General features: G+C 40.4%; 4 protein-coding genes and 1 long non-coding RNA gene across 21 annotated transcripts in view; 1 reads left to right on the top strand and 4 right to left on the bottom strand.

Moving 5' to 3' along the window:
- The window catches only part of LOC133743982 (probable aspartyl protease At4g16563), a 1,938-nt gene extending 542 nt beyond the window's left edge, over positions 1–1,396 (bottom strand). Inside the window, exon 1 of the mRNA XM_062172082.1 lies at positions 1–1,396. This exon is cut by the window's left edge and continues 542 nt beyond it. Within this exon, the coding sequence (XP_062028066.1) occupies positions 1–1,224 (1,224 nt within the window). The 5' untranslated portion in view covers positions 1,225–1,396.
- A 35,797-nt stretch (positions 1,397–37,193) lies between these two features.
- LOC133745578 (bifunctional adenosine 5'-phosphosulfate phosphorylase/adenylylsulfatase HINT4) lies at positions 37,194–39,315 on the bottom strand. Its single transcript, XM_062173673.1, has 6 exons — positions 39,159–39,315; positions 38,938–38,984; positions 38,785–38,861; positions 38,594–38,660; positions 37,582–37,659; positions 37,194–37,480 (listed from the first exon to the last, which is right to left on the bottom strand). The coding sequence occupies exons 1-6, from the start codon at positions 39,237–39,239 to the stop codon at positions 37,384–37,386; spliced, it is 447 nt and encodes a 148-aa protein (XP_062029657.1). The 5' UTR covers positions 39,240–39,315; the 3' UTR covers positions 37,194–37,383.
- Positions 39,316–40,642: 1,327 nt separating this feature from the next.
- Positions 40,643–45,539, top strand: LOC133706932 (protein arginine N-methyltransferase 1.6). Of its 11 annotated transcripts, none has more exons than XR_009844808.1 (15): positions 40,643–41,040; positions 41,115–41,328; positions 41,408–41,533; positions 41,620–41,784; positions 41,862–41,980; positions 42,058–42,137; positions 42,535–42,806; positions 42,902–43,138; positions 43,475–43,548; positions 43,815–43,908; positions 44,088–44,164; positions 44,462–44,536; positions 44,725–44,851; positions 44,943–45,039; positions 45,189–45,229. XR_009844808.1 is itself a non-coding variant. In XM_062132485.1 (14 exons), the coding sequence occupies exons 1-14, from the start codon at positions 40,742–40,744 to the stop codon at positions 45,323–45,325; spliced, it is 2,139 nt and encodes a 712-aa protein (XP_061988469.1). In that variant the 5' UTR covers positions 40,644–40,741; the 3' UTR covers positions 45,326–45,539. The 11 variants fall into 11 exon arrangements, 2 of the variants coding, with proteins under 2 accessions (XP_061988470.1, XP_061988469.1); XR_009844804.1 differs by having other exon boundaries at positions 44,015–44,164; XR_009844807.1 differs by lacking the exon at positions 44,725–44,851.
- Positions 45,540–58,367: 12,828 nt separating this feature from the next.
- Positions 58,368–59,333, bottom strand: LOC133706578 (ethylene-responsive transcription factor ERF039-like). The gene has a single exon (XM_062132107.1). The coding sequence runs from the start codon at positions 59,282–59,284 to the stop codon at positions 58,739–58,741; it is 546 nt and encodes a 181-aa protein (XP_061988091.1). The 5' UTR covers positions 59,285–59,333; the 3' UTR covers positions 58,368–58,738.
- Positions 59,334–61,241: 1,908 nt separating this feature from the next.
- LOC133707085 (uncharacterized) lies at positions 61,242–64,304 on the bottom strand. Of its 7 annotated transcripts, XR_009844918.1 has the most exons (5): positions 62,976–64,304; positions 62,767–62,817; positions 62,124–62,503; positions 61,928–62,039; positions 61,242–61,727 (listed from the first exon to the last, which is right to left on the bottom strand). It is a non-coding gene; the product is annotated as an uncharacterized LOC133707085 (long non-coding RNA). The 7 variants fall into 7 exon arrangements; XR_009844913.1 differs by having other exon boundaries at positions 62,767–64,304; XR_009844914.1 differs by having other exon boundaries at positions 62,124–62,817; positions 62,955–64,304.
- Positions 64,305–72,089: the final 7,785 nt, after the last annotated feature.

The following is a 72,089-nucleotide window of genomic DNA, read 5'->3' as shown; positions in this document are numbered from 1 at the left end:
GTAAAAATAGTTCTTCCTAGGCAGCACCACACTGGATTTGTTCCCTACAAAATGCAGAGTCACGGCGGGAACTTCCACAACGGCGTCGTAGTAGTAACACGGCCCGAGCCCGGTTCCGTCCTCAACCTTAGTCGCCCGCTTGTGAACTCGTCCGACTCGGCGGTCGAACTCGGCCACCAACGAGTTATAGAACCGCTGCGGCAACATAGTGAACGTCGTCCCGGAGTCCACCACAACTCCACCGTTCCCTTTCTCATCGACCCTTTTGAGAAACTCCGGAGCCGGAACAACCCTTTTCCCGACAGATATTCCGGCCAAACCAACACAGTAGAAATAGGGGTGCTTCGGGTTGTAAAGCATGGAGGTGTAGATATACTCATCAGCTCCATAAACCGATTTCTGATCGTACCGGCCGAGAATGAGCGGACTCGGTTTCCGAACTCGGTCCTGGTCAAAGGAGTGAGAAACCAAACAGTAAGAGAACTGATTACCGAGCTGGGGAGAGGACTTGGCGAGCTGGGCCGGGAGAGAAAGCAGTCCCCGGCCGAAGCCGGCAACCCCAATAGGCTCACCGAGGGCAGAATGGGAACACCCGAAAGTGAAGTTCGGAAGAATCAGCGACGGAGTTGACACGGGAATTGATAAGCTGTATCTGAAAAGCTTGGAGATCAAGCTTCCGTCGCCGTAGGCATAATAAAACGGCGGGCATTTGAAAGAGGAGCACTCGGAGAGCTCAATGGACTCGAGAGGACAGTTGGCTATGGCGCAGAGAGAGCGGGAACTAAGGGCGGAGTGCGCGGCGGAGCAGGAGTGGGAGTCGCAGGAAACGGCGGCGTTTTTGGGGATTTTGGGCGGGGGGAAGGAGGAGTTGGGCTTGCCTTCGCAGAGAATGCACTCGAAGGGAGAGCAGGGGAACCAGACGAGGTCGCTGCCGGTGTCCATGTAGAGGGAGATGGGCTGGGGAGGGGTGGAGCCGAGAGTGAAGGAGAGAGTGTAGTCGCTTCCCGGAGCGAGTGGGAGAGAGACTTGGTTGGTTTTGCGGTGGTGTTGGTGGCGGTGGAAGCGGGTGGCGGAGCGCGTGGCAGTGGCTTTGAGGAGGTGGTGGGTGGTGTTGAATTGGGTTTGGGAGAGGGAGTGGGTTAGGGGGAGGAAGAGTGTTTGGGAGAATGAGACAGAGAAGTAAGTGAAACAGAGTACTAGAAACAGAGGAGTAGGAGATGCCATTGAAACAGAGTAGAGAGAGAGGAGTGGTGAAGGGAGGTTTATATAGGGGTTTTGGGAAGTGAAAATTTAACTAGAGGAAGGTTCTGGTGGGTTTGCTTTGCATTTGGGAAATGACTATCTAAAATCTTGTTTATTAGCAGAGGGGAATTGGATTAGGCATAAAAAGAGGGGATTTGACAGAAACAGAGTCTAAGGGTGTGACTGAAGTTTCTTCTACTTTGAACTTAATTTATAATAGATATGAGTTTAGTCCTAAGATTTGATCTTATCATGAGCTTTAATAACTCATTTTGACCTTATTGTATTGTTAATACTTATCATTTTTATTTGACTTTAATCATTGTTGTTTAAGTAAGTTAAAGAAAGGTATAATTTTTTGCAAAATTCTATTATACACACCAGTATGGCATGCACACAGAAATCTGACCACCTATGGCTTACACAGTTTTCTATTGAGGTACAGATACTCTGTAAGTTTTATAAGCAAAATTCCTCTACCGATGAACTCTTCTATCATACAAGTTTCTACTAAATAACTTGGAGAAGTCTTGTACATATATTGAATATTGAATATTGATACATCAAAAAGAGACAAGCTAGTGTACTGGTGGGTATGAGATACCCTCATTTACAACTATTTGAACAAAAATTTACAAGTATTTGAACCAAAATTACAACATTGAGAACAAAAGTTACCATATTCATTTACACTATTTACATATAGTTAAACAAAAATTACAACATTGACAACAAATTTGTTCAAAAGCTTGTAAAAATGTCGTAAGAGGTGTAATTACTATTATTAGAACTAAGATTACAATATTGACAACGAATTTGTTCAAAAACTTGTAAAATGTCATAAGAGGTGTAATTACCATTATTAGAACTAAGATTACACAAAGTAGGTGTAATTACCATTATTACAATATTGACAACGAATTTGTTCAAAAACTTGTAAAATGTCATAAGAGGTGTAATTACCATTATTAGAACTAAGATTACACAAAGTAGGACTCAAATTACAACTTTGACAACAAAATTTGTTCTCACTTTTGTAAATGTGGGTATGAGATACCCACCACTACACTAGAATTTCCCCATCAAATAATTTAGTTAGATTTAGAGATAGGATGATTCTATGTATCGGTACTCTATTTCTACATCGAACTAAGTTTAGTACATCAAATTATTAATAAATTAATATGTTAATGTACCATATAACTTTTCATATTCATGATCTATTGATTCTCTACGATAATAATTTTTGACATTTTTTAACTTTTCATTCATTTACCTTGTAGATCATTCTTTGATTTATTTCAAATGGCAAAATTGCCAACCAAGAACTTGAGAAGTATGAAAATTAGTAAAGCAATAAGTAGTAGCAAACAAATTGAGAACATGAAGCTCTAAATAGTATAATCTTCGCTCAAAACAAGAACCTGCAACTCTGCAAGTGACAAGTACAATCCCAAATTAAGTAAGAGACACCTCATGCCGAGCGTCTAAATCCCGCTAGCTGCCACCATAGTCCATAGCAGATGACAAAACACCACTTGATTAAGATTTGGTAGCACAATCACCATGGCCACCTTCTCAAACTCACCACAGAATGCGCCCAACCCAGGAGGTTGCTTCATAACCGTTATAGGTCCTTAAAAGGGACGTAGGAGTCGATCCGCTCTGCCTAATTTCAATAATCGTTTTCAAAGCATGATCGTCTCCTCAACAACCAATGACCACTATAATTTGGTCTAGTGACACCTCTTTATATGTAAGAGGTCCTGAGTTCAGTCTAGTGGTAATAAATCTCCTCTCTGTATATCAGAGGTTAAAAATTCGACCTCGTAGACGTGTACTAGTTGTATAGTAAAAAGAAAAATACAAATGTATTGCAATCTAGATTTTTTCTTTTTCTTTTTCTTGAATATCTATCAAATAATTGCGGCTAAAATTATATGATCAACATGGAAATTAGCAAAAAAAGTAGATAAATAAGAGAAAGGCCTAAAACTTCAACTAGAAGGCGGTTCAAGTTGGATAGTCAAAATGTGATGACCTGGATTTCTGTTATTTAATTTTAGTAATTATTAATGGACCAGTTGTATGAATAATTGTTATTGTGCTTTATTCGTAGGTTGTTTGTGAAGTGTAATGGTTTTCGTACGTGTAATTATTCGAATTTCACAGTTTAGGGGGTCGTGTGAAGTTTGACTTTTTATACGTTGGGATTCTCTGAAAACTTTCTTCACGAAAGTTGTAGTGTGCGTCGATACGAGTTCGTGGACATGTGGAACGCGAGAATCGGAGTTCGTATGAGAAAGTTATGGCTAGCGGAAGAAGTTTCCGTTTTAGTATAAATAGAGAAAAATCAGAAATTCTTTCATAATTTCAAGTTTCCATTTCCGGAAACCTTTTTTTTTCTCTCTCTTTTCTCTCTCGGTTGATACCTTCAGTGTCTGAGTTTTCCGTCTGACCTGACCCGAACCCGGTGATCCGACCCGGATTTTCCGGCGACCTCTAGCCTTGAAACCTGCACAGAACGATTCTCCTCTCTCGTGCGGTCGTCTCTGTGGCAGCCTCTTGTGGCGATTCGGGGTGGAGGAAGTGCAGTAAGGCGGTGCAGTTTGAGGATTTCGGACCCGGTCAGAAATCCTTCTTCCGACGTCGGCGAGGCTTCAAGTCTTCTTGGTTGAGCTCAGAGCAGCCTCCTTGATCGATCCTTGGTGGTTGTTTGGATCGATTCACGTGAAACTTGGTTCAACTCGGTTTGGATTACTGTTCACGGCTTGTAAGGTAGTTTTCGATCCCTTATGCTTGTTTTCTGACTTCGAGCTAGTTATGAAAATCCACAAGCATGCTTAGATGAAGCTTTTTGATGTTGGGAGTTTTGTGAAATAATGAGTTTTGGCCGGCGGCGGTGCGCCTCAGTCTGTGGTGGCGTTCCGGCGGTGTTCCGGCCATGTACGGGACTGTTTTTGGTATTATATATGTTCTACTCGTTAATACGAGCGTTTCGATATATAATATGCAAATTTTGGAGTTCGTATGGAATTGTTATGATTTTTACGGTTTCATACCGATCGATTTATTCTATCCGTGAGGATTCGAGCGTCCGATCGACTTGTGTTTGGGTCATTTCGATCGTGGACGTATTCCGGAGACTTTGGGAGGTCTCGGATGTGGTTTTGCCTCGATTGGCGCCACTTTGGGGATTTTAGTTCAAAACAGGGGTTTTGGACTTAAATCAAATGTGAATCGTTACTAAGTGGAAACCGTTTGTGATTAGGTACTTGACGAAGTATTTGGACGGTTATTTGGCGGATTGGCCGCTTTGTTCTTTGTTGAAGACGCAGCGGGAATTCGAGGTGAGTAATCTCACAAGGTTCATTATGAACGGAATTACCATTATTGTTTTGGCGTTAATTATTTAACTGCAAACTATAGTTGGTATTAGTAGGCATTCCTGAGCGAATGACTACGTATATATATATTTACGTGAAATATATATATATTCTTGTGGATGATGTGTGATGAATAATATGCATGATGGTGTTCATATTATTGTTAAATACGACTTTTCATAGAAACAATATTGTGGAAAAAGATGTTTTCTATTGTTTTGAAAGGTATAGATGGTTGATTTTGAGACTAGATGGGGTCTGAAAAGCATAGGTCGCAGATGGTGACCAACGGTTGGTTCTAAGACCAGACGGGGGCTGAAAACCAAGAGTCACAGATGGTGACAGGTTGCAGATGGTGACCAATGGTTGATCTGAGACCAGATGGGGTCTGAAGATCAAGTGTCACAGATGGTGATAGGTCGCAGATGGTGACCAAAGGTTGATTCCGAGACCAGACGGGGACTGAATGATTATAGGTCACAGATGGTGACAGGTCGCAGATAGCGACCAAGACATGAAATAGGGAATCACGCAGTTGGCCGGGTAAGTGGGTATGATCAGCTAGAGCGCTAGTCTGTCTGCCATTATAGTTATGTGGGTAACGGTCGAGGTTGCTGGAGACTCATAAGTATGTAATTAAAGGAGAGTTCTGAGAGTATTCTTCTTTTATTGTCTAGATGAGACTTGAATTGCTTCTTGATGGTTAAGTTAGCAAATAGAACATTGTCACAGCGGTGATTTATGTTGTCCTTTCGTTGGAAAGGATATGGAATGTTAGAAGGAATCATGGTTGCATGTTTTCCTTAAGCTGATTTGTGTGAGTTGTTGATTGATGTTCATGAGTTACTCATACGGGCTTGCAAAAGCTTACCGGGTTTGTTGTGTGGCAACCCGGTGCACCATTCAAACGGTGTAGGGGTTAATCCTGTAGGTCGGGGAGATCGTGGCTGAAGCTGTGGTAGCTTGTCGTCAGCAGAACGGGTAGGAAGCAAATTTTGTTGGCTTTGCCAGTGTATGACTTCCACTATGTAGTAAGCTCTGAGGAGCATTTACGTTTTATTTTGTGATGACAATTTAATTCGTAAGTTTGTGTAATATATAACTCTGTGGAACGAGTGTATATTGACTTAGAGGGTTCAGGGCATCAGTAAGTACTTGATTTAAGGGAAAGATGTTTCAGGTACTTTGTATTGACGACTGAACGATCGTGCATGTATAATTATGAGATTATATATATCGATTTTTATTGTGTAAAAATCAGGGACGTGACACAAAATTAGTGATAGTAAAAGGAAAATCAGTTTGAGATGTCCGTGATCCCATACTGCAGCCACAGATCACACAACGAAGGCAACAGAAAAGTAACATAAACGAAATGAAGTTCTAGTAGAAAATTTGGACTCACGAAAAAAAAAATGTAGGTGATTAGTTAAAATTAGTCTTAATTTTTGTAACAAAAAAAAATAGTCTTAATTTGTTTTTTTTTTTTTTTTTTTTTTTTTTTTTTTGGAGAGGATTAGTCTCAATTTGTTACAGCAACTGGTTACTAACTTATGTCATCTTACAACAGTTTCCAATTGATCGATGTTCACCGAAAACAGCGGTTTCTGATTAAATCAGAATTGGAGAAATATGTGGAGATGGAAGAAACTAAGTCCAGGATTGATTGGCTTCAGGAGGGAGACAAAAATACCAAGTTTTTCCATGCTTATGCAAAAGGAAGTGGGAAGTAGAACAAGGTGGTAGGAATCTCATATGAGAATGGTAACTGGTGTGAGGAGATGAATGATGTGCAATCCGCTTTTGTATCCTTTTTCACGAAGCTATATACAACTGAGGGTTGTGCTAATCTTGAACTGGTCCTGGATAAGATTCCTCGAAGAGTTTCAGATGATGTAAATGCTAAGTTGTTGAAAAAGTTTGAAAGATGGGAGATTGAGGTCTCGCTGAAGCACATGGCTGCACAAAAGTCACCGGGATTTGATGGAATGTCAGTTGTGTTTTCAAGACTTACTGGCCTATTGTGGGAAGTTCGGTGTGTGATTTCTGTCTTGGTGTGTTGAATGATGGGAAGGAATTGGGTGAGTTTAATCACACGCTACTTTCTCTTATTCTGAAATGCTCAAGCCCTAAGTTGGTGACTGAGTTTAGACTATAAGCCTTTGTCCTATTGTCTATAAGTTGATCTCAAAGACAATTGCTAACCGACTCAAGAAGTACTTGCCAGAGATTATTTCCTGTACTCAAAGTGCTTTTGTCCTAGGTCGAAATATCCAAGATAATGTTATTAGGAAGAACACACCATCATAGTTGAGAAGAACACCATCATAGTTGAGAAGAACACGACATCATCCAAGATGGTACTCGAATTGGATATAAGTAAAGCATATGATAGGGTGGAGTGGAGTTTCCTGAAGGAAGTAATGTTGAAGCTAGGGTTTGTGGAGGAGTGGGTGGCGCTAATTATGAAGTGTGTCAATTCTGTATCCTTCTTAGTTTTGTGGAAAGGGCAACCTGTGGGTTTTTTCAAGCCAACGAGAGGAATACGTCAAGGTGACCCTTTGTCCCCATATTTATTTCTTTTTGTATCTAAAGGGTTGTTTGGTCTTCTACAACATGCAAACAATTCGACACTAATCAATGGCGTTAATTAAGGTGGCACATACTGCTTCAATATCCCACCTTTTATTTGCGGATGATAGTCTCCTATTTGTCAATGCAACGGTTCAAGAATGTGTTGCTTTGAAACAATGTCTTCTACTCTAGGAGTGTGCAGCAAGTCAACGTATAAATTTTCAAAAGTCAGCCCTTTCTTTTGGACCTAATGTTTCGGAAGGAGTAAAACATGAAGTGAAAGCCATACTAGATGTACTGATGGTTGATTTCCATGAAAAGTACATAAGATTACCAACAACAATTAGGAGAAATAAAAAAGAAGTCTTCAAAAAGCTGAATGAAAGATTAGATGTTCATCTCCAAGGTTGGCAAGGGAAGTTCCTCTCCAAAGCGGGTAAGCTTGTATTAATCAAAGCTGTAGCTCAAGCTATTCCCACTGATTCTATGAGTGTTTTCCAATTGCCTATTGGAGTGTGCAAAAAATTTCAATCAAAGGTGAACAGATTTTGGTGGGGGAAAGGTGGTGATACTAGAGGCATCCATTGGTGTTGTTGGGACAAACTTTGCAAGAGAAAATAAGAAGGGGGTCTTGGTTTCAGGGATTTGCGAGCTTTTAATCAGGCTACGTTGGCAAAGACTATTTGGAGGATTTTCTGGGGAAAGCATTCCTTGGTTAGTTCTCTTCTCCAAGCCAAATTCTTTCCACATGCAAACCTGCTTTCTAAATGCTAATTTGGGCCGCACTCCTTCTGCCATTTGGATAGGTTTGATTTGGGGAAAACAGGTAATTGATGGAGGGACAAGGTGGAGGATAGGTGATGGGAAAAGAGTAACCATTGTCTCTGATCGATGCTTGCCTTGCCCGATAAGTTTCAAGTCTGTTACTCCTCTTCTTTTGTCGAAGCAGCAAAAAGTTGAAACATTGTTTACACATTCTGGTGGTTGGAATGTCCCTGTGATTAAGGACATCTTTTTATCACATGAAGTGGATATGATACTCACATGCCACTTGCTTTGAGAAGTATACTTGATAAACTAGTTTGGCATTTCACGAAAGATGGAGTGTATAGTAGTGTGAAATCTGGCTATTGGGTTGCAAGAGATTTGCAGGCTCGACAAAGAGGATACGAGGCAAGTTCAAGTTCAAGTTCAAATTGAAGCAAGGAGGTTTGGGGGAGAATTTGGAGTATTGATATACCACATAAGGTTCGGGGTATTCATGTGGAGAGCATTGCGTGGCTTCCTACTGTGTGTGACAAATCTGAAGCAAAAAAAGATTCTAGATGATCCTTGCTGTTGGCAATGTGGATATCCAAGAGAATCGGTGTTGCATACGTTGTGGGAATGTTCGAATGCAAAGAAGACTTGGAAGAAAACCTTTCTGAATGGGGTGTATAGAGTTTGGCAAGAACCATCGTTTTTCGATCTGGTGCATCATGTCATGGCTACTGCAGTAGGGAATGAGTTTGATTACTTTTGTTCTATAGCTTGGTGGCTTTGGAAGAACAGAAACTTGCATAGGCATGGGGAGAAGCGAGTGGAACCCGCAGAAATTGTAAGCTCTACTAGTGACTGGCAGAGGCAGTATAGACAGGCTGATGGTTTGAAGCATATTATCAAAGGCGGTGGGGGTCAAAGTGGGACGGTGAATGGCAGGACTCAAGGGACGTCACCTCAGATTGGAAATCTCAAGCTAAACTTCGATGGTGCATGTAATGTGAAGAATGAAATTTGCGGTCTATCAGTGATTTTCAGAGATCATTTTGGGATGATGAAAGGTGCACTTGCAGTTCCCTAGGTTGGTATAATCTTCCTCCAAGATATGTGGAGGCTCTTGCCTTACTACATGGACTTAGATTTGCAGCTCATATCGGTTTCTCTAACATTGAAGTTGAAGGTGATGTCATCTCGGTTATTAATACTCGACATGATAACTCGGAGGATTTGAGTTTTGAAGGTCATATAATTGACGAAGTTAAGTCTTTAATTCAGTCTTTCCTTTTTATAGTAGCCATTTTGTGAAGCGGGAAGGTAACAAGGTTGCTCACTGTCTAGCAAAAGAGGCTTTAAGAGTTAGTCAACTTCTACTTTGTTTGGAGTCGGGGCCTCATTGGCTTCATCAGTCTGTCAGTATAAATTTCCAATGTGAAGTCTAGTTGAGTCAATTGTCGTGCAAAGGTCACCAAATTGGGACTTTCTGCAGACTTTGTTCCACAACTCATTGTAATCAGTTTCATTATTAATGAAGTTTCCATTTGATCAAAAAAATATATATTATGTCATCTTATACGTACACCTGGTAAGTTTCTAGCTCATTGGTTTGTTACCCCAACTATGTATAAACTATAAATACACGCAACAAGTGCACCATTTTCACCAAGCATGAGAAATCTGCTTACAGCGAAATTTTTCTCTATATTTGTCGCGTCAATTTCTCTTTGATTCAAACAGAAATTATGAGCGTCTTTCTGCAACAAGCAGCGCAAACATGGAAGAAGAGACCGGCAAATGAGAAATCCAAAAGCAAAAGAGTAAAATTTCGGCTTCCAGCAAAGAATAGATCAGTTAAAGTTGAAGAATCAAAATCATCGTTCAAGAAAAAATCGTATGCTGAACTATTGAAGGTGTGGTTGGCCAGAATAAGACACCCAAGAGTAGCGGTCAAAAGATGTGAAACCCTTCCCCCAAATCATGTGTGATTTATTGAAATCTTTCAAGAGTTCGATACCTTCCATCATAATCTCCATTCTTATGAAGCCTTGCCTGTGGAATCTGGTTGTCGACGGCTGGTCAAGAAGTACATAAAAGCGAGGAATTGAGCAATTTAGGTTTTTTAATTTATTGAAGATTATAAGATTTTGCTCTCTCAATTTCAAAGTGTTTAGTCCGATATGTAAATTCGACACGGTAATCATGTCACTCATTAAGTTATTTTGTTCTTTGCTTGTATTAGGTTTTGCCTTTTCTTGTCTTTAAGAGCATCTTAATCTTGTGAGGAATTCTCTTCTTTCATATTGCAACCTCATTTAGGCTTTTAACAATATTGGCGTTCCAGCCTTAAGCAGCTCGTAGAATTGTAACTTTCTTTACAATTTCAAAATCCCTACCTAATTAATCAAGAGACGTATGAATTATTTAAACATTCTTAAGTTCACCAAGGTCGTCTGGGTGAATTTACTTGTTTTGTGATTCACATACTGTTATTTTACACTTTCAAAATTCAAATTGATTATTTAATAATTATACATTTGTATCATACTCAATCAAATAGAAGGATGTTTAATCATCTAATTGTTGATAACTGAACGATTTTGTCAACAATTGATTATCAGCGTGAGAAGTGATTCAGATTAGAAAAACTTAACTTGTTAACCACAAAAATGGTCTCGGAGGAACCCAACAATTGTCCATTGTTAAGAAACAAGTCAAGACAGCATCAATTCTAACCAAAATATAGATGTTTTTTTTTTCTTTTTTTTGAGGGGAAGTATATATGCTTTTAATTGCAAGTTTTTTTTCAAAAAAAAAATTATGAATGTGTTCTGTCTTCTTAATTTCGTGTTATCAACTTTTCTAAAAAAGAAAAATTTCATGTTAATTTCATATTAAATGGTATCATGTTTAATTTGAGACGTAAAAAAAATGTAGCTATATAAAAACAGATTACGTGAGAAAGTGCTAACTCCCACCATTACTGCTGTTATGACAGATATTATTTACTATACATTGAATTCAAAATCAATGGAAGAACGTAGATATGGGGGGGCGGTATGCCCTTTTACCCATACTGTATCTCGAAAATTAGGGCAGATAACTAAACATGTTAATTAAGCAAACAATAGTTCAAATTTAGTCTTAGTTTGTTGGAATTGGTTGTCATTTGTGTTTATTACCCAAACAAAGTACGTATAAATACGCTCATCCTATATTGTTCATTAAGCAATATAAGAACAGCTTCCGAGAGGAAATATATAGAGAAAATATATATTTCCTCTCATTCAAAGCGCGAATTATGAGTATTTTTCTTCAACACGCCGCGCATACTTGGGATGATACACCAAAAAATAATCACCACGGCTCACCCTCGGATAAGCATTGTAATAACCAGAGGGTTGCGGTTCGGCTTGCGAAAAATAGTGCAATAGAAGCAGATGAACCAGGATCTCCCTACAAAAAAGGTTCGTATGCCAGACTAAAATTGAAACGGTGGATGGCGAGAATTAAACATGGAAAATCGAAAGTAGCGGCCAAAAGCTGAGTGTACGAAATGTTCTTCTGCAATCATATCAAAACTTGATGTGCAGGGGATTGCTAGATGTTCAATCTCTTTTCATGTAACGAGATGAAAATGAAGTTTTAGGTTAGGAGCTGTCTTTTTCTTTTTCGATCGCCTCCTTCTCTTTCATTATCACAATTTGTAAACTTTCTTTTTGAATCAAGGTCTTAAATTCAAGAAGAGAATTCCTTTTTCCAAATGATCAGGGTTGCTGATGATTTATCTTGTTCATTGAATATTTATTGAATTTTTGCCAGAGAATAATTTTTCATCACTAATCGGTGAGATTATACACATCCTCACTAGACAATAAATACACACATATTCCTATCTACTTTATACATACCACTGAAATTTTTTGTTCAATTTTTCTCTTAAAGTTTCTTTGATGCCCCTTTTTACTAATTAAAAAGTAAAAAAATCTGAGCATTAGTTTTTTCTCAAACTATGCCTCTGAATTCTTCTTCTTGTTGCCCAGATTGTGTTTGCACCTATTTTTTGCACGTCGACCTACTAAGCTCTCACTGTTGGATGAGAGAGAATTTTGGCTGAGATTAAGGGCCAAGAATGAAGTCACTCGATCATTCGGCCGAGAATGAAATTAATTGGCCATTCAGCTGAGATGAGGAAATTAGTCAAATAAGCATTATGTCGACCGAGAATATAGAATTTAGGTCATACGACCGAAATGAATGTGCTGACCGAAATCAGAGTTTCTCGGTCACTCGATCGAGATTATAGTTTTTAGTCTTATGACTGGGTGTTGTTCGGTCACTCGACCGAGATTAGAGTTTTGAGTTTGAGATAAAGACATCGTTCAATCACTCGGCCGAGGTTTGAGATTTTGGGTCGAACAATCCAAAAGATGATGAAAGTGGATCACACGGTTACATGGTTGGAAAATCCAAGTTCAAATGAGTGACTACGCAGATGGGCCGAGAAGGAGCTTAAATATGCTCGGCCAAGTCCAACTGACAAACATCGGCCAAGGAGTTCGTTCAAGGAAAGAATCCTCACAAGGAAAGAGTTCAAATCAATTAAGGATTTCAATTGTGAAGATTCCAGATATCAGCCGAATCATAACATTTATGGATGAATCAACCCAAAAAAGGAAAATGAATCCTACTTGAATTCCACGTCTTAGAGAGCAAGTTAGCCTAGGTTTTGATCTGTATATATAGGAGCTTTAAACTCATTGTAAAAGGTCCTGCACCACACAAACAAATCAATATACAACTTTTATTCACAAATTTCTCTCTTACTATCTCATAGGTGCTTTGCCTTCGATTCAACTTTTATAACTTGTTTTTCATCTCTAGTTTCTTATTGGATATCCTTTCTTATTTCAATTCAGTATTTTACATTCAAGCACCTTACTTTTTTGTTCATTTATTCTATATGCACTTTAGTTTTCGCACTTAGTAGTAGTTCGTAATGTAGAATTATCATCCATTAATCTCTTTCGGCCAGTTCGGATTGGATCGATGCGATTTGTTGTTCATACACATATCATCTCACAACGTTTTGATAACCGAGTTCATTTCACCTTCGTCTTCACCGTGATTTGCGAGTACCTTCACCCGATAGATTTCTCGTTTGTCACCCGAACCTTTGAGTTTACCTAAGAAGTGAACGTGATAGAAGACCCCGGTCAGGATTGACGCCTAACCGAAGTCCTTGCAACAGAGGCATTAGAAGCTAACGGCCGAGAGGGTTCCTTCCTCGGCCTACAATCACTTGAAAGTAGTCAAATACAAGCGCAAATAAGATCTAAACCTCAGTTGGCCATTCGGCCGCGAGTTGGCCCGCGCTATTTCAGAAGGACAATTCAACCACAGGTCCTTCGACCCTCATTTCGGCCGAGACGATTTTGAGGCAAACAGATTGTCAGACTGACATCTCTAAGAAATTCAAGTAGTTCATTCACATCTAGTTTTCTGCCTCTGATGTTCAAGGTTCTTCACTTCACAATTTTTGGTGCATGGAAATTTTCAAGGCTTATTTATTATGGTTATGTCCTTTTGGGATTCCTATGGATTCTTGAAAGAACGTAACTGTTTACAATGATTCAAGTATCAACACGATTTTTTTTTTCATGAAATTATTAACAAGGATGGTGGTGGAGAATAAGAATGTGATTCTTATTGGATTATGACTTATGAGGTTTAACCTCTCTCCCCCACTTCAGCCTCATCGTCCCATCTTCCCTGTGTCTCAATGTTGATCAAATTTATAGAAAGGGAAAAAGAATTCCCGATGTGAAGATACTTTCACAAGTTCATGGGAATTGTTCCCACAATTTAAATTGTTTTCAGTTTCTTTATTTTTTATTTTTGGTATTTAATTCGTAAGATAGAATGGCATTTAGGGATTATAAAAAATTCATAACAGTTGAGAGAGGAATGAGATGCGTACATAAAATTTCTTGAAATACAACGATACTACTAAATATATGATTACATATATAATTAGGGCCGTTATAGTGAGGGCTCTCTCTTCTTTTTTTTTTTTGACATTTTAAGGGATCCCTTGTAGGATCCACTTTTCAATCACATATTGACATCTCCATCGTTCAGTTTTTAGTTTTCTATGAGTAGATCAATTATGCAAATTTTCAACCAAATTGATGATCGTTTGGGTATTCATAATCATGATTTACCATTATGAACATGAACGGTTCATGTTGAACAGATTTGTTACATCTCGTATCTCAAGTTACCTGTTTACTAGTCATTTGGACAATAAACGACAATTACTTTCACCTTTTACTTTGTTTTGATACTTTTAATGGCCCTAAAAGTTGACTTTTTGTTCAGATCAGTTTTTGAGAAAATTTTCTTCATGAAAGTCGTAGAGGATGTTAAACTGAGTCTGTGGACACATGGTACGTTCAAATCGGAGTTCGTATGCGAAAGTTATTAGTGAAAAATGAAAGTTACTATTTTGGGTAATTTTGTATAAAAAGGAAAATCACTGTGGTAGGTTTCTAAATCCGGAAATCTACCCCCCTCGATAACTCTTTATTTTCTCTCTCTCTCTCTCTCTCTCTCTCTCCCTTCCCTCCGCCGCGCTCTCTCTCTCTCTCTCCTTTGCACTCTCCGTTTCTTCGCCGTATCTCTGCCCTCCGGCCACCTGACGGCGTGCCACCGGGCTTGTTAGACGCGACTCCTCCTCCTGGACACGCCTGCTGTGGTAGCTCATGGAGTTTTGGTTGGAAAACAGTGAACCAAGGCCGAGAAGTTTACTGTAGCAGTTTGGGTCAACGTCGATTTCTCCCATATCCGGCCACCTCCGGCGACGAAACCAGTGTTCATAGAAGCGCCTTGAGACGCACTTGAAGATCCCCAAACCTCTTGAAGCGATTCAAAGCGTGGAGGAAGAATCGAAGATTTGAATTTTCTTCACTGTAGCAAATCGGGTATTTACTGTTTGCATTGATTTCTGGCAATTATAGGAACTTTCTAACTTGGTGGTAGTTGAGAAAAGTGTTGGGCTTGTTGAGAGGATGGTGTTTCTGAAATTTGGTGATCGGAGGTGAAGTTGGCCAGCGGCGCGTGGAGGCGTGTAGGGCAGGATTTTGGCTAGATAAATTACTTGTGAGTTGTAGAATCTGTAAATGTAATTTTGGTGGAAATTGGAGAAGTTTGTTATCGATTGTGAATTTCCGAAGTTTGGAGTTTCGGATGTCGATTTATGGGAATCCGACCTTCGGGTTCCCTTATTTCCACTATGGAATACTGTAATCGATCGACGGATTGATATTAATGGTGAAGTTTAGGTTGAATCCAGAAAGAAATAGAGATATTGGTTTACGAGGGGTTTTCGGGTTTCGTTTTAGAATCATATTTATTTGTCGAATTGTCGTTTACAGAATATAATTTTGTACAGGGCGAGGTACCGACCCATCGCTCAACGAGGATCCATACACTTGGTCACTTTAGTTTTATACTATGAGTGGACCTTTGATTTAAATGATGCATGCAAATATTTTTCCGAATTATTGATTTATTCATTTATCGTTTTAATTATCGAGCATATATCTTGATCTCGGATTATAAATTGATTTCGGATATGAGTTTGTTATGCTTGGATTTTGATTTATGATTTATGTTGATTTTCGACGAATTATTTTCCGAGGTGATTTCCGGAATTGCATATTATATTTTCATTCGTCGATTTTGAGATTTATGAAAGGTTTTCGAAATGGGATTTTCGAGGGAATTATACTCATCTATTAATTCTCACTTATTTGTTGTTGGATTTGAGAATATTCTTTTGGCGTGTGGGACACGTCGTTGATTTATTTGAATTATCATGAGATTTACTGAGTATGGTTGGGAACTGTACGTACTCGTGTTTTCATTTGCGAAATTTTGGGAAAGTCTTATTAGTTTTCGGTTTTCGTATGGTTTTTAACCCACCATACCTGGGTCGTTATATTTTATCACTAGCTAGCCTATTAGTACTCATCTCTGCTTACTATGTGTTTGCGGCTGAGTTGAGCAGAACCTGGGAGGCTCCCTTACTTGTATGGTGATAACTCCTTCCCCATACTCTAGCGGGGCTAGTCTGATGTCTCTTAACCAGCGGGGCTGGTATATTTTCACAAGTTTTAGAGCTTAAAGAAATGTGTTTTATAAATGTTGCATGCATTGGTTTTTTTTTTTTTTTTTTTAAGGAATAAACGTGGGAAAATATAAAATCCATGTTCTTTTCAATTACTTATTTTTGTCCTCTAACGCTAACGTTTTTATCTACTTTTCCCTAGGCCATTCTGTTTCAAATGCCCAGTTTGCAAAGTAGCTGGATCGGCATAATAGGATTCAAGGCATAGCACACATATGTTGCTGTTGTATTCCTTATTGTAGGTTATTTATTGAACCTACTTGTATCTTGATTTCTTTTCTCTTTTGGATTGCTCTGATAACCTGTGGGACAAATGTTATAAAGTTTGGGGGTTATACTTGTGTATTTGGATTATGTTGTATTGTCGGATTTCAGTTGTTTATTGTGGAGTTGTTGTGATTTGGGGAGCAGGGTGGCTCCAGAAGAATAAGGATGATTCTTTGGAAGTGTGAATGTGTTTCTATAGGTTATGGGTAGTCTATTTTTAGGGGTGATTTTGCTGAATTTTCTGTAGAGTTATTCCTAAGGTGGGCCTCATAGGGCCACCTCAAATTTTAGAGTGAAATTCGGGCTGGGACTTGTCAAGATTGGTGACATGCTCAAAATAGCACTTAACTTAACCCTGTAATAGATTCTCAGACCGTAGTGTATATAGAGTAAGCAATGATCGTTTAATGCATGCCAAAGATTAGAAGGGTCGTAAACTAGCGCAGACACACAAAACAAAAGTAAGAGAGAACAAAAATGCAAATAATGAAATTGGGATTTTTGAAGATTTTTGAAAACTAAATAAAATAGCTAGAAAACTTTGGAGAAATTGGGGTTTTAAATCAATAAGATGAAGGCAGCTAGGGACATGCTTCTCTACCACTGGTTACATGTAAATCAGTTAAACTTCTCAAGTTCTTTACTAAATGGTGAATGACAATGGTCAAGAACTCATGAACGCACAATTAAACCTTATTACTTTTGTTAAATTGTTAATACCCTAAGTGAAACGCACTGAGTAAAAACCATTCTAAACATGCAATTAAGAAACATACAAGAAACGCAAAGTTGTTCAAACACGTCAAGATCATTACGCACAACAGAAAGTTTGACCATTAATTAGACCAATACTAGTATGGAAACGCCATCTATTCTTAGCCTAAGTTGATTGATTTTACTATTGTCCTATGGTACGTAGTTGCTACTCACAAATTAAGATCACAAAACGATTAGGTTAGTTGTTATCTTAATCCTAGCTTCAGTTACATGCATATACTTTACGTTTGCAACCATAAAACATACACAAATAAAAGGTATCAATCAATCATTCACGGAAAATAGTAAATCAACTTAAGAAAACATTAGCCTGACTTTCATATAACCGGAGCTACAAAAGAGTTAGTTCGACATGGTTTTTGAAATCACAAAGTAATTCATAATAAAAAGTTTACAATAGAGAAGAAACCAAAAACAATGGTGGACGGAGATGGAAGCCATTATGCTCTTGGACGCAAGTAACTCTGAGTTATGAAGATGATGTCGCAAATGCCTTTGGTTTCAGGGTTTGTGAATCTCAAAACTCCAAGGAAGAACTAGGGAATTTGATGTGAAACCGGTCAAATCACCCAAAGACGTACCTTCCCTACGCCCATGTGTCTATCTTAAATTGGTAAAAATGTAAGAGGTTTTGGAGAATTTGAGAAAACCAAAGAGGCAAAGAGTTATATCTTAGCTCCACCATTGTTCATGACATTTTTCTGTTAAGCACGCAACTTGTATGATTGATTATTGAACAGATTAAGTGAAGTTTGTATATGATTTTTATTCTATGTCTGATGCCGTTACAAAAAGAGCTCTTCTATGACATGATAAAATTTTCAATGTTACAACTAGTGTCTCAAATTATCTTAAATATAAGAAAATCAATTCAAATTTATAAAGTTTGACATACTACATAACTACCTGCAGTAATGTATCAGTATATCAATTTAACTGATTTGTTCAAACATGTGCCACAGCCTGATAGGCTATATGTACGAGATTGGATATGATCATATCGCGCGTTCGGTGAATATATTTGAAAACTCAGCATCGGTCATCAAAAATCAGCAAATTAGCCTAGTTTACAGACAAATACTTTATGCAAAAGATGGAACAAAACAGAAATGAAGACGTGTGGCCGGCCGTGGCATATGATTAGGTGGCTTGAAAAGCCTTGTGCCTTTTGGCAGTAGTACCAGAAATAGCTAGGTTGCTCAGCGTCTCCCACTTCCCACTAGCTTTTTTAGCTTCATTCCCGTGAACCAGCACCGCCCAAATGCCCATGCATGGCCACCAATCAAACTCGGGATTTTGGCCAGAAACCAAAACCAAAAGCTTTTTGAAACCAAAACAGATAGTTGCAGCTAACTGATTCCCTTGGTTTTTTCTCACCCCTGGCGATTACGAAAGGAGTACGTACACAAAAGGAGGAGTTGTTCATACACACGTAACAACTAACAAGCATGCATGATGGAGACGCATGCTTGTACCATTACCATATTATGTACGTGCGTGTATATATATTTACAGCAATACATGCATGCATGTGAAAGAGACGTCTTCTCCATTGCTATCAGCCGATTCAGCCCTACCCCATATGCTATTGGATTTTTTGAGTAGATACCGTTTTGGTTTTCAAATCATGGATACCATGCATTTCGTATACCTAATTCCAGAAAAGAGCCAGCACAATCAATGGTCATGGGAGTCCTATCTTGCTTAGCTTCTCCTCCTACTGGGGTCATTTTCATGATTTCAAAGCTTCTTGCTGTAAGCCAGCTAGCTAGCTATAGCTACACCTAATGCATGCACACCAGACAGTGACAATATAAATATGCAGAAAGAAAAAGAAAAACATCATAAATTGTCGTCCAAAACTAACATGCTTCCAATGATATGGTTTATGCTAATTAACTATGACATTTTATGGCGCCGTTTGAATAGATATACAAATCTGTGCAGACAACCTTTAACAAAGCATATTGGAGGTCTCTAACTTGTTTTAAATATGTAAGTGAAGAATCTGATGAATGAGTATATGATTAGTTAGTGGGTTGGTATGCCCTATTCGGATTATAGCTAGTTAATTAGTCTCGTGTAGTTGCCTCGAGAAGAATCTGATGAGACATTTTACAACAAACAACCACATTAGACGTATTTAGTGATAATTATAGTTGTAATCAAAATAATTACTACATTTACGATCTTCATTATAAGTTTTTGAACGATTTACATATAAAACAATAAATGATTACTTAGTATGGTAATTTTTTTTTTTTAGTACACATGTCAAATTATAAGTAGATAACCTGTTGACCTGTACAACAGATTTCACCAACTAATTAATTTAATTTAATATATATTTATTGAAAAATTGATGTATAACAAATATCAACGCACGTTAGACTTCCCCATATATATATATATATATATATATATATATATATATATATATATGTTGGGCATACTTTGACGACAATTAATCATTCAAAGATCAGTAATGATGGTCAGTACGTGCAGGACATGTCATTGACACTGACCACATTTTTTGCTGATTAATTAGTCTTGTTAATTAAACAATGTTGTAGTTCACGTATATATATTATAGAGATGTGGACTGTGGGGGTGGTCAATAAATTTGACCCTGCAATCAAGGCAATTAAAGAGAAGTAATGACAACAGTAAATGCAACGGTTAATGTAGCTGTAAATGCAACGATAAATGTGACATTCAGTATGGCAATCATGGCCGCCAATAAGTGACGGTTATTGCAGGAGTAAATACGGCCTTAATGGTGGCGTGCCGCTCAAGTCACTACGGCTTGCTGTGCAAGTTTACTTGCAGCCCACGCCGAGGTACACCTATAAATAGGCTGCTCGACGTCAAGGTAATGCATCAAATTCCAATTCTCTCTGCTCCATTACTAAGAAACATACTGACTTAGGCATCGGAGAGTTTTCTGCAGGCACCCCTCCTTCTCCTCGAGCCGACGGTCAAACTCCAGTCAACGCTCGAGGGAAGCTTCTCGATTGTTCCCAGTCAGCTCCCGCTCCAGTCCACATTCATTGGTGAGTCAAACTCCTCTACGGGAAACACTTTTCACCTCCAACCAGTGGCGCCGTCTGTGGGAAACACTTTTCCCTAAAAAGTGATGGCGGGAGCTGCCCCCGACGGGATTCCATTTCTGTCACTGAGGACTGGTAGTGATGAAATTCCTCCCTACCAGCCGCCGAATGAGTCCATCCCGAGCCCCATTGGTGACCTGAACTTGCCTCCAGCTGACGAGACGCAGAGGCTGAGGCAGGAACTCGAGCAATTTCGGAAGGAAAAGCGGGACCGCGAGGCCCGTCGTCGACGAAAATTTGAAAGGTTCCTACAACTTGACAGTGATTCGTCAGACAACGACGCCATCGGCGATCTCCACCAAACCAACAACGTAGCAGCGAACGCAGGCGCCAGCGGCGTTATCGGGGGAATCTCTGGTGGACCCCTCGTCGAGGGGTGGGGGGCACGTCTAATGGGGGGCAAAATGGCGGAGCCGGATTAGGACAATCCAAAAGGGCGCGCAACGAATCGTGGCGTGAGAAGATGGAAAAAATGATTGATGCATGCAAGCGTGCCGGCCCACGAGAGCTAGCGGCGGAAATCGCAAGGGACGTCGGTAAGTCTCCGTTTACCGACAACATTCTAAATGCGGCAAAACCCCGCCGGTTTACCACGCCGGTATTCCACAAATACGACGGAACGACCGACCTGGTGGACCATATCAAGGGGTACAAACAACAAATGTCCATCGAGACAACCGACGAGAAATTAATGTGCAAGATTTTCCCTTCCAGTCTCACGGGGCCAGCGTCGACATGGTTTCAGGATCTCAAGCCGCATTCCATATCGGATTTCGACACATTGAGCCGCGCTTTCATTTCACAATACTTCTGCAATCGCAAGCAAAAGAAGGATATGGCGACTCTGTTCAGTACCAAGCAGAAGCCGGGAGAAAAGGTAGGGAAATTTTTTGAAAGGTTTACAGCTGAAATGTGCCATGTTAATTGTGATCCCCAATTCGCCGCGATGGCCTTCCGAGAAGGATTGCTTTTGGGGACGCCATTATGCGAAAGTTTGCTGCCTGATCCGCCAAGGGACATGGACGACATCATTACAAGGGTTCAGGGGGAGATCAGAATTGAAAAAGCCAAAGAAGCACGCGAAGCCCAACTCACTGTCGTTGTCACCTCGAGAGAAGTTGAATGGAATAACACAAAGAATGACATTCAGAGTGATAAAGGAGGGAAGCCTCAAGATTATCCCCTTGAAGAATGGTTTACGATTCACCTCGTGACCATATACAAAAGACACGGTCATGAAGGAATATTTGAAAAGCCGCCCCCCCAACTGGAGGCTAATGACGAGGTTGAAAGAAGTCGATATTGCCCGCTCCACGAGACAAGGGGGCACCGAATATATAAGTGTCAGGGAGTGCGAACAGCAATCGTTACAGCAATGAAGGCTGGTAAACTCCTTCAGTATAAAATGATATAAATTAAGGCAATCAGAGGGTTGATGGAAAAGTCCACGCGCCGAAATTCATCTCAAGTAATGGAGAAGGTACGATAATATGGTGACTTCGTTTTGATCAACAGATGGCACAACTCGTAAAACTCAGGTAAGAAAAATAAAAGAGTTTAAGTGATTTTTTATTAGTGTTGATATCTCATTCGAGAGACTATTGAAATTATGTATTTTGTATTTCTCGCGTGAATAATATCACTGGGACTGGTTCCTCGAGTAGGACAATCCTATTAATATGTATGACTGGTTCCTCGAGTAGGACAGTTGCATTCAATTTGTAAAAACTGGTTCCTCGAGTAGGTCAGTTGTTTTGATTCGTAGGAGCTGGTTCCTCGAGCAGGACAGTTGCCTAAATGGTTCGGAACTGGTTCCTCGAGTAGGATAGTTGATTTGATTCGTAGGAGCTGGTTCCTCGAGCAGGAAAGTTGCCTAAAAGGTTCGGAACTGGTTCCTCGAGTAGGATAGTTGATTTGATTCGCAGGAGCTGGTTCCTCGAGCAGGACAGTTGCCTTAATGGTTCGACACTTGTTCCTCGAGTAGGACAGTTACCTTAATGCTTCGAGTAGGATGGCATGCCTCACCCCTCGTCGTGGGCGGGGGTGGGATGATGGACCACACCCTCGCTGCAGGCGGGGGTGGGATGGCGTGCCTCGCCCCTCGCCGAGGGCGGGGGTGGGATGATGGACCACACCCTCGCTACAGGCGGGGGTGGGATAGCGTGCCTCGCCCCTCGCCGAGGGCGGGGGTGGGATGATGGACCACACCCTCGCTGCAGGCGGGGGTGGGATGGCGTGGCTCACCCCTCGCCGAGGGCGGGGGGTGGGATGATGGACCACACCCTCGCTACAGGCGGGGGTGGGATGGCGTGCCTCGCCCCTCGCCGAGGGCGGGGGTGGGATGGCGTGACGAATTTTAATCATGCAGGATATAGGGTGTGTAACCATTGCGTGGCGGATAGACTCGCCATCACTGTTTGGTTTCCCTTCTTCTATTGTTTTGCACAGCTCCATGCCTCGAATATTTTACTCTCGTTTTGTTTTTCTTTCTGAGCGTCTGCGAGCACAGACAAGAAAAACAAGGGGCAACTAAGGGAATGGAATACAAGGAGGCACATAGGAGAGCCGACGGCGTGGCACCCTTGTCGAAATGGATTCCTACGCCGACGACGTGGCACCCTCGTCGAAATCCGATTGCCGACGATGTGGCACCCTTGTCGAAATGGATGCCTACGCCGACGACGTGGCACCCTCGTCGAGGCACCCTCGTCGAAATCCGATTGCCGACGATGTGGCACCCTTGTCGAAATGGATGCCTACGCCAACGACGTGGCACCCTCGTCGAAATAGACGCCGATTTCGAGGCACCCTCGTCGAAATAGACTTTGATTTCGAGGCACCCTCGTCGAAATAGACTTTGATTTCGAGGCACCCTCGTCGAAATAGACGCCGATTTCGAGGCACCCTCGTCGAAATAGACGCCGATTTCGGGGCACCCTCGTCGAGGTCAGCGCTAAGGTGAAGTTATTGAGAAAAATGCTTGACGTCGACGCCAAGGTGAAAAGTTATTGAGAAAAATGCCTATGCCGACGTCGAGGTTGACGCCAAGGGCCCACGACGAGACTCCAACGTCGAGGTCGATACTGAGGTTGTTGCAAAACAAGTTATCGACGTCGAGGTTGGCGCCGACGTTAAGGTTGGCGCCGACGTCGAGGTTGACACCGACGTGGAGGTTAGCGCTGAGGTTATTGAGTGCGAGATCATCGACGTCGAGGCTGGCATCGTAGTTATTGAGAAGGACGTCACCGACGTAGAGGCTGGTGCCGAGGTTATTGAGAAAAAGTCACCACCGTCGAGGTTGACACTGCAGACATTAAAGAAGACGTCATCGACGCCTACGCCGACGTCGTGGTCATTGTGAAGGAGACGTCACCGAATGTTAGGTGACTAAGAAGGGATAAGAAGGGAAAAGAGGAAGAGTTTCACAGCAGAGTACCTTAGGCTCGGAGTCTGGTTTGAACTGCGCTGGGGGCACGACTTAGGAACGAGGTAGCTCAGTGGGGGCACCGAACACAGGCGAGACTAGAAACTAGGCTTCGACGCTGAGGGCGAGGCACCGGAGACTCCACAAGCAGACAAGTCCGCGACGCGGAGACTTTACACTAGAATGGCTGCAAGACAAAGGCAGATTTGAGTCTTAATTTGTGCACGTCGGCGTCGGCGTCGTCGACGAGATGAGATGCTGACTCTAAACAAGGAACGAGGATCTTCTTATACGGGCCTCTACATCTTCAACACGAGGAAGGCCTAGATGAAATTCAAAGAAGAATGCCCAAAGAGAAGTATAAAGATGTGGAGCCCATAGAGAAATTTGAGCTTTGGAAATTTTCTCTTGGGATGAATTCCCAAGGAGAAAATTTAGGGGCATTGTGGGGGTGGTCAATAAATTTGACCCTGCAATCAAGGCAATTAAAGAGAAGTAATGACAACAGTAAATGCAACGGTTAATGTAGCTGTAAATGCAACGATAAATGTGACATTCAGTATGGCAATCATGGCCGCCAATAAGTGACGGTTATTGCAAGAGTAAATACGGCCTTAATGGTGGCGTGCCGCTCAAGTCACTACGGCTTGCTGTGCAAGTTTACTTGCAGTCCACGCTGAGGTACACCTATAAATAGGCTGCTCGACGTCAAGGTAATGCATCAAATTCCAATTCTCTCTGCTCCATTACTAAGAAACATACTGACTTAGGCATCGGAGAGTTTTCTGCAGGTACCCCCCCTTCTCCTCGAGCCGACGGTCAAACTCCAGTCAACGCTCGAGGGAAGCTTCTCGATTGTTCCCGGTCAGCTCCCGCTCCAGTCCGCATTCATTGGTGAGTCAAACTCCTCTACGGAATTTTTCTGCACCAACAAGGACCAAATCTAGCTGGGTTTCAACGAGTATTCTGAAACCTGGGAGTCCATCTTTCTTAAATACTAAAAGGCATAGTCGCATAGAGTTGAAACTATGAGAGAGCATGCCTTCAACATATTAATTATCATAATCAACCCTGCGCGTTGTGGGATTTTCCCCGTATATATAGAAGATATTGTTAATTTGTTAAGTGGTAGAAGATATTTATCTCCACTGAACGTTTGGACTAATTAGTAGAACCGTAAAATCCAGTATCATCAAAATTGGACATGATTAAGACGAGTAAAAGTTCGTAAGAATTGCAATATGTTCATGTTGTTCTGCTCTTAGAGCAACTCCAACAGCTTCCCTATAATTTCTGTATTACAGAAATTACAGGGAAACAAAAGTCAAAGGTTTAGCCTATTTTTCTTTTCCAACTCCAACAGATTTCTTATTTTACAACAATCTCTAAAATCTCCATATTCTTCCTTAAAATTTTAGAGTTTCCTGTAAATATAGAGAATTTGGTTTTCTCTTTCCTCACTTTCCCTAAAATAGAGATAGTTATAGGGAATCTGTTAGAGCAAAAGAGGCTTATTTTTTCTTAAAATAGAGAAAAATCAAAATATAAGAAATCTGTTGGAGTTGCTCTTAGTGAGTAAAAGAAGCAAACAATTTTGTCCTTATAATTTCAGATCAGCTAGGCAGCTTATATTTGTAATTACACAGGACTCATGTGAGTACAGATCAATTGAAAGTCATGGGTTGCGATTTCTGAAGGCCCTTACTGCATATATAGGCTATATATGCTATAGGCCGGGGATATCCTACAAATTAACTCCATCACATGTATGACGCAAAAGCCAAATGCCACACTGAGCTAGCTGTATACATTAGCCTTTTCTGTTGCTCATAAATAACAATTCCCAACAGTAAAATCTATAAAAGCATAAGGAGCCACTTTGGCCATCTTCTGAATCCCAATTAATTACAAGTGATCGAGTAAGTACTCATGTACGTTTTGCACTTGATTTAAATTTTGTATTAATTTGTTTGGTTTTAGATGACCTGATCCATGCTTCTTGCCCAATATATAGATCCTTACATGGATTAGAAATTATGAAGGTGAATCTGCTAGTTTTAATGAATTGAAGCAATTGATTTTTTTCTTTTTGGGTAAGGCATTGCATATATATATATATCCTTCTATGTTAAGGAGGTCCTTAACTTAGCTTACAGTACGGATTTCCATATTTTGACAACTTTTCGATCACATATTCACATCTTAACTGTTCAGTTTTTAGGTCCTAATATATAGATCATATCTGTAAATTTTCAGCCAAATTGATGATCATTAAGGCATCCAAAACTGCAATTTACACGAATGAACCGTTCGTGTAAATTGCAGTTTTGGATGCCTTAACGATCATCAATTTGGCTGAAAATTTGCAAATATGATCTATATATTAGGACCTAAAAACTGAACGGTTAAAATGTGAATATGTGATCGAAAAGTTGTCAAAATATGAAAATTTGTACCGTAAGCTAAGTTAAGGATATCCTGAGCAAAGAAGGCATGTGTGTGTGTGTGTGTATATATATATATATATATATATATATATATATCCACGACGAACATCTATGACGGAAAATTTTTGTTTATGAAAATGACCAATAATTCATGCTTAATTTTTTAAGATTTGTAAACCAATTTACTTCTTAATTAGTTTGTTTACATTCATTGAATTGAGTGTGTTTGGCTCCAAAACCAGTTGGCGTACAAACTGTCTCTTTTGAGCGTGTGCGCAGGCGTGCCAGCACCGTGGGGTGCATTCGTCGGGGAGTCCCTTGACCTGACTTCTGAATCAAACAATGTGGACGAGGAGAGCAACAACCTCGTCACAAAGTTCTTCTCTATGCCTTCCGAAAAAGGACTTCTTGCCTTACGGATAAGGGCTTTGGTTGTGAAATCTTCGCGTCACCGAATCGATACTCAACGTTGTAGGTTGAGCAGAGCAATCACTGGGAAGTATGGAGAAAGCACAGGGTTTGCTAAAGCGTATCTTTAGCTTCGCTGGGTTGCGAGGGCGTTACCCTTGCTTCGCTGGTAGTATCGGTGGCAGTAATACTGGCAGTCGGCTCCTGGCGAGACTAGGACTGGAAGTATGGTCGCCGGGTTTTCAACTAGGTTGAAGGTTTGCTCCGGGGAGGCTTGATAATCGTAGAGATTAATTGATTTAAGAGAGGTTTTTAATTCGTCCTTGAAACCTGGTATTTATACCTAGGGTTTCGACCATTCCTTGCTGTTAATGCTTGGATCCGTGGGGATCTAATTAATGATAAGTAAAGAGAGAGAGAGAGAGAGAGAGAGAGAGAGAGAGAGAGAGAGAGAGAGAGAGAGAGAGAGAGAGAGAGAGAGAGAGAGAGAGAGAGAGAGATTGACACGAGATGTATAGTGGTTCACCTCCCGCCTTAGCGGGAGACTACGTCCACTTGAATGTGTACTAGTGTGTCGAGCCTTGCGGCCTAACAAGATTACAAGAGATGTAATGGAGTGTTGTTTAAGTGGGAGGAGGCATTCCTTTTATAGGTGAAGGAAGCCATCTCCTTTACATGATTTTCGATGTGGGACAAGCAACCACCATCTCTAGTCTAGAAAGCCTATTTGTGAGGGCATGTTGACGAGGCCGGAAAGGTGGCTTCCCGGCGACGGATTTGCGACTTCCGGATACCGTAGCGTAGCTTGAACATAGGGCTTCACGATGCATGTCTCGGTTGGGCCTCACCATGGCTTGTGGGTGTCCCAAAATGGGTGTTACTTATGCTTGGTGATGTAGAGAACTAGCTTGCTAATGTAGGTATGAACAAGTCCCCGAAGTCCCCGAGTAAGAGTAGCTTCTTGGTTGGGGAGTTCAAATCATGAAGTCATCAAGCATAAGTAATATCCGAGAGGCGCACGGCCCCTACAAGTCCCCGAGCTCCGCAAGCAAGAAGGGACTCGCTATCCTGTATCACAAAAGACAAAAATTCGTATATGTAGTTACATCGGAGGTGCACTAATGTATGAAGTACATGAGATAATGGGGCGTCGCCCTGCCGCATGGCGGTAGGTCGTAGACCATAGACTCGTGGAGCCCGGAGGCTAGACCATATGTAAGAAAACGTGAAAAAGTGTGGTGCCCGGAGGCTAGACCATATGTATGAAGCATTGTGAGCCGAGAGCGTAACTAAAGCATGTTGGATAAATGGAGCGAGTTAGGTGTTCGAGCAAGTTGGGTGTAGGCGCTGTATGAGCGTGCGGGGCGTTGCCCAAGCGAGTCGCGGCCATGCTTTGATACCCAAGCGAGTCGTAACCGTTTCGCAAGCGTCTATCCGAGCATGTTTAATTGAGCTATAAGTGTCACAAGGTTCTAGATGAATGTCACATGAAAGTGAATTTAAGCATGTATGTGTGTAGCATGTACTTGTAGAAAAGTTGCTAATAACATGTTGTAGGCATGCTTAAGGGTTATAGAGACATGTATAGCTCAAATTGCAAGAGCGTAAGAGATAAGATGAAGTTACTTATCTTATGCAAGAGCGTAAGAGATAAGATGAAGTTACTTATCTTATGCCAATTTGGAGCGAGTTGGAGTTGGAATTGATTAAGTGCCCAAATTATGTTGGAGTTGTCCTAGCCTCGCTAGCCGAGGAATATGTCGCCGCCGGACTTGCTATCGGAAAATGTGGCCGCTGGACCTGCTAGCGGAAAATGTCGTCGCGGACACGCTGGCGGAAGATGTCACCGCCGGACATGCTAGCCTCACTGGAGGAATATGTCGCCGCGGACTCGCTAGCGGAAAATGTCGCCGCCATCCTGCTAGCGGAAAATGTCGCCGCTGGACATGCTGGCGGAAGATGTCGCCGCCGGACTCGCTTAGCGGAAAATGTCGCCGCTGGACTCGCTTGCCTCGCTGGAGGAATATGCCGCCGCGGACACGCTGGCGGAAGATGTCGCCACCGGACCTGCTTAGCGGAAGATGTTAACGCCGGACATGCTGGAGGAATATGTCGCCGCGGACTCGCTAGCGGAAGATGTCGTCGCTGGACCCGCTAGCGGAAAATGTCGCCGCTGGACATGCTGGCGTAAGATGTCGCCGCCGGACTTGCTTAGCGGAAAATGTCGCCGCTGGACTCGCTTGCCTCGCCGGAGGAATGTCGCCGCTGACACTCTGGCGGAAGATGTCGCCGCCGGACTTGCTTAGCGGCAGATGTCACCGCCGGACATGCTAGCCTCGCTGGAGGAATATGTCGCCGCGGACTCGCTAGCGGAAAATGTCGCCGCTGGACATGCTGGCGGAAGATGTCGCCGCCGGACTCGCTTAGCGGAAAACATCGCCACGGGACATGTTGGCGGAAGATGTCGCCGTCGGACTCGCTTAGCGGAAAATGTCGCCGCTGTCCTGCTAGAGGAAAATGTCGCCGCTGGACTGGCTTAGCGGAATATGTCGCCGCTGGACACGCTGGCGGAAGATGTCGCCGCTGGACTCGCTAGCGGAAAATGTCGCCACGGGACTCGCTAGCGGAAAATATCGCCGCCGGACACTCTAGCGGAATATGTCGCCGCGGACTCGCTAGCGGAAGATGTCACCGCCAGACACGCTAGCGGAAGATGTCACCGCCGGACCCGCTAGCGGAAAATGTCACCGCCGGACCCGCTAGCGGAAAATGTCTCCGCCGGTCATGCTAGCGGACCAAAAGTTCAAGGTACGTGACGAAGCCTTTGTGTTGGCTTCCCACAGACGGCGCCAATGTTAATGCTTGGATCCGTGGGGATCTAATTAACGATAAGTAGAGAGAGAGAGAGAGAGAGAGAGATTGACACGAGATGTATAGTGGTTCACCTCCCGCCTCAGCGGGAGACTACGTCCACTTGAATGTGTACTAGTGGGTCGAGCCTTGCGGCCTAACAAGATTACAAGAGATGTAATGGAGTGTTGTTTAAGTGGGAGGAGGCATTCCTTTTATAGGTGAAGGAAGCCATCTCCTTTACATGATTTTCGATGTGGGACAAGCAACCACCATCTCTCTAGTCTAGAAAGCCTATTTGTGAGGGCATGTTGACGAGGCCGGAAAGGTGGCTTCCCGGCGACGGATTTGCGACTTCCGGATACCGTAGCGTAGCTTGAACATAGGGCTTCACGATGCATGTCTCGGTTGGGCCTCACCATGGCTTGTGGGTGTCCCAAAATGGGTGTTACTTATACTTGGTGATGTAGAGAACTAGCTTGCTAATGTAGGTATGAACACTTGCCATAGAAGGATTATTAATTGAAATTTCCTATTCAATCTCTGCTACTTGACTCCAATAAGGGCTCGTTTTCCTTATGGATCTTGGAATGGGTGAAGCTGTAACCCAAACCCAATTAGACTTATTTTTGGGCCGCATGTATCGGCCCGCTACGCTAAATCCACTAAAGGATCTTGCCAAAAATACTTTTGGGCTCAAACAGAGTGAACTGAAGATTGCACTATCAACTTATATATATCCATGACGAACATCTATGATAGAAAAATTTTGTTTATGAAAATGACCGATAATTCATGCTTAATTTTTTAAGATTTGTAAACCGCTTTACTTCTTAATTAGTTTGTTTACATTGATTATTAATTAACTGAAGATTGCACGGCACATATACTGTAGAAATTTGTTGGCTGATTATGTCTTAATAAGATGGTAAGCAGATTGAGTAATTGTTGTTGTCCTTTATTTTATTGAATCTTATAACTGTTCTTGTGTTTTCTTTTTGGACAATTCTTAAGTTCACCCCTTGGGTGAATAAGCATATTCACCATCTCTTGCGATTAACGCATAATAACTTTATAATTTTCTAATCCAACCATTCATGTTGTATAACGTAATACAAGGATTAGCTCTATAAAAAAATCAACCAAATTGAAGACCTTTTAGTTATTCATTTATATGAAATACATGAACGATTCATCATAATAGTAGTAAGTGTTGTTAAATGTATGGTTCTGTTTGATTCAATTAGATAATTAAACGATTTTCGATTCGATCGATTTTTTACAGAGATCATCTTTAAAGGCTAATTTGAGATATAGACCGTTGGTTTATAAATATATCAAGTAAAAGTATGTAAATCAACAATAGGGGTGAATATGCTCATTCACCCTATGGGTGAACTTAAGAATTGTCCCTTCTTTTTTATTGAACTTACAAAAGTGAGACTAATTTTTACCTGTTAAGCCAGCTAAATCATATCCAAACCAGAAAAACATACTAAACCAATCTTTGTCCAAGTTCTTGGTACTTACCGGATATGTTACTTGTCAAAACTGGAATGATTCCAAGAATTAAGGTTGTTGATCACCAAGCTACGCAAGCAAAACATATTTGTTAAGCATAGTAAATGATACCGTAGTTGTACATCAGAGATCACCATCCAGTAATCATCCAGAGATATGCAATTATACAAGAACAATAATAGTCTTTTAGCTTCTCCTCTTGGATTTTTTTCATCTCTTAACTTTAGTTTTAGTTTCCAATCAATACTCTACCAACACTGGAGCTCACCAAGAATGTGTGTAAACTATTTCAAACAATTTTTCTTTGCAAGATTTTTCTCGTTTGATTTTCAGTATACCAATGATATATGATAAAAGAAACCTTTCCTTTTAAACCAAGAGTACCAATGGTATATATTTATTACTGTCATGCTAACAATACGTGTGTAAGCAATTAGCCGCATCTACGCGAGAGAGAGGAAAACCCTAGTTCACAAAAAACCTTAAGGTTGTTTGCATGGAGGACGTCGACGAGATGGCAGTGCGACTGGCTGCATCCTTGGGACTGGCGGATGCACGCCGGCCGGTCGACCTGCGGCCTTCTCATGGTGAAGGATTACGTCGATCATAGACGTACCTTGTGGGGAAACTTCTGATAGCCAGAGCCTTCAACAAGCGATCCTTTATGGAGATGTTCCGGCGAGCATGGCGGCTGAATGGTTGATACACCGTCCAAGAGCATGATGATCGTTTTCTCTTCACATATATTGTCGGACCCAACTGATCGTAACCGGATTCTCCGGGGTGGTCCGTGGGGTTTTGACAGAGCCCCGGTGGTTTTGGCACCATATGATGGAGTTGGAGCAATCAAAGATGTGTCGCTTACTAAACTTGCTTTCTGGATCAAGGTGCGTGGATTACCGCCGGATTTTCACACGGATCGCTGCCTTAGGAGGATAGGCAGTGCCATAGGTTGATTTGGTCAAAAGGATACCACAGAGTTTGATGCAGGCAGAATCCGGATTCGGGTTGAGGTGGACCTGCTGCAGCCTATCATCTTTCGACGTAGCTTCACCGTAGATGATGGTATTGTGGTGGATTTGGAATTCTTCTTCGAGAATTTGTATGGCAGGTGCAGAGACTGTGGACTTGTCACCCATGTTGGCTTGCCGTGTTCTGGATCTGCTTTGCTTGTAGAGCTGCAAACTGATACTCCTTTAACACGTCGAAATTTGGAGCGTGCTTTGAACCAGGTGGGTGTGATACAGCCGGCTGGGCCAAATTTGGTTGTTGGGGCACAAAATACCCCCCAGGTTGGGTTAGAGAGGTTTATGCCGAATGTTAAATCTAAGGTGAGGAAAGAAATTCGTCGGAGGCCTTCTGTTGGCAGTGGAAAGGGGAGCTCTGGGGTGCAGACAAATTCTAATGCGACGGAGCTTGATGGTGGTAGTGAGCCAAAGTCTAATGGCTCAGGCAAGGGGACAGTTGGAGCAGACAGTTCGACAGAACATGCATCCAATCATGCCATGCATTCTCCTAGTTGTGGAATGCGTCGTAAGCGTGTGGATGGGGATGGGACTTCTCCAAAGAAGTTGCGATTGAGTTTGGCAGTTGGAAGAACTAATCTGGATGCCATGACCATGTGGTTGTGCAATGTCAAGCCGGCTGAGAAGGTCTACAAGAAGAGAGGTAGGCCAAAAGGTACCAAAAACAAAGCTAAGGAACTCAAGCTTGTTCAAGTTTCTCCTATGAAAAAGTCCCCATCAAAGAAGAGTAAGTCTCCAAGAAAAGCGGAAAAAATGGTGAATGGTTTGCCGGAATTCACTTTAGTTGAGGTTGTCAGTGGTTCTGACCCGTCTAAGGGGAAGGAACTTATAGTTGCTTAGTAGGTGATCCTAGTTTTGATTGTCTATGCTAGTAATAAGAATGTCTCTATGAGTCTTGTGGAAGTGCTTAGCTTTAGCGTACCACAATTGCGTGCTCGGCGTCTTAAGGTTAGGTAGAATCGATTGCCTGCAAGGCGAGGTATTTTTATGTGGCATAGACTACTCTGAGCAGAAATGTATTATTGGAGTAGTCTTCTGTACTATTCTTGATCTATGAACCGGGGCATACTATTAGTATGCTTCCATTTTATCAAAAAAATATGTGTGTAAGCAATGCATGTATCGTGAGAAGTTCGTCAAGTCGGTGCTGTGATGATCATCTTATTCATGTCACTATTTAGCTTAGCTAATTGTGAGAAGTCTTCTTACATTATCTTTTGTGATAATCTTACTCATGAATGCTAAAAATCAAGGTCATGATGATGAAAACTTGAAGGTAAAGCAACAATCGCGAAAATTGAAAACCTAACTAGAGGTTGAAGACAAAGAAACATAGAGAGAGGTAAGAGGCAACTGGTATTGAAATTCTTCGGTAATTGTACAGTGGTTGCAACTGATTATATTAAAAGTGATTATCCGTATTTATACTTCTTAGCTGATGACCTTGACTTTCTTAACTTTGACTCTTTTATACTCTTAACAATAGCAACCCAACCACGTGGTGTGGTGTGTTGGTCGAGCGGTCTAGTCTGGAACCCTCAGGTTTAGTGTTCGAATCCCAGCTCCACCCCATGGCCAGCATATTTGAGGGACCTAGGTTGATTAAACACCAAAGGTTCGTGCGTCTGCGGTGCAGTGATTAGTCCGGCTATGTTGGGATACACTGCATGAGGGTGTGTGTGTGGTTACTACTGACGTCCAAACCTCAAAAAAAAAAAACAATAGCAACCCACGGTACTTGGTTACATATTTTCTCTTTCAAACAAAATTCTTATCGGTTGAAATGGAAAGAAAGTTTTTCATGAGTAAAGAGACATGACCCTAAAATTAGTCAGGGTTCATGCCATCTTTAAGCCACCAAGAAATTCTTCTAATGAAGTAATGATCATAGTCGTGTAATTAACCATAGTAAATAGGTTTTACATATTTCTACTTAACTCTCACAACCCTAAGAAATGTAGTTATGAGTTATGAACAATGAAGACGACATAATTCTTTCACGAATATTGTATAATATTTGTTAGTTTCTTTCAATATTTCATATAAAATATCACATTTGGTGAAGAAGTTAAATGTTTGTTGATCATTTTGAGTCGATGAAACAATTTATCGATCCTTCACTTTGCTTTTAAACAACAAAAACAAAATTTATCATTGTGATTTGTTCCCTGGCCTGTCATGTTAAAGATGTGTATAATGCACAAATTGTGAAGAGTTTATCGAGAAGCTGGTGATGTTCATGTCAAGACCATAAAGTGATAAACATGAAGCCAGATTGAACTATATAAGCTGTACACGCGAATCTAACTTTTTAAACTGGACTTTGTTACAACATATACGTAAATACTCTTTATTATGCATAGTTATACACCCTGATTGATGACAATCAAAAATCAAGTAATTGCATCCAAGTAGTGATCCGTGCATGGATGCAGGAGACGCATATATCATTATCAAATGTCAAGCCATATATGGTATATGTTATTTTAAATCCTGGAGTAGTCATTAATTAGCCATAATTTTGGAAATATAGCGTATTAGATGTGGTTCATCTATTAATTTGTTGTAATTTAGTATTTTAACGATTTTTTCAATTTGACTGGAAATTTTAAAATTTAAAATGATGGGCCATATATCCACCCAATTTGTCCGACAGTAAGAGAAAATTTGATTTAGGTTAGGCATTACTTAGACGACAATTAATCATTTAAAGATCAATACGAATATACGATGGTCAGTACGTGCGTGTTCCAAATCCATATATATACAAAAAACAGAACTGTGAACCAAATCCAGTTGGGTTTGAATATCAAGTATTCTGAATTCTGAAGGAGTCCATATAATTCTCAATTCCTAAATGGGGCTTCAAAACTATTATAATAAATCAGTAGATTGTTAAGTGATAGAAAATATTTTCTTGCCAAAAAAAAAAAGTGGTAGAAAATATTTACCTCTGCACTCAAGATCAGAATTCAAATTCCTTTACTGGCTCCCTTACCTAAAGGTTTTAAACCGTAAAATCCAGTATCATCAAACTTGGACATTGCATAGAACAAGTATTTAGTATGAATTGCAATATGTTCATGTTGTTCGATCGATCTGCTCTCAGTGAATGAAATAAGCAAGTCTTTTAGTCCTTTTCATTTCATATTAGCTAGTTAGCTTAGCTAGCTTAATTGTAATTTTGTAATTACACAAGATGCATGTGAGAGAGATTAATTGAAGGTGATGGGCTCATTGGTTCTGATTTCTGAAGGCGCTTTTTTTTCTGCATATCCGGGGATATCCCACAAATTCGATCAGATGCATGATGCAAAAGCTAACCAAAATGCCACACTGAGCTGTGTATACTGTATAGATTGATAATCTTAAATTTACTGGTGAATCAGCTATTCTTAATCGAGGATTTGAAACAATTGATTGACAATCCATTGCCTGATGCATCCATGAAGAAAATCTATGACATTAGTTTATAAAAAGACTAGTAGTAATCTGTGTTGAATACGTATGAGAGAGTAACTTTTGGGCCTGCTGTACTGTTTTCTTGGCTTTCTGGCCTTCTATGAAATCCATCCATTGACCAAAGCCCTTCCGTGCCGCTCTCGTCGTAAAGTAAAGCTCGCCTTGGGAAAACAAACCTCTACAGAACGGACAAGCCGACTCAAAGGAAGCGAAAAGTCCCAACCGCAGGAAGTTGACCGTGAAGTTGTTGGAGCTTGTTTACGTGAGCGGTGAGCCTACCAATATCATTAACTCAATTATGTTTCTCAACAATTCAACTTCATCTTAATCATATCCAGTTATAACAACGACAGTAATTAAGACAAGCAGCCATCAACCGATCCATTTATCTTACTCTTAGTATGTTAAGGGATGCATGGATAGAGGTGAATGTAAGCATCCTGTTTTACAACTTCCATATTTTTATTTGGCAGACAATAATCTAGTGTTTAGTGTTCACCACCAACTCTTACTCGAGTACAGAGTAAGCATGAAAAATGGTTAACCAAACATAAAGGGATGGTTGATGCCTGAAAACTACTTGATATAAAAAAAATGCCAATTTAGCATGCTGAGAATGCAGTTTAGTACAAATACATGTAATCAATATGGACAGCTCCATGCCTTCATGTCTTAACAACTCTAACAAATTGCATAACTTATAACAAATCACAGCTAATGCAAACTCAATAGAAAGCTTATTGAAATCAATGTGATTGAGCATAATGTAACTAACATTAATAATTTCTTCCAATGTCTCATATAAAATTAGTTTGCTTGATGAGTGAAAAATGAGTCGAGGAGCTCAATGATACTTGGTTTGAGCTATCCAAAAAACACAAAACGTACAATAAATGTAACAATTCATCCTTACCTTTCTTTTAAAAGGAAAATACCCCAGAGTGCTTCTTTAACAGTTTTGTGTTTTTCATTGTCATGCATGTTAACAATAAGTAGGTGCAATGCACATACTGTGACATCGAAGTTTGTCATATAGATATTGTCTTGACTCATTCCAATATGGCAATATAAAAATCTTAGTACACTCAGCCCTAACAAACATTTGTCAAATTTTCAGATTTGCCATTTCCATTAAACAATTAATAATAACTGAAAAAAAAGAAGCTGCAGTGTGCATCCAGCCATCTGTTTTCTCTTCCAGTATAAAAACAAAAATTAATTTCCAAGAGGTTTTAATGATGCTTATGCATTCCAAAGAACCAGGGAGGAATATGTATATATGATGATCTATGATTATATTCTTATTACTGAGAGAAGATACCCAACCAAATCTTCTCATTATATAGAATAATAGGAGTAGAAACTGAATTTTGAATGAGGAAGTCAGGAAACCTTCATCTGGTTTCTTGTTTATCATAATATGAAATTCAGCGATGAAGTGCAACAAACTATTTCTTTTTTTCTTTTTTCAAATAAAGGATAATATTGAAATAATTGGATAAATTTTGTTAGCGCTCGCCGCTTGGTGTGCAAACTACAAAGATTTTTGTTGGGTATAGTTACAAACACTCTTCCAATATACATGGCCGGTAACCTGTGACATGTTGGTTATCTGCTAAATCACAGACGGTGATGTTTTTGGATTAAATGTACAATGTATGGTTACCTCATGATTTCCCGTTAAGATGTGTGTGTGGGTGTTCTATACTAGCAATATAGCAATGTACACCACGTATAGTAATTCCACGAAACCTCGTAAACTGAAAGAAAAGCCTCAATGGAGAAGGTAAATCTCTATATGGTATTAGAATCCGAACATGCAAAATATATAAATTATGCACAACTGCACAAACCTTTAACAGTCTATACTTTTCTTGGGTTACAAAGTTTACGCACGTATTAGGGAAAGCAGATGTATCATGTTCAACCACGAATTATAACACAAATCACAGTTGTGAAGGCAGAGGCTTAATCTTCTCCAACAACTTTTCAGCTTCAATAAATCCAAATGATCCCACAGACAAATATTTTATATGTTTCCATCTGTTCAATTATGAATATGATAAGGTATGTCAATTAACAATGAATATTTGGAGGTAAAAGAAAACTAGAGCATAGTATCCATGAAACCCAAATTTACTAACCTGGGTGTATAAGGTAGTGCAAAACAATGGAGGTGAAGATGGTTAACAGAGTTAAATGGAGGTTGATGAAAGCCAAACCTGTCGAAAGGACAATAAACTCTCAGTTAAAATTACACCAAAGAATCACACTTTTTTCTTTAATAACCATCATCTGCAGGAACTTTCAGTCAAACCAACTAATTAGTATTTTGACTCCAGTTGTGTTTAGCTTTATGAGACATGCACTCAAGATCATTTATTCAATTTTTTTTCCTAATCATATTGTTTTCTTGGCCAATTTGTTTGTAATCATTTTAAGCCTCACAAAAGCAGTCTTAAAAACATTGACAGAAAGACCATCTGCCAAAGACGAAGAAAAGTGACAAATTGGCCCATACAACCCAAAATTACAGAAATTATGAACCTTCTCAATCTTCACCAGCTCATTTCTTCATGAGTGATGTAGAATGGGTTCATGGACACCAAATTGGAAGCGGGAAGTTTCTGCAAAATTTTCACTATTTTCTTTCTGTTAGTGGTTGTTTCTTGATCCTTAAGTCTCGTAATCACCACATCAATTAAGTGTTTTGATTTGTCCTTCATTGTAGGAATCAGTCGCTTCATCAACCAACCAATTTATCTCACTCTTATTATAAGAAGGAAGGCATGGATAGAGGTGGATGTAAACGTCAAAACTAATCAACTGTCTTACAACTTTCATTTTTTTTTTCATTTTGGCAGGCTCTAGTGTTTAGTGTTCACCACCAACTCTTATTTTAGTACCGAGTACGCATGAAAAAAGGTTAACCAAACGTAAGGGATGGTTTGATGCCTAAAAACCAGCACGGTTTGGAAAAAGAAAATGCCACTGTAGGATGCAGAAAATTCAGTTTATTCCAAGTACATGTAGCTAATATGGACAGCTCCGTATCTTGACAACTCTAACAATTGCATTACTTACAACAAATCACAGCTAGTGCAAACAATTCAATAGAAAAGCTTATCGAAATCAATGTAATTGAGCATAATGTACCTGTATTGATGGCATTGAGGTGCATCTCTTTGTAATAGTGTTTTCCCCACTTCTAACATGTGACTTGCTAAACAGAACAAAATAAATAATGGGTATAAGAATGTGAAAAGAAAGAAGTTGCTGATGACAAAAAAGAAGCCACATTTGATTCAATCATGTATCATATAATCTTTAAGCAAAATCTAGATTACCCAAAGAGTAGTCTTCAGGTCTCCTTTGAAGATCATTAACAGTTGGGATGTGATCCACAGGAATAACCAAGTAGTGCCTGCAAGATTTTCACTTTATTCATTCAATCAAAATGATCATGTTGAATGGAATCAAAATGGGAATTCATTCAATACCTTGTAGCAGCGGGTTTGATGTCTTGAAAAGCAACGACCTTTTCATCCTGCAGGAAAAACCCAATGACCAATTACGGCCTCAAGATCAATTCAAGAACCAAACTCACAGATGGTTGCTGAGAAAATGGCAAGGGCTAAAACCCATTTGGGAGTTCAACTTTCTCAGCAACCAAACAAAGTAGAAGGACAAGAAAATGTAGAGAGAGAGAGAGAGAGCTGACCGTGTGGAGGAGAGGGGTAGAGGAGGATTTTCCGGCGATCTGGCAGAAGATGCAGCGTGAAGCTGCCGCGGCTCCCGCCATTGATGACGCTCCCTATGCTTTGTGGAGAGTTGCTGCTGAAGTTGCTTCATTATATTAGTTTGGAACAAGAATATCACAAAATTACCTTGGGTCTTTTTATAAACTTTATCTTCCTTTTTGTCATTTGGGTTCTTAATATAGTGGGGTTTTCCGCAAAATTATACATGTATTTGGGAATTTATGAAAGTAAGTTTTAGACCTTGTGTACAAATTGAGGAAATAAATTACAATGAATTTTTTTTTAAAAACAAAATAAATTACAATGAAAAATCTCTTAAGTAATCCAAGTTCAACACATTATAGTTGAAAGTTGAAAATTGAAAGTTGAACGTTGAAAAAGTAATAAGATTTAAGAGATTTTTTTTTTTATCAAATGAGTGCATTCATATGGAAGATATTACAAGCGGTATGAACGATACAAACATGAGCCACTAATGGGTCACTTATAACAAGAGTCAAACCAAAAGGCCTGAACATAACTTCCTAATGGAGCTACCAATTCTCCGGTACACCATGAAACAAGAAAATGATCATACCGACCAAGGAGATTCGTAATCCAACAAGCTGCCAAATAAAGTTGGTAAGAAGACGTCGGCATTCCAACTGGGTAGTAACTCTAAGCCCATGAAGGATTGACAAGTGCTCGAGTCAACTCCGCCTCCTAAGTAGTGAATACACGTGATAGTTGTGGGTGTAAAGCGTCATCACTCGATCAACGGTGTATTGTAATCAGCCACAAACATGACCACAAAGGATCAAAGTTATTCAAAACACAAAAAACAAACAACAAAACAAAAACAAGCAAAGAAAACAAAAGAAGATGCAGCACTCCTCCTGGGCTGACACAACCAGGCCCAAAACTGGGTAGGCCCTAGGGACAAGTCCAGGGCCAAATCCAGATCAGCCCAGCCCGAACCCAGGAGCTCTCCAGCTTCTGCTTCCGTCGGAACTACCTTATGCCGCCCCTCAAAACCTCCACCAAGACTACCATCAGTTGTCAATAAGATTTAAGAGTTCATTCTTAGTTATAGCTACAAAATTAAAAATGTCTAAGAAAACAATAACATCTACAGTATGTAAGTCGTCCAAACAGATCAGTTACCGCTAGTAAAATAAATTCGAAGCACAGTGATTTGAAAGATTATTATTTATTAAGTACTGAAATGAATGATACATCACTCACATGATGTATTAGACATATAAAATCAAACAATATAGTGTTGGTTTATTTGACATTAATATGGAGAACAACAAAGTTTGTAAAAGTGAGTTTTACAAAAAATTGTTTTGGGTTTGAAGGCTCAAATTTCAATCTATTTCAAACATAAAGGGTAAAAACTTGGTTAAAACTTAAAAATAGTTTCTAGGGTATTCTTTCAAAAAGAGGTTGGTTTGGTAACTCCACTTGCTACTTCTAAGTTCCTCTTTCAGTCTTCCCAGTCAAAATGCTCTACTTTTCTAACTGAATCCGTAAATTTTCGTTCCTCTGTGTTCCTCGTCCTATGTTTCATAGGAACTTACTACCATTGTTGTCAAAACAAGTCACCCTTCACCTTAAACCTCGTCTCACCCGAGCAATGAGCTCCCAGTTCCAGCTCCGAGTCAACCCACTCACCGGCAACTCGGAGTGGATCGTCATCGACGAAAACGAACCAGAAGGCCCAACTCCCAACACTTCCCAAAATGCCCTCCTCGCCACAACCTCGTACCTCGACATGCTCAACGACTCTCCGAGGAACAGAGCTTACCGCCAAGCCATAGACAAGACCGTAACTAAACCCTGCCGTGTTCTTGATATTGGGTACGCTTTGAATTAGTTAAATTTTTGTACTTTTTTACAGTTTTGAAAGTAATTGTTGAATTTACTGTGTGAAGCGCCGGAACTGGGTTGCTGTCGATGATGGCTGCGCGGGCAATGGGGTCGACGACATGTCGTATGGTGACTGCCTGTGAGTCTTACCTTCCAATGGTGAAACTAATGAAGAAGGTTCTGCGCTTGAACGACATGGAAAAGCAGATAAAACTGATCAACAAGCGTTCTGATGAGCTCGAGTTGGGTGTTGATATCAATTCTCGCGCTCAAGTTGTTGTAAGTAAAGAAAGTTTGCTCCTTTTTATGTGAAACGTTGCCGTTTTGATTCCAAAGACTTGTGTGTTTGAATGTGTAGGTTAGTGAGATATTGGATTCAGAGTTGTTGGGTGAAGGGTTGATACCTTCTCTGCAACATGCGCATGACATGTTGTTGGTGGAGAGTCCTGAAACGGTGCCGTATAGAGCAACCACTTATGGCCAGGTATATGGAGATGCAAGGAGTTTTGCAATGTGATTGAAGTTTTGTACTTTGAACTCATTTTGTGATGCTTTAACCTTGCTGCTCAGTTGGTTGAGAGCACATTTTTGTGGAAGCTTCATGATTTACGCGGTAATGAGGCAGAAGCGTGTGATGGGATTCGTCTTGTTCCAACCGGGTTTGAGGATGTTTTGGGTGTTAAGCAGCAACAATATGCGTTTCATTGCGAGGCTATAGCAAATGAAGTGAAACTGGTAATGACATTGTGTTAGTCTTTAATAACGTTTGGGATGAATAGTGGTTTAATTTGTACTCAGTTTGGTTCTTCCAGCTGTCGGAACCCTTCAGGATCTTTGAATTTGATTTTTCGAAACGGCCAGAGAGTCGTGGAGAAACTGAGCTATCTATAAAGGCGACTAATGATGGTCGAGTTCATGCTGTAATTTCATGGTAATTGGATTTAAGTTTTCATTTTAAGTATTAACAATTTTGGGATGTGTTTGTTGAGTGTGCGCGTGTTATTTCAGGTGGATACTTCAGCTTGATCGAGAAGGGACAATCTTTTATTCCACTGCCCCTAGGTGGATAAATTTGCCAGTCAACATTAGTAAGTCGTAGACACTATTCCTTTGTGAGCAACAACCAACGTAATTCTACTCTGTGCTATAATTAATGCTTTTTCAATCTTCAAAGTAGGTTGAACAACTTGATGGAGAATTCAATTAGATATCAATGTTGTTGTTTTATATGATCACCTGACAAATGTGAAAAGGTGGTATGACAGTATTAATATAGTTTCTATCACTGTGGAATATCTCTCCACCAACCCCTGATAATTCACAGACCCTTTGTGAATTATGTCAGATTTTTTAACAAACCCTTGATTGAGAAATTTTTATCTATTGAGAATATTAATATGCAAGTTAAAGGATAAGTCATTTCCAGTGTTTGATGTTTTCTTTTGTGGGAATGCAATTAAGAAAGTGGTTTTCTATTGTTGATAGGTCATGGGGATTGGTGTGACCATTGGAAACAGTGTGTTTGGTTTATCCCTGGTGAAGGTATGTCCGTAAACAAGGATGAAGAAGTTTGTTTGCATGCTGTTCATACAGATATTAGCATCTCATATACTATCAAGAGCCCCGTGTCAAGAAACAAGCGTGTGCAGTATGACTTAACTGGCAGGGATTTCAAGCTCATACTACCACCAGAAAGAATTGCAATTTATGGAGACAGTGTATGGAGGCATACCATGTTTAATGCAATAAGTAATGCGGTAAGAATCAAGATCCCTCTCAGCCAACCCCTCCCCAAAAGAAAATACAAAACCAAGAATCTTCACATTCTTGACATGAATGGTGTTCTTCACAGTTACAGGGAAGAGTTGATCCATTATGCATTGTTGCAGATGACAGCGTCTTCTTAACTCTACTCATTGCCCATCTTTCTAAAACATCACATGTGATATCATTTTTTCCGGGGTTGCAAGACAAGGGTTTGCAATATCTGCAAGCTGTCGCCAGTGCCAACAATTTCTCAGTGGATCGTGTAGAATATATTAAAAAGAAGAAAACTAAGTTAACTGTGCACGATACACATCAGAGAAAGGTATTTTCTTCTCAATTTTAACCACCAGTTTAATTCCTAGTATTGAAGGAATATGATTTTTTGGTCTCTGTACGTGTATCTGCTCTTTAAGCTTCCAGTTGAAATGGGTTACAATAATGATTCATTGAACGATTATTTTCTGTTTCCTCCTTTTGCTGGTAGAGTTTCATTGGGTGGTTAAATATATCGAAGATCTGAAATTTGTTCTACTGTAGCCAAACCTTACTGTAGTATGTTCAAAATTTGAGGCTGAGAAGTGGGTGAAAGTATGGTGTTTTGCTGTTGGAAACTTAGGATCAGAATCTAACCAGTCTTGGGATTTTGTCCTATTTGTAGGTTGACCTGTTGATTGCAGAACCTTTCTACTATGGAACAGATAGCATGCTTCCATGGCAGAATCTCCGGTTCTGGTATATTATTGTAATTTTTTTTTCCAGTAATTGCTCATGAGATTTCATGCACAGTATGTACATATATGTACAATATGTAGACTCAAATATGGGATGGCGTGTGTGTACTTCAGCAGAGTTACCACTGTCCTTGTTTTAAGTTAATATTGTCCTTTTTCTTATTGGTTACAATATTGTCCTTATAAGATGATATATAGTGTTCATGGAGAGTTTTTATAAACCAATATGTATAATACCATCTATTCTTCTTTTTGATTTGGTTGAAGGAATGAGCGGACAATGCTGGATTCTGTCCTATCAGAAGATGCATTGATAATGCCTTGTAAGGCAATATTGAAGGCTTGTGCATTGTCTATCCCTGTAAGTTTTGTTCCTACCCATTACGCCCTTATATCTCATGTTTGAAACATGTACATGTAATTGCTCACTATAGATCTCAAGTTATGGCATCTGATCTTTGGTACAGGATCTTTGGAATAGTCGTCGTAGTTTGAGTAAGATTGAAGGGTTTGACCATTCTGTTGTAAATTCTACCCTAGGGGCATGTGGTGAACTACCTGGGGAGCAAGAGGGTCCTTGTCTGCCCTATTTTATTTGGCAGTGCGGAAATGTTAAGGTGATCAATCTATGTTGAGAATATATACATCCCACATGGGAAAAATGGGACCTTGCCTATGGGTTTATAAGGGTTTGGGCCACTCCATCCATTGCCAATTGGCAATGGATGGAGTGGCCCAAACCCTTATAAACCCATAGGCAAGGTCCCATTTTTCCCATGTGGGATGTATATATTCTCAACACTAAGTAGAATTGTGTTTTATAAAGAGGAGTTTTTCAGGATGATAATATGAGTTCCATTTTGGAATGAGAAAAATGTACTCATATAGGGTAACTATGTTCAAAAATATTTCAGAAACTCAGTGAAGCATTTACGGTCATGGAGTTTGATTTCTCAAAACCTATAATGCCATCTCATGGAAAAACCCAGGTACTACAATCACCCCTTAAAATTTTAGTGATATTTGTGGTTATCCTTATTGAAATCTGGTCACAGTTGGCACTTACTTCAAACTGCAGTACTGTGAGTAATTTCTTACCCAGCCATGATGAAGCATTTTATCTCTGTTGTTTAGCACTCACCATTGAACGAATGATTTATGATTGCTCTTTCTAAAGTTTGATTGTAGGACCTTCGGGTTTCAGAACTAATTGTCTTGTAATCTATTTGTAAAGAGTTGGCACGATTGCCTTCTAAACTTGTATTCCCCGTCCCTCTCAAGTAACATCTGGATTTCATTATATGGTGATATTCTTTTTTATTTAATAACTTCCAAAATGGTAAAAGGATCAGCAGTTTAATTGCTTGATGGAATACATTCCCTGATTCCCTGCAGGTTGAATTTACTGAGCCAGGGATATGCCACGGGTTTGCACTATGGATTGATTGGGTGATGGATTCAGAGAACTCCATTGTATTGTCTACAGGGCCAGGTATGGTTAGGTTGTTTATCTCAGCAATTCAATGGAAGTTTACTTGATCGTTCCATGACTCAACTTCATAGAAAAGAAAAGAAAAGAAAAACAAGAGGAACTTGATAAGGTCCTGCTGACATTTCTGGTGTTGTTAAATGTGGATTCAGATAAGAGGTATTGGAAGCAAGGAGTAAAGCTTCTGGCCAAGCCTGTGGGCGTTGGCAAAAGTTGTTCTTCTGCAGTGATTGAAGCTTCGTTTGACCCATCAAGTGGCGACCTGGACGTTAGACATGCTTTCTCATAGATTCTCAAAATAGTCTGTCACATTGTGGAGTCATATTTGATTATTTGTTAAGAGTATGATCCACTAGTTGAGGGTGCAATCCCAATTTTTTTTAGGGTTTGCACCATTTGATGCGTGGATCAATTGATATTCTTTACTAAATTTCATTACTGTCATTAGTATTTTTGATTTTGAGGCATGGAAAGTATCTGTTCTTCGATGTCAAACATAAGCTCAGTAAGTCGATTCCCGTGGGATCCCAATATTCCTAATTCAGAGAGTAGAGATTAGAACAGAGTGAAATAGTCTCTGCCACCAAACAATTTAAACCCCATAAGGAGAATTACAACTGGAAATGGTACTAGTAAAATTCCAACTAGAATGTTCTTTACGCAGCACAACGAAATGAATTACACACAATCTTCCGAATTGATTCCTCTCTAAGTATTGAGTAAAAGTTTAACGTAGAAATCCGCATAACAGTCGAGATTCCTTAATGCTCGTGTGTAGAGAATGCAGGGACCAAACCTCCAAACCTTATATATAGATCTTGTATCAAGTAATTGATTCCTCTATCTTGTATCAATATATTACCTGATTCACAAGTATATCAAGTTCCCTAAATAATAAGGATACATTTCCTGATTACAACAGGGTAAGAATTTAATGCAATCTCGGTTATTCCATTCACAAGTAATCATATAAGCAACTGTATGTCTTACACCGATTACCTCTAGCAGTAGGCCATGACTTTCTTAACCACTGTAACTACATTTTACTAGAATCCGAGTTTATACTATACAAATTGAAGACTTCCAAAAATGTACAATGACTTTCTTAATCAATTGTAGTGGAAGAAGACTTTCAATAGTGTGGCAGAAGCTGTTTCATTTGTGTACAGAAGCTATTTCAATTTTACAACAGAAGTTCTTTCAATTTTTTTATTTTTTTATTTTATTTTATTTTATTTTTTGATCTGGAAGGAGACTAATATAGAGTACAATTTGGGGGTCAATTTGATCTCCAAAATGAGATCACCTCGCCACATTTTGTTAGCATCAATTTTGTAGTGGAAGTTGTTTCAATTATAGCAGAAAAAAATTGTATGGTGCAAACATGCTTGCATATTGTATTTTTGAGAAAAGGTAAAACAAGCGTGCATATAAACATGACTTCGAGCATCTCTAATGGAAATGTCTTTCGCCACATGGAGTGTCCAACAACTACTTTTGACACATTAGCCTCCTCCAACCCTCGTCAATTCTGACATGGCAAAATACATCTTCTTTCATTTGTCAAATTTGACCCTTCTCTTACCAATGCCAATTCACTGTTCAAATTCACGTTTGACCATTTTCTATGAAAAATGGAATAATATAGCAAATAGTTTTGCTCTGCTAGAGTTTTGCCCTAGCCGCAAAACTATTTGAGCATTCTTATGGGAGAGGCGGCCGGCTTGGGTCGACGATTCAGGCATGTAGGCTTCGGCCTTCTTTTTCCTCTTCTCATCCTCTTAATCAACAGAGTTCCCCCCTCGAATTCCATCGAGGTTGCGAATTGTGGTGGTGGGGGTTGGGCAAAGGCTGGTGATGGTGGATCGGTGTGGCTGCTGGAATGGCGATTGGAGGCGGTGTCGGTCAGACATGGTTGTGCGACTGTTTCCTCTCCATCTGTAGTGCTACATCAGGGATTCGATTATGGATGCTGGGCTCTTCTTCGATTTGATTATAGTGGTGGCGGCAAATTGGGTGGCAGTCCAATCCAGTTTGGGGTTTGGACTATATTCTTTTCTGTGCTAGACTTGGGTATGCTGGTTTGTCTCACGATTTGGGGGTTGGGTTCTTCAATGCGGGGCACAACGACGATGGCGGCGGAGCTACTGGGAGGCTGTGCTGGTGGAGATCTCTGGTTCCCGATACTGGATCCGGGTCACTTTCGGATCCAGATATGGGACCCGGATGGGTCATGTTTTTGGCAGAGAACCCAAGTTCTGTATTGGTTTTGGGCCTCGGCCCATTGCTGCTATTGGATCTGGGACCCAGGCTCTTGGATTTTGTTCTTAAGGGCTCGTTTGCGAATATTCGAGTTTTTGACACCCTCGATAGCATTCGAGTTCCTGGTTGACGGATCTCCCGCGATTTGGTTGCCGGTTCTGGTTACGGTTACAATCTACATTGCTCAAATGGCCTCGCAGTGCAACATGCCTCTCGACATTTGATCTGGTTCTAGTTACATTTCATTATTGATGCGTCTATGCATCTTGTTTAGTTTTTTCTTTCAATTCGATGTTTTACAATGTCGCATTGTACTCCTTAGTTTGCATTTAATATATTGATTATCGTTTCCCTCTCAAAAAAAAAAGTTTGACCATTTTCTTTCATTTTCTTTTGACATATTGGTGGGAGCTAAGATTAGTGTTTGCCTCAAAATCGTCTCGGCCCAAATAAGTGACCGAGGGATTTGAAGTACAATTGTCCTTCTGGATTGCGCGGGCGTGCCAATTCGCGGCCTATTGGCCGAGAGAGGTTTTGATATGATTTGTGCGTGATCTGATTTCTTTCAAGTGACTGCGGGCCGAGGAAGGAACCGTCTCGGCCGTTGGGTTCTCTTGCCTTTGTTGCAAGGACTTTCGGCGTCTTCACCGATGTTGCTTCTCTTTTTGATTTTTTGATATAGGTTGCAGAAAGTAAAGTGCGGAAAGTAAAAGAGCAAGAATCTAAATGCAAATTAATTAAATTGCATGAAATTTAAAGAGACTGAAGAGTAAATTGCAGGAAAGATAAAGTGCGGAAGGTAAAGAAAACAATAAAAATTTAACTAGACTAGAGCAATAATGATTTAACTAGACTAGAGTAAATAGAATTTGATGTATGTTCAAGTAAATCCAGAATATGTGTCTGGCCCAAACTCTAGGTTACTTGTGCAAGTTGTAATAGGGCTTATGCTAGAGATATTCTGGGAGATATTCGTAGATATCCAATCATTGTACAATTACCTTTCAATGTACAACTCTGATTCTATGCTTGTAATCCTCTATATAAAGAGGCCCCTGTTATCAATGAAAGCACAACTCAATTCTCTCCCAATTTCAGTTTTCCCAAAACACATTATCAGCACGAAGCCCTAACCCTGAAACCCTAATTTTGTAGCCTTCAAACCCTAGCCGCCACCGCCGACCGCTGGCCATTTTCTGGCGACTTTTTCGGTGACTTTCCGACCACTATTTCGAAGTATTTTTTACTAAAATTTCCCGGTTTTGAGTTTTTTCAATTTCTCTTTCTTCGGGGACATGCAATCTCTCTTCTTCTACCCCTCTTTCTTCTTCATAGGGGATACCTAATTAAGCCGAACTGTAAGGGTTCGTGCTATCTCCAAGCTTGGAGCTTGTTGGGATCTCCAAACTTAGAGTTTGTAGAGAATTTATGATCGACCACTTACGTCATAGTTTTGATCTAATCCAATACCTCTTGGAATCGAATTTATTGGAAGCGATCGCGCTCAGAAATTCCTAATTTCTTGGAAGCGATTACGCTCAGAAATTTCTATTGTTTTCGTGGTAGCTTTTCCGCTCCGAAACTAATCCTTTTTCCTTGTTCTCTTTTCAGGATGAGTAACCTGAACAATATGGACTTTGCTCCATTGGGAACAACTGGCTCTGGATATCACAAGTGGGTTCGTGATGTCCGCTAGCATCTCAAGGCTGAAGGAATCCTGGATACGATTCTTGAGCCTAGCCAGGTCTTGCTAACTATTAAGCAAGCTCAAGCTTTGGAAGCAAATAGAGCAACCTTGGAGGCAAATCAGGTGAAAGCCGTCATCCTAATGATTCGTCATATGGATGATTCGCTCCAGTTTGAGTATATTATTGAAGAAGACCTCAGAAGGCTGTGGGTCTCACTTGAAGAAAGATTTGGCAACGTCCGTGACTCCCTGCTTCCTGACCTAGAAGTGAGATGGCATAGCCTCCGCTTCTGTGATTTCAAGTCAGTTCTTGACTACAACTCAAAAGCACTTCGCATTAAATCCTTGATGGAAAAGATATCACAGATGCGATGTTGATTGAGAAGACTCTCTCTACCTTCCCCGTCTCTGCTTTGATGTTGCTAAGAACTAGCGAATCGATGTTACTGCAGGATTGATCACAAGGTTTCATGAGCTCATTGGAGCTATGAATGTTGCTGAAAAGTATGACAACATCCTTGTGAAGAACTATAATTCAAGGCCCGTGGGAACATAACATATTTCGGAGTCCAATTGTAGTCGCGCCCCTAAGGGAGGGCACTAAGAGCGAAACCCTAAATCTTGGGACATTTCTGGACATCTTGGTCCATATTCTCGCTCTAATGAGGAAGGTAACTGATTACACACATTTATATACGTGTAATCATATTTAAAACACTAGAATTAAGCTAATATTCGAGTCAATTAATATGTAATTAATTTATTTTTATTTATTTTGTAGTAAATAAACGGAGTTGCGGAAACGAGATAGAATGACGCGAAAATGGTGAAGATTTGAGTTTTCGACAAGAAGACGAAATTGTGGATTTGTTAATTGCTTAATTAAGCCTAACTTTAATTAAGCTTAATTAAGCCTAACTGTAAGCAAGCCTGCACGTGTCATCCTCCTCTCTTTGCAATTGACCAAAGTTAATCAATCTACTTGCAAAATGGTACAGCACATGTTTTTTTTGTTTTTTTTTGAAATAAGGGCTATGCGGCTGCCCTCAAGCCTTTACTAATGAAACGGATGAATACATAGGGGGGGACATAAAGCCGAAACCCCTGATTACAATACACCCAAAGAGAACTTCCCGAATAATAACAGGAGTCTCTACAACAACAATGTATTCAAACATGCACCTAATAGCAAAGAGTGTCATACCAACTACTCTATTTGCTTTACAATAACGGTGGCATATCAGAAAGTTAAAGCAGTGCCATAGTACCAATAATTTAGTAGCTTTCCCAATATGCTGCCAATCGGAAATAAAACCGACGACACGTCGTTTCATCCCACCACCAAGAGGTTGCAACCAATGCATGATCCGCCGCCTCGCTAGGGCAGACAAGGCATACTGAGTATGCAAACCTGGACATCGCCCACATGACCTTGCCAAGAGTTGGCAGGGATTTATTGTAGATAAACTACACCTAAACTTGATACATAATATCAAAACTAAATAATACCTACTATAAACCCACCAGTAGAGGCCCAAGTACTGAAGACAGGCCCAAGATTCCGGATAGGCCCACTTCCATGTAGAAGCCCCCGACCCATGCCAGGCCCACGATCCTTGTTGCGCCAGATCGTCCACTTTTTCCGGTCGGAATGGTGGCACTGCAACCAACGAACCACGACGACATAGAATCGCGGCCAGAACCAGTGACCAGAACACCGCACGCTGGTGCAGCACGTGTTTTGCTCCCTTAATTAACCAGCCACAAATCCCAGACCATGTGCCACCCATATGGACCATTTCTTTTCTTCTTCAATCTCAGCCATCCGTTCCTGATGCATCTCTATCTTTAAGACCAGCCACCTCCTTTAATTGATGAATTAAATCATCCCTTTTCACAATTCCGCCGCACACCAAAATCCCATCAGACCCTCTCTTACCAACCACAATAGCGCCGCACCACCACTCCAGCCTCTTTTCTCTCTAACACCGAAACCACCCACCCCATATCTCATCTTTTCCTCCTTCTCACCAATTTCTTCTCCTCATCAAGATCACACCTCCTCACCAAGATCCACCTCACCAAGATTCCTCCTTCTCATCTTTTCTTCTCCTCACCAAGATCCACCTCACCAAAATTCACCTCACTAAAATTCCATCTTCTCATCAATTTCACAAGATTCAAAGGGGAAGCCCAAGCATCAAGAGCTTCATCACTATCAAGTTTGGGTAAAAGTGGAGAGCCATAAATCAAGGCTAGCTATAATTGCTTTATAGCAATTTGTGGCTTGTTCTTGTTACTCCTACTTCTCTTCACTTTGTTCCTCTTTAAATTATGTATTTTGATGTTAGTTTGGTGATGGGTAGTGAGTAGTTTTGTTGTTGGGGGCTAGGGTTGTGTGCCCTAGTCCAAATCTTGTGTAAAAAATGCTTATTTTAATGTAATGATGCAATTTTCATATGATGGATGCTTATATCTATTTTTGTTGGGTTAAAATGCATGTTTAGGAGCCTAGTCAACTCTAGGGTGTGTATTTTGAGCATGTCTAGGATGGAGTTAGAGGCTTGACCGCCTCTAATTCCTAAGCTAGAAACCTTCAATTTCGTATTCGAGGGGTTATAAGCATGGTGATTTACACCCGTTGCGTGAATGCGCGGGCGGGTCGCTTAGTAGTCTAATTCCTCGATCTTTAGGCCTCTTGATGTGAATTAGAGACCCTTGAACCGACTCTAATTCATGCCAAGTGAGTTCCTACGACCCTTGAACCGGAGTAGGAATACCATGAAAGGGAATTTCGGTTCTTGAGCCTTGAACCGCCTTGGATATGACTACCGCCAAAGTAGGAAATTTGCATCTACATTAGATTAGCTTCCGACACATGAGATTTGGGTGAAGGAACCTCCCTAGCACACGGCATTCTCATTATATTGTTCACACTTTTCTAGTTTAATTTTCTTGCATTTTTATTAATTGCTTTGCATTTTATTACTTTTTGTTAAGTTCAAATCAACTCTCAAACATTAAATCAATCGACTCATTTGTGTATACCCATCTTGAGGCTACAAGTTAGTGGCTTTGAATAGGCTTGGTGTGAGCTAAGCCGAGCATTGCCAAGGCTTGGTGCCTTGATTGTTTATAATTTTTATTCTAATTTTTATTTTTCTTGTGTGCTTTTAGTATCCTACCGCCAATTATCTTGGTTAGGTCCAACACCTAATCCCCGAGGTACGATAAACTAAGGTCCAAATACTTCCCTTACTTGACACGATTCGTACGCTTGTGAGAGTATATGCATCAAGTCAGTAACCACCAAAATAGGCAAACACGGAACTGAAGAGGTCAACGTGGCAAGAGAGAGGGAGGCAACGCCTCTGGCCATGTTGGTGGCGCCCCCAACACTAATACATCCAAATGACGCTTTCAAAGCGCCTCAATCAATGGAGTCTGAGCATAGAAATGTATGTTTCCGATGTGGATTGTCCGGTCATTGGGCACACATTTGTAGAGCTCGTGAAGATATTGTCACCGCCTACAAAGCATATTGTGAAGCAAGAGAAGCTCACTATGTGGAACAAGAAGATCAAGAAGGTGATCTAGAGTGAAGAGTTGAAGACTTCAAATCTGGCTGGGATCAATAAATTGTCAATTCTGTTCAAGTCTTTATTTTTCCAAGAGATGTAATAGGCAATTGCCATATATTTTGTACTAAATGTCATTGGTTTAGTTTCTCTTCAAACAAAGCTCATCCAAAGTGATTATGATATCTAGAAAGGTTTTGAGATAAGTGGTACTTAAGCGAGTTTTGCTCCACCGACATCTCTCTACTCACCTGGTCATATTTATTTTGGAGTTACCGAAAGAAGTTAAACGACTACCATTGTTTTGCATTAGCTAGTACTTGGATTAGATTCTCTTAATGATTAAGAAACAATGATGTACCCCGTTGGCTTATGAATAAAATTTCGAGTTCTTTCCATTATGACTTCATTTTGATTCTGAGCATATTACTTTGTGACTACGATGGCTGGTCCATCAGGATTATTTCAAGGACATAGAATAGCCCAAATTCCGCTTGTCAAATGGCATCTTGATTACTGTCACAGAAACTCTCTACGCTCCTAGGGCAAATTGAACCCTAATGAGCTATTCGAGTCAACGGATTCCATGCAAAACACATGAAGAGAACGGAAAATAGTTCCTTTGCACTACCTCTAATGATTGAGAATAAAGACGCATCTTAGAGAAACTTATGTGTCTCTCTAGTGGACTATATGTCACCACTATTCCAGCTATTAAATCCAATAAAGTAATGAGAGAAGATCTCTTGGATTTAGACACATATTGGCTTTGTCATGACAGGATAGGTCATCCTAGTCATGATATGATGATCCGTCTACTAAAGACTTCACACGGACATCTATTCTTTCGAGCGAAATGTAGCAAGAATCAAAGATTGATTCCCGGACTAAGTGTGACCGCTGCGGCCGCCACCTCTGGAGCAGCCGCCTCCGGCCTAGGGCCGCCACCATCCCCCTTGATGACGCCATAGTAGGCGCCACCCATGGCCATGACGCCATGGATGCCAATTCCCATGGTCATGACTCCATGGATGCCACTTCCCATGGTTATGACGCCATGATGGGTGATGTAGTCACAAATTTTACTTCGAATAACGCTTCAACTGCTCAGGCCCAACCAAAATCCTCATTGGTTGCTTCTCAGGCCTCTTGCTAGTTTTATAAAGCCCGTTCCTTAGGAAAATTAGGGCTGAGACCGTCCTATGCAAAGGATATGAAAATACTCATTATGTTCTTACATAGAATCTGTAGGGATTCTGTGGATTGATTCAACCAACTTGCGGACATTTAAATATTTCATGATGTTGGTTGACACGCAAACACGTTGGTCACGTTTTGTGCCATTGTCTACTTGTAATTTTGCTTATACTACACTCTTAGCACATTTCATATGGCGACGGGCTCACTTCTCGGATCATCATATTCAGTCAATTGGACTTGACAATGCTAGAGAGTTTACATCGAAGACTTTCGATGATCATTGCATATCACTGAGACTGATGTTGGACATCATATTCTCATGTACACACACCCAAATGGTCTCGCGAAAACGACTACGATGGTAGCCTGGAAATTGGTAATGCGTACCAATCTCCTTATATCCGCTTGGGGTGATGCAATATCGCATGCAGCTATGCTAATTCATCTACAACCCACCGCCACTCAATCTATCTCTGCATTACAGCTAGTGACTGGGTACAAGTATTTGAGTGCGCCATTTATGTGCCAATTGTGCTGCCACCGCGCACCATGATGGGTCCTCACTGACGAATGGGCAAATACGTTGGATTTGAGACTCCAATAATCGTCCACCAATTAATACCCTTACTAGGCGATTTCCTTACCGCTAGATTTACAGATGTTCAACAGGAATGACATGAATTGTCGTGGTCTGTCCCCATTATGTCTCATCTCGATCCCCTTTAAAGTGACGAGATCACAAATATCTACTGCAAACATGTCTGCAAGGATGGACGTCCCTACGGGAGGACGTAGCGCCACCCTACACAAAGATATGCATGGCGGCGACGCCATAGAGAGTGGCACTCTGGCGTTACAGGCAAGGTTCTAAAAATCGCTAGGCGCTAGTCGGGCGGTGACCAAGTGCCTAGCGCCTAGGCGTCTAGGCGGGAGCCTAGGCGGGGACTAGGCGGTTTTTATTTATTTATTTATTTTTAATAAATACAAATAGATGAGGTAAAAAATATTATAATTTAAATGAGTAATTACATCTAGAACACTAAAACCATTATGAAATAGTATGATATTATTATTTTTTTTAGTAAGAATATAAATATTATTATTTTTTTAGTAAGAATATAAATGGGTAATTGTGAATCGGTGTACAGCTTATCCCAAGGACTCAAACCTTATCTCTATTAGTGTTTAACTGTTTATGCTGAAGTGGTCAATGTTATCAAACTACACGCACAGCAAAAATCACAGGTTGTTAGTTATCCCCAGAAAAGTCGTCGTCTTCTCTAACCTCTACTTTATCCTTTTCTCTCCTCTCTCTGACCCTTCTTTACCTATGGATAGCGGCGACCCTCTCTCTCTCTTCTTTCTCGATGCATCGAGTCTCCTTCCCTCTTTCTCAGATAAAAAAAACCCAAAAAAGTCAGAAAAAAATGAGAAGCAGCGAGAGTCGAGGAAAGAGAGATGACCTTCCGGCTGTCTAAGATCGGCGTCAGAAAAGAGAGGAAGAAGAGAGAGGCGGCAAGAGAAGAGTAGAGAAGAGGAGAGAGATGGGGTTGAATAACCAGACCGCCCAATGAATCTGTGTAGCCGCCCAGAGCGCCTAGCCCCGCCCAGAGCGCCTAGTCCCCCGCCCAAATCTCAAAACAATTTTCTCACCGTTTAAGCATTAATCCGGGCGGCCATGCACCTTCCAGCGCCTAGCCGGCCGCCTAGACCGATTTTTAGAACACTGGTTACAGGCCATGGCCCCAGCTAGGATGCGTGGGAGGCCCGTGGGTTAGAAGGATACTTTGACATCCAATCCTTGGATCATCGACACTCAAAATCCATCTCATGAGAATCTTCCGGATTATGGTTATCGCTGGGGGACCCCTCAACGTCAGAACCTATTCCTGAGAATATAGAGCTCTCTGAAAAATACACTAGTATACATCAGACGTGGGATAAAAACTCCATCATAATTGATGATGTATTCTCGCATTACATAGCGCATGAGTTGGTTGAGTCCGATGATATCGAACCACGCTCCGTTGATGAATGAATGCCAACGTAGAGAAATTTGGCCTAAATGGAAAGATGCGATTCAGGATATGAGCCAGTGATGCCAGCACCTCCTAGCATAAAACCTATTGACTAATGGGTCTTCGTTAGAAAGCGTGATTAGAAAAGGAGATGGTAATCTCGTCTTATGGCACAAGGCTTCTCACAAAACGCCCTAAAATCGACTACGATGAGACATATTCTCTCGTAATGGATGTCATTACACTCCACTACCCTGTCAGTTTGATAGTTTCCGAATAACTAAACATGCAGCTTACGAATATGGTCACTACGTATCTCTATGGGGATCCAGATACGGAATATACATGAAGGTTCATGGTGAACTTCATTTACCCAAGTCAAGTAGCTCTAGACCACGGACCGCGTTTGCAATGAGGTTGAAACTCTCACTAAAGTGACTACTTGATTGGGAAGGGATATGCCCGCGCGTTTTCATGACAAGTTGTAGATTCTATCGAGGTTCATGTTGGACATGATCTTCATTGGAAGCCCTTAAAGAGTTAAGAGAAACCGCTGAACACTTGAAATCCGAGTTTGAGATGAAGGATCTTAGGAGAACACGATTATGTCTTGATTTGGAACTTCAGCATCGTGTTGATAGATGCTTAGGCGTTTTGACAAAGTCAAGCCTTCAAGCACACCCATGATCGTCCGTAGTCTTGATCCTGAAAAAGATCATATTCGTCCGAAGGATGATGACGAAGATGTGCTAGAGGCAGAAGTGCCCTACTTAAGTACAATAGGCGCATTATTGTACTTACCCCAATGCACAAGATCAGACATCGCATTTGTAGTGAACTTGTTAGCTAGATATAGCTTTGCTCCAACGCGACGCCATTGGACTAGTGTAAAAGATATCTTTCGATACTTGAGGTGTACGATTGATATGGGCTTGTTCTATCCCTACAGAGAGAAGATGGATTTGGACCCATCACACACCAAAAATGCCGCCAACACTGGCCTGCATTCTCTATCCCCATCCCAAAACAACATTGGTGTTTTGGAAGGTTTTCCTGATTCTGTGTATCTCTCTAACCCACACAAATGTCACTCCCAAACTGGTTAAGTGTTCACCATAGATAAGACAGCGATATCTTGGAGGTCTACAAAACAGACCCTAGTCGCTATATGTTCGAACCATGCAGAGATTATTGCTCTTCACGAAGTGGTTCGTGAATGTATATGGATTGGATCCATAATTACGCATGTTCGAAGCAATTGTGGTTTGAAGTCTATCACAGATGAGCCTACAAGCATTTATGAGGATAATGCCGCTTGCATTGAACAAATGAAGCAAGGCTACATCAAATGCAACAACACCAAGCATAACAAGCAACAACAGACTCTCCTCAAGATCAAAGTGAACTAGGTTCGATCTGAGGACAGTATGACAGACTTCTGACTAAGTCATCGCCTAATTCCACTTTCGAGAAATATATTGGTAGCATCGTTTGCAGAAGTTATCCGAACTCCCATGACCGTAGTCATCAGGGGGAGATGCAGACATCAGGGGGAGATGTCTACATGTTTGGTCTCGAAGAAAAGTGGTCAAAATATAGAAATCCTTTCCTTAAGCTAAGTAAAGAACCTCCTTAGCATAGAAGGCCTCTGTGTGTGTGTGTGTGTGTGTGTGTATACTGGTTACTACCCTGTGCTTTGGGTCCAAAATAAATTCAGTCCCTAGACTTCTAATTTCATCAAAAACACCCCTGCACTATTATTTTTCATCTAATAGGTCATTCTGTCATGAATCTGTTAACTCGAACAGTTAAATCGTTGACATGGGGTGCCAACTCAGTTCATCTGGGGTCTGTATGCAAGGAAAAATCCCCAAATTAACCTTGGCTCACTCTTCCCCTTATTTCACCCAAATTAAAGATGCATTGCCACTGCGCTACCGGCCGTTAGCAGGTCGAGGATAGCTCCGGCGAGGACCCAAACAGCGATGATAGCTCGGAGATCTCCGAGAGCAAGTCGCTCTCCAAATAAATTTTCATACCAAAATAACTGCTTATTCTGCTTCTTCTCAAATCTGCCCCAATCTTTAACGGCACTGAAAGCAAATTCATATTGGGATTTCGGGACTGATTTGATTTGATCGATTCAAAATTGTGGTGACCATGGCTGCCTTGACGATGAAGAAGTAAGAGGTATGGCTGGTGGGGAAGCGGCTGGAGGGGTGGGATCTGGTGCAGGACGACGGCACCGGAAAGAGGAACTTTACCATGACTTTGAAGACAAGATCAACTTTTCTCTTTTCCACCATATTGGTGCTCTGTGGGATTACAACCTTGTCACAGCCTCACAGGAGGAACCGAGAACCACAAGAAAGTAAGCCCAGGTTAATTTGGGAATTTTATCTTGCATGCAGGCCCCATATGAGCTGAGTTGGCATGTCATGTCAGCGATTTAACGGTTCCAGTTAACAGATTCATGACAGAATGACCTATTGGATGATAGATAATAATTCAGGGGTGTTTTTAATGAACTTAGAAGTCTAGGGACTGAATTGATTTTGGACTGAAAGCATAGGGTAGTAACCAGTATTTAGCCGCCGTATATATGGAAAGGATATATACACACACATATAGGGTTTAGGAACAAAAGGAAGAGTACATGAATTCTAAAAAACAAAAGGAACAATACATGGAAAGGTTTCACTAACTTCTAGCTTCCTTTCATTATAATCATCATTTCCATATAGCTAGTACGTAATCCAATCTGTAGAAACTTAGCATTGAGCGTTCTGCATGCAGTGATCTTGTAGCCTCAGTAGTGAGTAGAGTGTTTACCTTGAAGGCCAGAGTTTGAATTCATCCTCCTTCCACCATCTTCTTCGATCACTCTAGCATTGTACTCCTGAGTCCAAATATGGAATCACTGAGCTGGTGGTTATGGCAGTTCAATATATTGCTCTCTAATCCCATAAGAAAGGCTTTTCTAGCCCGAGACTTGTATCCACAAGCGAAAAATACTCATGATTACTACGATATTTTCCAACATCTAACAGCAGATCAGGAAGGTCAGAAAACGTGTCATCATTTATTATTGATGAAGATGATGAATCTTGAGCCGGTTCGGTTTTGGATTCATGAGCTTCATGACTGCTGCTGCTGCATCTAGGGTAGCTAAGAGCAGCAGCTTTAGCTGCAGCAGCTTGAATGTCTTTCGGCGATGAGCTAGCGGCACAAGGAAGTTCCTGAGCTAGCTCAGGGAAGTTGAGATGAGCCGAGCGGCCTTTGATCGTCAGAGCTGCAACGTCGTGAGCTCGAGCTGCCATTTCGGCCGTAATAAACGTTCCGAGCCATATTCTCGACTTCTTTCTTGGCTCTCTGATTTCTGATACCCATTTTCCCCATTGACGCATTCGAACTCCTCTATACATTGGTTTCTGCTTACTGCCTTCCTCACTCCCATTGCTCACTCTTTTCCGCTCCTCTTTTTGAGTTCTTGCTGATTCCATGTCTTAAAAGAAGAGGGTGGTGATCGCTCTTCTTCCATGGTGAAAAAAGAAGAAACTGCGGGTGTAGCTTTTATAAGAAAACTACATGATAAAATCATGTTAATGGGACCATACCATCAAATATGTCGATATTATTGGGTTATTGCTGTCCCCATGTTGATGTTTGAGGTTTTTGTTTTTTTGTTTTTTTTTTTTAAAGAATGAAAGAAGCCTTTTATTTTAAAAACAAAAATTACATAATATGGGAATGTCGACACCGGTTGTGAACATAAGATTCCCACTCTCCTCCCTAATAACCACCATAGTTACGGTCCGTCATCAATAATGACATCCATAAGCCAAACAAGCCCAACGTCCCTTAAGCAACCTAATCGCCCATTTTCTCAGGCTACATAATAGTACCAATCCCAAGAGTCACGACAAAATTTTTATTACCAACACTAAGAACAACCAAGTGATCTGCACCGTGTCCCAAAACACCCAGACCAGGTCCAAGGATAATTCGCCGCCATATTGACAACAAGAAGTCATTCATGAGCCAAACAAGTCCAACCCCTAAGCAACCTAATTGCCCATTTTCTCGAGCTACACCCAAGAGTCACAACAAATTTTTATCGCCAACACTAAGAACAACCAAGTCATCTCCTCTGCACCGTATCCCAAAACACCCAGACCAGGTCCAAGGATAATTCGCCGCCGTATTGACAACAAGAAGTCATCGATAATATCACATGTAGTCCTCGGGAATAATGCCAAATCAATGACACATCAGTCCATTTGACCCAGGAGTCACAATACATCCTCACAGCTAACCTCAAGAAGAAAATTACCCATTCAACACCGCAATCCAAAACAGCCAGACCACGTGCAGGAGCTCTTCTCCAATACTTTAACCATAAGAACATACTGAGAATAAGTAGAATAGTCCCCAGGAATGATATCCTAACAATGGCACATAAACAGTACCAAGACCCATAAACCCTAACTCAAAAGAGTAGGGACCTTTACCTAGCCAAAAACTAACTAACAAGACCAAAATAAGAAAACAAAGAACAATGAACAAATCAAAGCAGATGCAGCAAACAACTTTTATCTTGCACAACAAAGCTTTCAACTCCGGCCACCCGAAAACCACCGCAATGAAATTGAAGACCCCAATTCCCTTAATCAATAATCCCATACACCCACGTTGAGACCAAGGATTGGAACACCATTGCCATCCCATCCTTGAGTGAATTCATTTAGCCCAACCCTTCCGTTGTCAAAACAACTCTTAGAACCAACAGGCACCATGACCACTTCACCCAATTGCAGGCCCCGACGCCGCAAACCGGCCAGCCACCGTACCTTCCTGGCCTCCCTTTATATATAAAGATCAATAGATAGATATGAAGATATCCTTAATTAATTATAAGAAGAAGAAGAAAAAAAGATCTTTTACGGCAAACAAAAGTGCACTGCAAATGCAATTTTGTGGTGTAAAAAGAGAGCTCATCCAAAGAATTTTGCAAGCTAAGAGAAGTCATGAAAGGGACTAATACCAAAATATAAAGTTAACTTTAAGCCAAAATACAAAGATCATTGTTTTACTGTAAAGATAGTTCTCATATACTGATTGAGGTTTGCATGAAAGCTGCTTAACAAATTAAGTGTCATCACACTACTACAAAAACAAGCATAGGACGCCATCGATTAAGGGTGTCAAATACTCACATTAGCCACCAAAACCATGTATAGCCACTATGCAGCCACCGAACTGATGTCAGTGCCCTTAATTGGGGTTTCCTATGGAGCATACAGCACCATTCTAGCATCGGTGCTGTGTTTTCCACTGAGAACGCCATGGCCCATTTAAAGGATGTTACTGACACATCTGATGTCAACTCATTGATTTTATTCTACACTACTATTAACTGATGTATCGGTGTGAAAACCAAACAGCATTTTAAAAAAAAAATTTGTTGCGCCAGTTTAATTGGCACCAAAATCAAGCATTTATTTTATAAATTTTCATTTTTCCCCTGGCCTGCCCCATGTTTTGGATTGTATAATCATATTACAGCAATTACACAGCAAATGAAAAACCTCTAAAAACACTTATGAGAGACTTTGCTTGTATTCCATAGTTGTCATAACTGCACAATGGAAAATGACTTGTTTAACATGTCGACCGACGTCTTCTCGTCAAGATGCCTCTTCATACTTGAAACTGTAGAAGAATAGAAAGCAAAGCTACCTAATTTAGTTCTCAGGGAACATGTGTGTTCTGAAGGAATCAAAACAGAAAGAAGAACAATAATACTTAGCTTAGCTCTCATGTAGCTTCTGATGTTAACCCTAACATTCAGTATTTCCTTCTCCAATTCGTCTTATCACTTCAACTTCCGCCCAGCTAGGAGCTTTCTTAACCTTGCAGCTACTTGTTTAGAAATTCCTAAAACACCTGTACAATAAGATTTGTGAGTTTAAATACACACTAAAGTCTGAAAACATAAAATAGCAAACTGATCGGGTTTCACATATGAAGTTTCCGGAAATAGTGATAAATAAAGTAACCTCATTGTCACACTATCAGTTGATTCAAAAGCAGAAGCAAAATGCCAACAATGTTCACTTATTTCGTACACCATAATTTGGTTTTACCTTGATCCCATCCGCAAATGTCAATGGCATTGGAAACAATATTTCCTTCTCGATGATATGAGCAACAAAATCAATTACATGGAGTGAATTAATTAATGAGGCTGAGACATATCTGAATACCAAAGAAAAGATAGATATTACAAACTTCAACAACAAACTGCCAAATACAATATATATTCAATAGAAACCTAAATACCTTCAATGGAATACAATGAGCTGATAGAACCAAAACCAGTATGGTGAAGAGCCTTGTTGAACAGATCAGGCAAAAGTAACCAGATAAGAAAAAGAAAATAGTTACCACAAGGCCTGTCATTGAAGTCGCAAATGTAAATAGGTTACGGCATACCACTTTATCATATATAAACTAAAAAGAACCATCAACAAGCATTTAGATTCTATATAAAGAATATAACAAGTTATGCTATTTCACTGCAAAAGTCTAAAGTATATATTCATAAGAAAGGAATTTACTTTAAATTTTGCTTCAATAACTGAAAAGAAAATATTCAGGTTATGAGAACCGGCAATCATCCTGCCAACCCAAATGAAATGTAACAATCCTGAGATACACCACTGTCAATAACAAAGAAACAAAGTTAACAGGAGTATGCATGGTGCATGCTTCCCATGACAGCCCAATGAACACAATTTCACATTCTCACAGCTTCAGTAGTTTCCATCACGGAACCAATTTTAGACAAACATGATATATGGATATAAGTGTCATGACTAGTAATCCCAAAAGTAAAATGCCAGACATTACATGCAAGCTCTGAAACTTAAAATCCCTTGGATCCTCTACTAATGTGAAAAAAAAAAAAAGGGAGGAGTATTACCTTCAAAAATAAAGTAATAGCATGTCTTCTCCTTGATTAGTTTCTCACTCGCTGCAGGAAGTACAATAAACAAAGAGCTATGAAGACTGCTTTTTGTATGGTTTCTCACACTAATGGAATATAATACAAGTAGTATTTATTTGAATATAAAATGCATTGCATTTGGGTTTGTAACAAAGAGAAATTACTCATAATTTACAGATGCTCACTAGTCAAGACTTCAAGTCAGAAGAACTTTGAAACCTTCCCACTGAAACATACCTAGCCATCCAAATAAACTAAGGATGACAAACTGGAAGCACAAAAACATGTAAGAAAAGATACGATAGGATACAGAACGTACTAACCAACATGCTAGCGATAAAGAAGAGAAGAACAATAATATAAGCAAACAAAAAGAAAGTCCTAGAATCCAAGAGTGAAATATTGAAACAGAGAACATGACTACCAAATCAGAACTACCATTGTTGCATAACTTACAATGCAGCAGAAACCTAAAAGAACCATGATAAAGGCAAAAAGCATTAAGTTTATGCCTGACACTGACTATCAGACCTTAATTGTTCCTACAAAACCAAATTTTTGATAAGAAAAATCAAATAGTAAGTACATATATGATACTTTACAGAATTGAAAGCAACCAAGTCTTGAAGCACCGTACTAATCTTAGGTAGTGCCCAAATACATAACTAAATCAGAATCAAACTATAAAAAAGGATTCTTTTGCTTACTCAGTCAGCAACTATGAATAACAAGAGACCATTTTTCAAAGATCAATTGGTAGCATATCCAGTAAGCCACCTAAATCAAGGGTTTATTGATAAATTACAAGCAGAATTCAATTAATTAGGTTGGATAAAGTGAAAATTGGAACTTACAATAATATCTTAGATATCTTCAACAGTCCTCTAGCCATGATCACTGTAATCTAATGAAAATTGGAACTTACAATAATTTCAGACCTCTTGGGTGTCGGAAACCCCCGAAAATTCTGAGATCATCATGCTCAGATCAATATCTTCAACAGCCCTCTAGCCATGATCACAGCAACGGATGGTGGTTTGTAGAGGAGTCCACCCCGGTGACCGAGGTTATAGAGGCCAAATATGGACGACGTCTCTGAGAAGATTCAGCCTTCCAATCTCATTCCGAGAGAGCCAGGTCATTTTTTGGTAAAGTGATCGAGTGACTGTGTGTTGTGGATATTGGGTGGGTTTCAAATACACAATAAACAAACGATAATTTTGGAACAAATTTTGGATTTCCTGCCATCACCCATTCTTTTCATCTGACCAAAAAACGAAGACCCATGCTTTTGCTGATCTAGGGATGAAAACTGGGGGCAAACCCGTAAATATTTGTAACCAAACATACCAATAATGAATAATTTAATCAAATGTGAGCATTGGGCCACCGACTGTCAGTGGCATCTTCATTACAAGTCACCGATCAAATTAAACGGTGCAAAACTATTCAACATACAGACCAATTCAGAAGAGTGCCCAAAATTGGTGTCCTATAGCCCATTTTGTTGTAGTGTCAGTAATTGGAAATCAAATCTCTAGCTACAATATGTTGTCTTAGATATGTGATATCCTCAAATTGACAATCTAATTATGTTTACGTTGATCAATAATTATGAATATGTATATATATATATATATATATATATATATATATATATATATATATATATATCAATCAATCAATTTCTCTAAACTCATATATTATGAAATCTGGCGTGTATTTAAATCTAAAGCTTCACCAAAGTATAAAACATCCTCCACAAATTAATGATTTGAATGATTTCTCACAACTAAATTATAAAGAGCTTTTCATGATTTCCTCATTTTGTCGACTTTTGCTCTGCTAGGTTTTTCTCCATAGCCGAAAAACCGATCGAGATTTACGCAGCCATGGCGGAGGAGGGAGTGGCGGCTACTCTTGCCCTGTCAGAGGAGGCCATGGTGAGCCTGGGTGGGGACAGATATGTGATCCATGACCCTTTGTTTTACTTGTGTGGCCGGCTGCTGTCCAAGAAATGGGTGGTCGTTCCGTCATTCTCGGTGGTGATCTCCGGAGTGTAGAGGCTGAAGAAGAAGGTCCTGATCCATGAAAAGGAGGGAGGGATCTTTGTGTTCCAATTCTAGGAGCAAGAGGTGAAGCACCACATCCTTTACGGTGGACCATGGTATTACAGAAACTCGATTCTCCTGCAGGTGGATTATGATGGTGTAGGTACGCTGGTGGAGGTTCCGCTACACTTCTTCGAAGTCTGGGTTGCGGTGAAGGACTTACGTGTTGCGATGCGCAAAGAATGATCTCTGAACTGTATCAGGACCGTGCTTGGGAGCTTTGTTAGGGTTGATCAGGCGGTGCTGCAGAGGAAGGCTTCCGTTCAACGAACCCAGCTGATACACGATGTGCAGCGGTGGATATGGGCTCGGTGGGTGTTCCATTTCTCATCGAAACTTTCGGTGGAGTTGGATTTCCGATATGAGAAGTGCCATGGCATCTGCAAGAAATGTGGCTTCTTCTGTCATGGTGGAGTGAGCTGCTACAAGGGGCTAGTGTTGGCGGCGGCTGCTGTGGCGCCGGTCTCTGTGGTTTGTAGGTGGTGGCAAACTTTCCGTCGACGAAGGTGGCGGCACTAATGGATTCCGAGACTGCTGGGGCAGTTTCAGGACTTCTTGGGCTGGTGACAGTGGTCCACATCCCTTGGTGGAGGTGAGACTGGTTAAATCCTCTGTTTCTTTGGTTTTTTCGGCGGGAAACCCTAGTTTTAAACTAAGGCTGACTACTGGGCTGGGGAGTAGTGGGCAGCGCTGGTCTGCTGGGCAGGCTGATAGGCTCAATGATTTTGGGCTTTTTTTGGTAAAGGGCTCCAAGCTAGGGTTTTGGGTGTGCATAAATTGAGTGAGGATGATTGGGCCAAGGTTGGGAAGCGAATGAAATTGGCAATTGTGCCTATGGATGTCCCAGACCATTTTTGTGAGGGTTTGGTGGAGGTACCTGTTATTGCTGCTGGGAAGGTGCTGAAAAAAAAAGAAAGAGCCGCCATCGTGGTCATCGGAACAAGCTCAAGCCTGCACCAACTCTGGAGGCAGCTGTTGTGGAGAATGAGACCTTTCCTCAGCAGGGCTAGGTTTGTTGTCCTACATTAGCCCTATGGAAGCAATTGCTGTGATGTTTGTTGCGATGTACATCATTAAGCTCTTAGGCGTCAAAGATTTATGACAGTTACTTTGCTTCGGGCTGTGTAGGACAAGCTTTATTTTCTTTGCTTTTTAGTTTGGTTTTGTGCTTTTGGTCTTTTTTAGTTTTGGTTTGTGCTTTGTTTAATTTGATTTGAGCGTCAAGATGTAATATGAGGAATTTTCGAATTCCTCTAGTTTGATCGAGTGAGGTTGTTGATATTATTAATCGAACCTGATTCCGTTTCCCTAAAAAAAAAAGTATAAAAGATCCTCTGATTTCTCCGATACACATTAGGTAGTATCGGATGCAAATGCCCTAGCCGCCATGGTTGGGGACTCCATCAGCAGCGGTCGGTGCTGACACCAAGTAGACCTTCTCTTTATGTCTCTCGCTATCTTTTTGCTACAATCCATCGTTAACTTTGTTTGAGGAGTTCACAGCCGGAGTTCTCCCACATATCAAGTGGCGGTGTTCCTGTGCTTCCCGTGGCTTGGGAAGTAAAGGGCCTCTGGTTTCAAGGCCAGCCTACGGGGTCAACAAGTCTCTAATGATTCGGGTCGGGTTTGACCACGCAGGGGGAGGCTAAAGAATGAGGGTGACAAGCGCGCGATGCATGAGAGGCAGGTGATGCCGGCTCTATTTGGGTGCTGTTGGCGACAAAGCAGGATGATCGATGGTAGAAGCGCAATCTCTGGACCCTGATCAGAGCGGTGGAAGGCCCAACATAGCTCTGATGTGGGCGGCGCGAAGCTCTGCACTTTGATCTGTGGGATATACGGAGATGGTCATCATGCACTGTTTTGAAGATGCGACGATAGAGATGAGTCCAGCGAAGAAAGTTAGGAGTGCAGGTCTCATCGGAGAGGTGCTCTGCTCTGCGAATCTAGGTGTGAGAAGATCTGCGTCTGGTGTGTGATTGGTCACGATCGGGAGAGGTGCAGAAGTAGGGGTGCCTTGTTCTGGTTGGGTGCCCAAGTCAACTTTGGGGCCCAAACCATGGAAAAGGGCTTGGAAGTAGGCTCAACTGTGGGCTCTAAGCTGGACTTGGGTTCTTTCATGGACCAAACTAATGGGCTCTAGCTTTCTAGGGTTTCATATTTGAGATCCCGGAGGTTTGATCCAATAAACTACATTTCTGTTTAACATATGTGGTATAGCAAATCTTCTGGAGCAGTACTGAAGAAGAAGTCTAGCTATTGTGTAATAAGTGAGCATTGGATGTTCAATGAATTGACCTATCTCTATGTACCACCGTGGGAACTATCACATCTTCTTAATCTGTCTATAGATGGCAGTGGAAGGGTATGTAATGGCCATTCTGGCTTGAGGCTAGCACAAGTTCCTCGTGTTTGATAACTTGTGGTTTGATAACACTCCAAGAATGTATTATGGATGTGTTATATTATGATTGTAATCAATTCTATTGAGTTTTAATCTATTAAGTTATTTTCTTGATTAAAAAAAAGTATAAAACATCTAAAACACAATTTTGTTTAGTGATTAGTCGTCCATTATATCAAATTAAAAAAAAAAATTATAAATAAGAGACTTATAACATTAGACTGAATTATACACAACCTCATATATTAGTAGAAGTTTTCCATTATCTTCAAAACGTGTTCCTTGTGGTTTGATAACACTCCAAGAACGTAGTTTGGATGTGTTACATTATGGTTGTAGTCAACTCTATTGAGTTTTAATCTATAAAATTATTTCCTTGTTAAAAAGAATATATATAAAACATCCAAAACACAATTTTGTTTTGTTTTTTTTTTTTTTTTTTTTGAACCAATCAATCATTTCATTCAATCTCAAGCCAGAATGGCACGGATACATACCTTCCCTTGCCACTCCTTGGACAAGTTTAGGACGTGGTATGCTAGCACCACCCATTAGACAACCCGTGCTCACTTATTTAAAAGCGAGCCTATGAACCATGAAAATACATAGTAAATAGGCACATAAAAAACAAAAGTGCATAGTTCCCTGAAAATACAAGGAATATTGTAATTAGACAAACTAAAAACATAGGGTTGGGCCAAGGGCAAAGCCCTAGCCCAACATAAAGGCCCCATGGGGTAGCTCAAAGAGGAGAGGCCCAAAGCCCTCAAGCCCAGCAAGATTTGGAGCAAGGCCCACCCGTCATCATCCTCACGCGTCTGCCCGTGCAGCACCGCCCGCCGCCAGCAGTCCACCCTATCTTGCCGTGCCGACCCACCGCCCCATTCAAGCTGCGCCGACCCGACCAAGAATACGACGCACCACTGCCCCACCGCACCTCCGGAAGTCACCGCCCGGATCATCGTGGACTTCACCGCTGCATAGCTCCGCAGAACCGCCGCCGCTCATCCTGTCAGACCCTGCCGCCACCCAGATCTGCAGAGCCACGCTGATGGCTGCCATCCTTGCACAACGCAACCCATTCAGAGAGTCCGTCCGGAACTCACCACCGCCACCCACCAAGACCTTGAGGTTCCCAGCCTCTCTCAAGATTCCCCGAGCCAATAGCATTCAAACTCCCGTCCGACAGCAACCCAGCGGCGGTGAGGCAGACCCTCACCCACCCCGAGCGCCGCCGGACGAGCAAGAACTTCACAAAAACCTAGAACAGGGCTCCGGGTTTTTCTTAAACTAGAATTTTCCTGCTAATTATCTTCTTTTCTTAACACAATTTTGTTTAGTAATTAGTTGTCCATTATATCAAAATTAAATTTTTTTTACTTATAAATGAGAGACTTATAAGTTATAACATAAGATTGACTTACAACATTAGACTGAATCATACATAACTTCATATATTAGTAAAGGCTTTCCATTATCTTCGAGTTTGGCCTCTATTGTCACATACAGGTCTTGTGGTGTTCATCAGGCCAACAAAGTCTTCTCCCTCTTCCTCATATTACAAACTTGAAGTAAAACATTTTTCACATCTGGCCAAGATGAAAACTTGACACAGACAATCCGAATAGACGGAAAGTGACCTAATCGTTGTCTTGAAGTAGTACCTTCTCTTTTCCTTTTCTTTTCTTCTTTCGATAAACAATTATTTACATAAACCATAAATGTCCTGTAGGTGTCCTGATGTAACTTTGAAAATGACTGAATGTTCAACTTCACCAACTAATCCTTTGACAAAAAAGAAAAGACACTTCACAAACTAATTCAAACAAAAAAGAATGATGTTTGTCGTCAAATCAAAATACTGGCCAGGATGAAAACTTGACACATACAATCTGAATTAATATATATATTTTTAGATCATCAACTTTATTAGACTCTTTTTTTTGGTCATTTTAAGGGATTTCTTATTATACCCACTTTTTGATCTCATATCGATATCTCGACCGTTCAGTTTTTAGGTTCCAATATATAGATCACTTCTGCATATTTTTAGCTAAATTGATGATCGTTAAGGTATCAAACTAGATTAAATCGATAGACGAATTGAATCTGTCCAACCTGAACCGTTCATGTTTATAATTGTAAATCAAAGTTTTGAATGCCTTAACGATTATCTATTTGGCTGAAAATTTACAAAATTGATCTACTCATATAAACCTAACAATTGAACGGAGGAGATGTTGATAAGTGATCGAAAAGTGGGTCTAATAAACGATCCCTTAAAATGGCAAAAAAAAATGGATCTCTCACTACAAGGGCCTTCTGTGTGTGTGTGCGCGCGCGCGCGTGTATATATATGTGTATATATATATATATATGTGTGTGTGTGTGTGTGTGTGTGTGTGTGTGTGTGTGTGTGTGGAGGATTAAGAGATGACGTCCTTAAACTCTTAAAGTGAGGATATTTTTATTTTTAACATATATTTTAATAATCACACCATTCTCTAGTAACCTACACACATATGAATCCTACAAAAAATTAGCCAAATCAAAAAACGTTTAACCATTTGATTAGCACAATGTCCATTTTAATTTTATCTAAAGGACTACATTTGTTTACACACTTTTGAGTGACCAAATGATTATGGATTTAGTTGATTTTTTGTAGACACAATTATTGCATAGGAATCTAAAGGATCAACGGTTGAAATCATTGAATTAGGTCATATAATAATGTAAAATAGTAAAAATCCTCAAATACTTAAAGTAAGGATGTCCTTTCTTGATCCTCCCTATATATATATATATATATATACAATCCGGCTACGGTGCGGACGGTACGGACTTCCCGTTTTCCTCCACTTTCCGATCACATTTTCACATCTTAACCGTTCAGTTTTTAAGTCCTAATGTATAGATCACCTCTGAAAAATTTCAGCCAATTTGGTGATCGTTAAGGCATCCAAAACTGCAAATTACAACAATGTACACGAACGGTTCCGTTTTGACAGATTCGGTTCGTTCGTGTAAATTGCAGTTTTGGATGCCTTAACGATCACCAAATTGGCTGAAATTTTGTATAGATGATCTATACATTAGGACCTAAAAACTGAACGGTTAAGATCAAAATATGTGACCGGAAAGTGGGTGAAAACAGGAAATCCGTACCGAAAATTCGGTACGGACGTCCGCACCTGAGAAAAATCCTATATATATATATATATATATATATATATATATATATATATATATATATATATATATATATATATATATATATTGCAAGCAAGCTAGCCAGGTCGATTTGTTTTAAACCACACACCATATTCAAATTTGTTTTTAATGGAGCAGATATTGTTAAAAGATGATGTAGGACTAGAATGAGTCCAGTTGAGCTAGAAAACCTTAAAAGTAAAGAAATGGAGTAGAATCAAGCTAGCTAGCCAGGTCGATCTGTTTTGAACCACACACCATATTCAAACGTGTTTCTAATGGAGCAGATATTGTTAAAAGATGATGTAGGACAAGAATGGACCTAGTTTAGCCGGAAAACCTTAAAAGTAAAGAAGCGGCGTAAAATCAAGAAGAGTGATTGAAAAATAGATAACTCACACGTATTGAGGTTACTAGCCGGTAGAACATTCATGAATATTTGGTTTTGGACTTTTTGGGTTACTCGTGCGAAAAGTCAGGTTCTGGATTGTGAATCAGATTGGAGCAACTTTTAATTAGAATGTTCATTTGAGACGTATGATACCTTTCCGAAATGAGAACGACGAGATATACAAGGCTCACTTTAGTGAGTCCTATCAGATTTAGGCCAAATTCTTAATTATCCGATTCGAGATTTAATATTTTTAGGCTAGTTTTACATTCTTTTAAGGATTCTTTTTATTTTAGGTTCCTAGTTTCCTTAATTTGGATTCCTTAGGATTCCTTGTTAGATTATGATTATGATGGGAAATTCTACAATGTATTAACGTATGACATGCATACAATTGCCTTGAAGTGGTAAAACGAATCCTCAAAATAGTAATATTAGTCCTCAAAGTGGTAACATGAGTCCTTAAAGTGGTAAATTTTCTTAGTTACCACATGAGTCCTCAAGTAGTAAAATGAGTCCTCAAAGTGGTAAAAGTAGTTGATGTATGAGAAATATTAACGTACCATAGCCTTACCCGATTATGATTATGATCATGATCTTGGATACCTTATATAAGCACCATCATGCTTTGTATTAGGATCAGCTTTTCATATCAAATTTAATAAAATCAAAGTTTTTTCTCTATTTAACTGGTGAATTCCATAACTATGTTTTTTAGGGTTTATTTCTTGTAAACCTCGCTATTTCCGACTGCGTCAAAAGATCTATTACATTTGCCAGCAAGTTAATTAGTACGTTCTTGCAGGTTTGCTATTACGGTGAGTTTAGCTCGTGGCTGGACGTTGGTCTACTATGAGATAAAGCTAGATCTAGGAATCAGCAAGACATGTTTGTCAATATATAACATGTGGCCTAGCTTACATGAGTTAAACAAGATTTGGCTGCAAGTATTTTGTCAAACAACCATTAACTTGCAGTTGGTCCACTGTGAGATAAACTGATAAAGATCGAGTGCGAAGAATCGGAGATGTATAAATCAAGCTAGCAGCTGTTGTTCAATATATGGAATGAGCTTAGCTAAGCGCATGTGGCTAATGGTGGGCATGGCCTCGGAAGCGAGGCTAACGGTGGTAGGAGACAGCTGAGGAATTGGTGGTTGAGATGGTACACCGTACGTACA

This window comes from Rosa rugosa, chromosome 4, assembly GCF_958449725.1.
Source record: "Rosa rugosa chromosome 4, drRosRugo1.1, whole genome shotgun sequence".
Lineage (NCBI taxonomy): Eukaryota > Viridiplantae > Streptophyta > Magnoliopsida > Rosales > Rosaceae > Rosa > Rosa rugosa.
The sequence above is the reverse complement of the archived record's forward strand: the minus strand, read 5'-3'. Positions and strand labels throughout refer to the sequence as shown.

Coding starts and splice junctions, on each gene's coding strand:
- LOC133706932 (XM_062132485.1), top strand. CDS start 40,742: ATGTTTCATAGGAACTTACTACCATTGTTGTCAAAACAAGTCACCCTT. Junction 41,785..41,861: donor TAGCAAATGAAGTGAAACTG/GTAATGACATTG, acceptor TGGTTCTTCCAG/CTGTCGGAACCCTTCAGGAT. Junction 44,537..44,942: donor CATCTCATGGAAAAACCCAG/GTACTACAATCA, acceptor GATTCCCTGCAG/GTTGAATTTACTGAGCCAGG.
- LOC133745578 (XM_062173673.1), bottom strand. CDS start 39,239: ATGGCGGGAGCCGCGGCAGCTTCACGCTGCATCTTCTGCCAGATCGCC. Junction 38,985..39,158: donor CTACCCCTCTCCTCCACACG/GTCAGCTCTCTC, acceptor TTTTTCCTGCAG/GATGAAAAGGTCGTTGCTTT. Junction 37,481..37,581: donor GCACTACCTTATACACCCAG/GTTAGTAAATTT, acceptor ATAATTGAACAG/ATGGAAACATATAAAATATT.
- LOC133706578 (XM_062132107.1), bottom strand. CDS start 59,284: ATGGAATCAGCAAGAACTCAAAAAGAGGAGCGGAAAAGAGTGAGCAAT.